This window comes from Olea europaea, unplaced genomic scaffold (genome assembly GCF_002742605.1).
Source record: "Olea europaea var. sylvestris unplaced genomic scaffold, O_europaea_v1 scaffold1142, whole genome shotgun sequence".
Taxonomy (NCBI): Eukaryota; Viridiplantae; Streptophyta; class Magnoliopsida; order Lamiales; family Oleaceae; genus Olea; species Olea europaea.
The window spans coordinates 306852-377554 of NW_019228810.1; the positions used below are offsets into that span (position 1 = coordinate 306852).

General features: G+C 36.0%; 6 protein-coding genes across 8 annotated transcripts; 3 read left to right on the forward strand and 3 right to left on the reverse strand.

The window, feature by feature from the left end:
* Positions 1-2941: 2941 nt before the first annotated feature.
* LOC111373561 (elongation factor 2-like) lies at positions 2942-7213 on the forward strand. Its single transcript, XM_022996110.1, has 4 exons — positions 2942-3086; positions 4028-4099; positions 4178-4265; positions 4556-7213. Exons 2-4 carry the CDS (start codon positions 4097-4099, stop codon positions 6994-6996), a joined length of 2532 nt encoding a protein of 843 aa, XP_022851878.1. The 5' UTR covers positions 2942-3086; positions 4028-4096; the 3' UTR covers positions 6997-7213.
* A 497-nt stretch (positions 7214-7710) lies between these two features.
* On the forward strand, positions 7711-10469 carry LOC111373562 (cytokinin riboside 5'-monophosphate phosphoribohydrolase LOG8-like). 2 transcript variants are annotated; one of them, XM_022996111.1, is made up of 7 exons: positions 7711-8032; positions 8321-8418; positions 8512-8542; positions 8962-9061; positions 9118-9218; positions 9313-9456; positions 10118-10469. In XM_022996111.1, the coding sequence occupies exons 1-7, from the start codon at positions 7928-7930 to the stop codon at positions 10205-10207; spliced, it is 669 nt and encodes a 222-aa protein (XP_022851879.1). In that variant the 5' UTR covers positions 7711-7927; the 3' UTR covers positions 10208-10469. The 2 variants fall into 2 exon arrangements, with proteins under 2 accessions (XP_022851879.1, XP_022851880.1); XM_022996112.1 differs by having other exon boundaries at positions 7718-8032; positions 9148-9218.
* Positions 10470-12464: 1995 nt separating this feature from the next.
* On the reverse strand, positions 12465-19581 carry LOC111373564 (probable magnesium transporter NIPA9). Its single transcript, XM_022996113.1, has 9 exons — positions 19321-19581; positions 17941-18039; positions 17667-17796; positions 17461-17546; positions 15842-15898; positions 15712-15770; positions 13857-13968; positions 13478-13626; positions 12465-12967 (listed from the first exon to the last, which is right to left on the reverse strand). Exons 1-9 carry the CDS (start codon positions 19429-19431, stop codon positions 12748-12750), a joined length of 1023 nt encoding a protein of 340 aa, XP_022851881.1. The 5' UTR covers positions 19432-19581; the 3' UTR covers positions 12465-12747.
* Positions 19582-21047: 1466 nt separating this feature from the next.
* LOC111373565 (eukaryotic initiation factor 4A-14) lies at positions 21048-25430 on the reverse strand. Of its 2 annotated transcripts, none has more exons than XM_022996114.1 (5): positions 25183-25430; positions 24143-24203; positions 23855-23961; positions 22386-22816; positions 21048-21971 (listed from the first exon to the last, which is right to left on the reverse strand). In XM_022996114.1, exons 2-5 carry the CDS (start codon positions 24199-24201, stop codon positions 21336-21338), a joined length of 1233 nt encoding a protein of 410 aa, XP_022851882.1. In that variant the 5' UTR covers positions 24202-24203; positions 25183-25430; the 3' UTR covers positions 21048-21335. The 2 variants fall into 2 exon arrangements, with proteins under 2 accessions (XP_022851882.1, XP_022851884.1); XM_022996116.1 differs by lacking the exon at positions 23855-23961 and adding an exon at positions 23409-23515 and having other exon boundaries at positions 25183-25424.
* A 1888-nt stretch (positions 25431-27318) lies between these two features.
* LOC111373541 (conserved oligomeric Golgi complex subunit 8-like) lies at positions 27319-31806 on the reverse strand. The gene is made up of 10 exons (XM_022996085.1): positions 31615-31806; positions 31373-31525; positions 30159-30307; positions 29998-30075; positions 29802-29898; positions 28852-28940; positions 28708-28762; positions 28467-28605; positions 28124-28308; positions 27319-27718 (listed from the first exon to the last, which is right to left on the reverse strand). Exons 1-10 carry the CDS (start codon positions 31747-31749, stop codon positions 27377-27379), a joined length of 1422 nt encoding a protein of 473 aa, XP_022851853.1. The 5' UTR covers positions 31750-31806; the 3' UTR covers positions 27319-27376.
* Positions 31807-65436: 33630 nt separating this feature from the next.
* Positions 65437-69815, forward strand: LOC111373542 (probable protein phosphatase 2C 50; the record flags this gene model as incomplete). Its single annotated transcript, XM_022996086.1, has 4 exons — positions 65437-66117; positions 66360-66677; positions 67070-67175; positions 69036-69815. Coding segments are annotated over 4 exons (1440 nt in total), but the record flags the coding sequence as incomplete, so codon positions are not given.
* Positions 69816-70703: the final 888 nt, after the last annotated feature.

The following is a 70703-nucleotide window of genomic DNA, read 5'->3' on the forward strand; positions in this document are numbered from 1 at the left end:
GAGGCAGTTCTAGTGGTCCATACTCTAGATAGCGCCGATGATTCCAGCCTTCTGTAGCAAGAGAATCAGCAACCTGGTTGCCTTCTCTGTAGATGTGTGAAACCGTGTCTCTATCGAAGTGGATGAGGTCTCTGATCTGTCTAAGAATACCCTGAATCGACCATGGTCCTCCACCTTTGGTAATGCAGTGAATAGCAATGTTGAATCTGCCTCGAGCCAGATAGCTAAAATCCCAAGTCCTCTGGCCAATAGAAGCCCATCTAGTATGGCTCTGAGTTCAGCCTCCAAAATGAAACATTGGCCATACGATGCTGAGAATGCCCTGATACAGTATCCTGCGTGGTCTCTAATGATGCCTCCACCACTTGCAAATCCATCTTTGACGCATCCATCAGTGTTGATCTTGTAGGATCCAACTGGTGGAGTGCGCCAAACAACCATAATAGGTGGTGGTGGGAGAGGACGGGTTAAAGAAATGCCAAAAAAAGGTGCAAGTGTCACATCTCCTCGCCAATGCTTAACTCGGAATAGTCCTCCCATATGAAGAAAGGAGATCATGTGGTAGACCCTCCAAATAATACGTCTGGCCACCATACGAATACCTCTATGCTTCGCATCATTCCTCTCAGTCCATAGAAACCAAAATATCAGTAGAGGAATGATAATACGAATGTATTGTATTTTACTACATGGTCTAAATTTTAAACTCATATCTCTATTTGTAAAGAATTCACAAAAATCATCAAATTATTGATCAAATAATTTAATGCATTTATACCAATGTATTGGATTTTACTACATGGTCTAAATTCTAAACTCATATCTCTATTTGTAAAGAATTCACAAAAATCATCAAATTATTGATCAAATAATTTAATGCATTCAATTCATAGAAAAATCAACACATGAAAAAATTAAAAACTAGAATCTTAATAAGAGAATATAAAGGATCCTAATTAGTTACATTATTCCCCTAACAATGAATTTAGCTACTCATAATGCAAAAAGAAAAATAGAAAATTGTCTTAAAATACATCACCGGATTTGTAATAAAGATGTAGAAGAAAAAGTAGAATTCTTGCACCAAGATCTCCTTCCCCTTCCAATGAATGCTTCTAATCTTCAATTGTTTGGTGTTAATTTTCTTGAATTTCTCTTTTGAATCTCCCTTTTTTTTTTTTTGTCTTGTCTCCAATATGTCAAGAACCCCTCAAAAGTATGAGAAATATGTATTTATAGGTGTCCCTCCGTTTTGTGTAGAAGTAGGGTTTTTACGGATTTTAAAATGGCAAAAAAAAAAAAAAGTGCCCTAGACACTTAGTCGTAGTGCCTAAGCGCTACAAGACAGCGCCTAGGCGCCGCGTCAGTTTAATCACAACGCCTGGGCGCTATGATTGCAGCGCTTAGACGCTGCCTTTCGGGTTCAAATTTCATCTTTTTTCAGTTTCGTAACGCCTAGGCGCTATGAATGCAACGCCTAAGCGCTGTCTTTCTGCCCCAATTTCATATTTTTTGCCTCTTTGTCCACTTTAATGGCTCTTTTCGCATCGCCTCTCCTAATCTTCAAAACAACACTAATAAACACATAAAAAAGGTTCTATACTCACAAGATCTAACATTTAATCAAACTAAACTTGTGTAAAATTCATGAGTGAAACAAACTCATCACTAGGCAAAGTAGACGAAAAGTTTAATCAATTAAGGCACTCTAATTTTTCTTAGCACATTTAATAAAACAACCCTGCAATCATTTTGCTTGGGTGATATATAATAAAATTTGACGAGAGACATTTTATTTTGATACGAACTTTTCGAAAGATTTAACCCAAACCTTAATCAACGGTAAGTTGCTTCAATTTCCCTTTTACGAATAGCATGTCCGATGTAGCATTAGACGTTCAGCTAGTCAATTCCGCCTTAGGTTTGTCCAAAATAGGACTTTGAATAATCCGACTCTTTAAAAAAAATAAAAAAGGAAAAAAAAATGCAAAGCTAAGCCAATAGGTGTTTTCGTCAAGTTTTTGGGAGCAAAGCATGCTCGATTCATTATGATATTTGAATATGAACAAATAGATTATGAATAAAACTTTTAAATACAAAATAAATGGTTTTGCGTATTGGTAGAACGAAGATCAACATTATACAAAAAAAGAAAATAAAAAAATGAACCTTTAAACTTCACTATATCCACTATTTGCACAATAATTGCCCGGAGCGCCGCATTAATAGATACAATTAAGCCCCCGTTTGGTTCTTCGTCCAAAAAAAATCAATTTTTTGACCGTTACTTAATATAGTCAATCGTCATTTTTTACTTCTTTACTCACCATAAGCACAGGGATTCACTTTTCTTTCTAACGATCAAAAAATTCATTCTTATTATTACTATCGAACAAGCCCTAAAAGCTATATTCAACTTTTCACTTGAAGAAACAATAGAATGTTCGGTCATCAAAAGATTTGATACATGGATCTGATTTAAGCCCTTGTTTGATTTTCATTAAATTACATTACATTACATTCTACTTTTTCTCTCTCATATTTTCAACCACACAATCTTCCATAAAATAATATTACACGTAAATCGAAAATTTTTCTTTCTTTTTCAACCACTCATTCTTCAAAAAACATTATTCTATACATTAAATTTTCCCCGTAATGGGGGCCAAACAGGGGCTTACACTATAAATGGAGAAGGACTCCTAAATACAAGAAGTAAGCTGGGTGTACAGACCACATTTCACATAGCCTCACATGACACATGAGGTGGATCTCACCTTATTAAAAAAATACTCGAAAAATATCCATATGTGAGGAGCCTGTGGGACAGTGCAGCATCACCCTAAATACAATTACCAGGCATTGCCCTTGAGGTCGAATGTATATTAAAATAAATTGGGTAGATGGAACTTTCTTGATGGGCAAGTTTGCTTGGAGGCCAAGAAGTCAATAAAGTACGCTCGCAGCCTGGAAGCCGGCCCCTATATTTGTCATTTCCGCTGCGACGTCTCTCTCTCTCTGTCAGCTGCTAAAGCTTTGGACTTGGAATCGCTCAGGGATCGGAGCCGCCTCTCATCTTCACATTGGTAGAGATTATTGTCTTTCACGCACATATATTTCTATCTGTATGTATAGTCTACAGTTTCGTTGCTTCATTTGATACTGCACTTGATCTTTGTTGGGCTAAGGCTAAGTAATTCATCATGTCATCTTTCGACAATCTAGTGTGTTTTCCTGTATTTGACTTGATTGGTAATATGTTTAGATGCAGATCATTTTTGAACTGTCTATTGATTTTTCTAATAATTATTATGGGTTTTGTATTAATTTTATTTGAGGGTGTTTTACTGTTAACGCATGTTTGTCTCAGCCTAAAATAAAATTAAGTTTACGTAAAATCAACTTTTAAGCTCAGTCAAATATGTTTATGCTTTAAAATTACGTTTATGGAACTTTATTCTCCAAACATTGAGCATGTTTGGCTGGGCTTAAAAGCAGCTAATTTTGGTAATAATATGTTTGTAACTTAAGGTTACTTTGTTCGCCAAACATGTTAGGCTTTTCTTTTTAGAATTTAATTTTGCTAATTTAAAAGCATGGTCTCAATCTAGCACAGAATTTTTTTTATTAATTGAAATTGTGGATTTGTATAAAAAAACAGAGATTCAATCACATCCGGACGTGTTATAGTCTTGTAAACACACAGATATGCACAAGAGTATGCTTCAACTTAAACTTTTGAGGAAATTTACAGTGCAATCTTTGATTTGTGTTTGAAAAATTCTGATCGACTTTTACTGGCTTTTCATACAAAATGAGTCAAAAAATTCTGATGTGATCAACTTTTACTTTTACTGGCTTTTCAAATAAGATGTGTCAATCGTTTAAGCTGATAGAATCATGTTCCGATCTTTCTAGTGAAGGGATGATTCTCTACAATCTTATTTCGTACTCCATGATTTTCTTGCATAAATTGCACCAGTCTGTTGATTTATAGTTATCTGATGTTTTGCCTTGCGGGCCACAGGTGTTCTTGAAGAAATATCTTCCCTCTACTGTTGCGAGCTTTGCCTTTGATTCGCCTGGCCTGTCAAAAATGGTTGGTATACAATCATTTCTCGAAATATAATCTTTGGTTGCTGGTGACTGTTTTCTGATGGTGAGATAACATTTGTAGGTGAAATTCTCAGCCGATGAGCTCCGTAGAATTATGGATTTGAAGCATAATATACGTAATATGTCGGTTATTGCACATGTTGATCATGGTAAGGATGCTAGTAGATAACAACTGCTCAAGTCCAGTCAATTGTTGCAAGATTCTAGCTATGCTTATTATTATGCGGATAGAGTGAAATAATGTATTATTATCAATTTGGGTTCAGTTTTACTTAGTAGTATATCAGCAAGAGTATAAATTTTCATAACCAATAGAGAAAAAGAGAGATTTAATTGTTGATTTATTGACAGAGCGTGCAATGTGTTTCTTCTTTCTCCCTTAATCGCATCATTAGAGTTGGTCGATGTCCTAACATAACCTGTTGTTTGTCATTAACAGGGAAGTCCACCCTTACTGATTCTCTAGTGGCTGCTGCCGGTATTATTGCACAGGAAGTTGCTGGAGATGTCCGAATGACAGATACAAGACAGGATGAGGCTGAGCGAGGTATTACTATTAAGTCTACTGGTATTTCACTCTACTATGAGATGGCAGATGAAGCTTTGAAGAACTTTAAGGGAGAGCGCCAAGGGAATGAATACCTCATCAATCTTATTGATTCTCCTGGGCACGTCGACTTCTCATCTGAAGTGACAGCTGCTCTTCGTATTACTGATGGTGCACTTGTCGTGGTTGATTGCGTTGAAGGCGTTTGCGTTCAAACAGAAACCGTCCTTCGACAGGCCCTTGGAGAAAGGATTCGACCTGTCTTGACAGTGAACAAGATGGACAGGTGTTTTCTCGAGCTCCAGGTCGATGGAGAGGAGGCTTATCAGACATTCCAAAGAGTTATCGAGAACGCAAATGTCATCATGGCCACATATGAAGATCCCCTGCTTGGTGATGTCCAGGTTTACCCTGAGAAAGGTACAGTTGCCTTTTCTGCTGGGTTGCATGGATGGGCTTTCACTCTTTCTAACTTTGCCAGGACGTATGCTTCCAAGTTCGGTGTTGATGAGGCTAAGATGATGAAAAGACTTTGGGGTGAGAATTTTTTCGACCCTGCCACTAAGAAATGGACCACCAAAAACACTGGTTCTCCAACTTGCAAGCGCGGATTTGTGCAATTATGTTATGAACCTATCAAGCAGATCATCAACATTTGTATGAATGATCAAAAAGATAAGCTCTGGCCTATGTTACAGAAGCTTGGTATCACCATGAAGTCCGAAGAGAAAGATTTGATGGGGAAGGCACTGATGAAACGTGTTATGCAAGCATGGCTTCCTGCTAGCGATGCTCTCTTGGAAATGATGATATTCCACCTTCCATCTCCTGCCAAGGCTCAAAAATACCGCGTGGAGAACTTGTATGAAGGTCCGATGGATGATCCATATGCTAATGGTATAAGAAACTGCGACCCTAAAGGGCCTCTCATGCTCTATGTGTCTAAGATGATACCTGCATCTGATAAGGGTCGATTCTTTGCTTTTGGTCGTGTATTCTCCGGTAAGGTCTCGACAGGTTTGAAGGTCAGAATCATGGGACCCAACTATGTCCCAGGAGAGAAAAAGGACTTGTACGTTAAGAGTGTACAGAGGACTGTTATTTGGATGGGCAAGAAACAGGAAACTGTGGAAGACGTGCCTTGTGGAAACACAGTTGCTATGGTTGGTCTTGATCAATATATTACTAAAAATGCAACTCTTACCAATGAAAAAGAAGTTGATGCTCATCCAATTAGAGCAATGAAGTTCTCGGTCTCACCTGTTGTGCGTGTGGCTGTCCAGTGTAAGGTTGCTTCTGACCTGCCCAAGCTCGTTGAGGGTTTGAAACGTTTGGCCAAATCTGATCCTATGGTTGTCTGTACAATTGAGGAGTCTGGGGAGCATATTATTGCTGGTGCTGGAGAACTCCACCTTGAGATATGTTTGAAGGATTTGCAGGAAGATTTCATGGGTGGTGCTGAAATTGTAAAATCTGATCCAGTTGTGTCCTTCCGTGAGACTGTTCTGGTGAGGTCTTGTCGCACTGTTATGAGTAAATCTCCTAACAAGCACAACCGACTTTACCTGGAAGCTAGACCCATGGAAGAGGGACTTGCCGAGGCCATTGATGATGGACGTATTGGTCCAAGGGACGATCCAAAGATTCGTTCCAAGATTTTATCGGAGGAGTTTGGTTGGGACAAGGAACTTGCAAAGAAAATATGGTGCTTTGGTCCTGAGACTACCGGCCCCAACATGGTTGTTGACATGTGCAAGGGTGTTCAGTACCTGAATGAAATTAAAGATTCTATTGTTGCTGGATTTCAGTGGGCTTCTAAGGAAGGTCCTCTGGCTGAGGAAAACATGAGAGGGATCTGCTTTGAAGTTTGTGATGTGGTTCTTCATGCTGATGCTATTCACAGAGGAGGAGGCCAGATAATTCCAACTGCTAGGAGGGTTATTTATGCTTCCCAGCTTACTGCCAAACCTCGGCTTTTGGAACCGGTATACCTGGTAGAGATACAAGCACCCGAGCAGGCTCTTGGCGGTATTTATAGCGTTCTGAACCAGAAACGCGGGCACGTGTTTGAAGAAATGCAGAGGCTGGGTACTCCATTATACAACATCAAGGCTTACCTTCCTGTCGTCGAGTCTTTTGGTTTCTCGGGTAACTTAAGAGCTGCTACGTCAGGACAGGCCTTTCCTCAGTCCGTGTTCGATCATTGGGACGTGATGTCGTCTGATCCGCTGGAATCGGGATCCCAAGCTGCACAGCTTGTCACTGATATCCGTAAGAGAAAGGGTTTGAAGGATCAGATAACACCTCTTTCTGAGTATGAAGACAGGCTATGAGCAATCATACTTTCAGCTTGGTGACAGATTAATTTTCTGAAAATAAACAGTACTGTGTAATATATGTAACTTTAGGTGCAAAATTACGCGTGGCAGAAGAGGGAAGTGAAGTGAAGTGAGAGTGATCACGAGCCGAAATTTTTTTCTCGCGTGATGAGATGGCACACGAAGTTTAAAGCATAAATAAATAAATTAAATATTTGCGTGATGCGTTATACATGCAGTTAGAGACTCGTACTCATTATAATTCATTTGAATTGATGTGTTGTCCACGCATGTGTTGTCCACATCATTGGTATTTTAGACCCCACCGATGATGTGGCAACACAACATCATATGTTGTCATATTATCAATGGACTACATATCTTTTATTCGCTATGAATATGAGATCAGTTTTGTATAGTTCATTTTATGCGTACGGATTAACTCGTGACACGTTTGAATTATGCTAGACAAAGACCACATTCGAATTGATCCCAAGAATGACACGTCTATTTTTTTTTACCTAATATCTTCAATTCACTATGAATATGAAATCAATTCTGTATAGTTCATTTTATGCGTACGGATTAACTCTTGACACGTTTGAATTATGCTAGACAAAGACTGCATTCGAATTGATCCAAGAATGACATGTCTATTTTTTTTTTTATTATTATTATTATTTCTTTTTGATTTGACTGCATTCTACCTTTACAAAGAATAGGTGAAAATAGAGAAAGAACGTAATTTCCCAGCAATTTCTCATTAAGATAATTAAAAATAGCTTTCATTTATGCAATATTTAATAATATCCATTCTGTCTGGGCGTATATCATGATTTATCTTTGATTTTTATATTTTCTAGGGATATTTTAATATATAAGTATCAACAGCGCAAGTGTAAATACAAATTGCTTGGAATTATAGAGGAATAGTTTAATAGAATCAATGGATAGAGCTAGCAAATTCAAACGGGTTTGTGTCTTCTGTGGAAGCAACCCAGGCTATAAGAAAATCTTCAGTGATGCTGCTATTGAATTGGGCAATGAAATGGTTGGTTATTTTTCCTTCATAAAAGCGTTAATCTTTGTTTCAGTATTGGATATTATTTTGCATTTATTGAATTACAGCGTCGAAACACTTAATAATGGGATTCTTGTGTTTTGAATTGGGTTTTTACAAGTTTTATGCCTTTTTAGATAGATTTCATTGTGTTTTCTCGGTAAGCTTGCAAATTTTCCATATTTTCAACTTTTACTTGCTTTGATGCTTTATATCTTTGATAATGCCATTAACTTGCTTTCTGCTTATTATCTTTCACTTTTTGAATATTAATTGAAGGTGAATAGGAAGATGGACTTGGTTTATGGCGGTGGGAGTGTTGGTTTAATGGGGCTAATTTCCCAGAGAGTCCATGATGGTGGTTGTCATGTTCTTGGGTAAGTGAAAAATGGACCTTAAAATTAATATTTTTATGAGTAACAATAGATTGATAACATTCGATTACAATGTTGATTGCTTTGAATGTGCAGTGTCATTCCGAAGGCTCTTGTTCCGATTGAGGTATTTCCTCATAAAATTTTTTGCAAGTTTTTCCGACTGTTCAATAATGTCTGAGCTACAATGTTCACCTTGATTGTTCGTGGACTATTGACAATCTGAAATCATCCCGAAATTACAGATAACCGATGGGACCAGAACTGCTAGTGACTAGTTTTCTTTCAAAAATGTACTTGTACCATGTTAATTGCACTATTTCTTGATTGTGCTTTTTGAGTTGCGTTCTTATATCTTAAAAATCTTCGGTTATTTATGCAATGGATGGTAATGCCATTTCATATAGAGGTGACAAATGGGAATGATATTAGAATATGTTTTATAATTCGATACAAGTTCTACATCGACTAGACCGTTCTTCTGTGGCTAAATATAAACATTGTTTATCTCGAATAATATATTACTGAAATGAGTCCTAGTGACAGATATCCGGTGAAGCTGTTGGTGATGTAAGCATTGTTATGGATATGCATGAGCGTAAAGCCAAAATGGCTTCGGAGGCAGAGGCTTTTATTGCTCTTCCTGGTAATAATCTGGAATTCTATTCAAGCGTTTTTATGTTTTCCTACATTAACCTATAGGGCAACATTTTGGTGTCATGAATATCGTAGGAGGATATGGAACTATGGAAGAGCTATTGGAAATGATAACATGGGCACAACTTGGAATTCACAAAAAACCGGTGAGGCAGTCACGCAAGCCGTGCAACTATGATTATCATGTTAGATTTAAGATGAGAAGAATTGCTTGCTTATTATGTGTTATTCATTATACAGGTTGGCTTGCTAAACATTGATGGATACTACGACTCTTTGCTCACATTATTTGACAGAGGTGTTGAAGAAGGTTTCATTAAGCCAAGTGCTCGGCATATAGTTCTTTCGGCTCCAACTGCCAAAGAGCTTTTAACAAAAATGGAGGTATCAATCTTTAAGGCTTCACTTTCAACTTTTTTACTTGAGTGCCCAAGTCAGTAAGTTTAGCTCAAATAAGTAGGTAATAAGTAATGTGATGCACAATCCTTAATGCTGGTGGATTGGATTCCTGGAATATGTTTAAATTATTATAAGTGTTGAGTAAATTGAAATGATGATTGTTTGTTCTCTTATCATGTATGCTCTCTTGATGAGATGCTATCAAAGGTAAAGGTGGAAACAGAACACTGATTTAGGCTGTGGCATTGGAAGTTCGCTTGGCCAAAGTTTTCTTGCCATAGAGGCCTTGTTTAAAGAGTACTAGGAAATTCAAGCCTGTTTCTCAATTTTTTAGTATTCTAGGTTTGCAATAGAATTTTTTTTTTTTTTTTCCTGTATAAATAAGAAGAGATGATCGGATAATTACATTTGCAGAATAAAGAGATGAGATGAGAATTATCTTTGGTAATTAAGCATGAGAGTCAAATGAATAGAAAGATACGTATTTCAATTTGCTCTTTCCGGTGAGATCAAATATAAGTATAATGCAGCTACAGTAGAATGATAACTAAGTAAATGATAAAAAAACATAATGCATTTCTGCAGCTACTTGTTGCTTGAATGACCTTGTATGATGCAGGGACTGATTCTGTTGTTTAACTTGCAGCAATACACTCCATACATGGACCATGTGGCCCCTCATGAAAGCTGGAAAATGGAGCAACTGGGCGATTACCCAACTGAAATCAAGTCATGATGAAATTCTTGTTTTTTGGTAGGCCTATCTCTCAAATGAGTACTTTAATGCAATTAGATCTGATTGATTGTGACGTAAGAGGTTCTTCATGGGGGCCACATATAATGCATTACCACGTACCCTTTTCATTCTTTGTAGTCTGAATTTCATCGGAATTTTCCTTTGGGTTTCCCACAACTCTGTTATAGCTGAATGGTTAATCAGTGCACCATTGTTCTTCGTTCTTGCTATTTTTAGTTGGAAAACAATTAGTTCAACCGCATTTCATTGTGCATTATTTCTTGCGTATTTCTGATTCTGTGCAAGTCCTTGTGTAAATGCTCAAAATGAGTATCAGCTTCACAAGGTTATATCAGATTATGGTCTCATGATTGCAGGGGTCGATTGCTAGAAGCAGCTCTTTCTTTCCTGTATGGAATTCTTGAGCATAATGAGGATAAGACCAGCTTAGTATAGAACGAGAATGATGTTTTATCAGGTCGATTAGTACAGATTCAATAATCTGTGCATTTCTTCTGAAGATATTGAATTGTTATGACGGTCTAAAGAATCTATTTGTTCTTCAGCAGTGCGTAGGTCTAGAGATATGCAAACTGCTCGAAATTTTATTTGTGCACAATCATCATCTCAATGAAGTTGCCTTCGGCCTTTCTTTTGAAGAAAATGATTTTCCTGTAGAATTTACTCATTAATTCCCTACGAAATGGGTAACGCACTACTAAAAACCTGTCTAAAGGGCCAACTTATTTGTCACACTTCAAGTCATTGTCAGCCCACAAAGCACAAGGGATGCCATTGTTGAGGGGGACACACTGCCCCCAAACATGCCCTCTAGAAACTGTTTGATTTGATGGAAATTTTGGTTTGTTTTAAGGGTTTTGATAAACGAACAAGGGCCGTGACAGGCCGGGGGCACCACATAGGCGACCTGTCATAGGTGCTTGTCACGCCCCTATCACAATAGCAAAACCCTTGACTTAACCCTAACAACATTGTCAAACTAGGGTTGGAGTGTCTTTAGGAGATTTTAAGGTGGCTCTTTGCCTATAAGTAAGGGCATGTTTTCGAAAAGTTGTTTTTATGCAAAGCTGAAAAGCATTTGGGGTGATAGTATTTTGGTTTTATTAAAAAAAATAAAATTAATTCAAGAAAATGAAATCTCTACTCTTATTAATCTCTACTCTGAAGGGCCTATAAAAGATTTCTGTCTAAAAGATTTAGTTGACTATAATATCTTCAATTGGTTGTCATTTAAGTTTTTTCTATATATACGATTATTTATTAGTAAATGATTAAATAATTTTTTAAGCTAAGTAATTTTTTTGTTGGTTAAAATTGCAAGTAATTTAGCCTTGAAATTATTTTTATTTTTCTCAAAATCAATTTCAATTATAAATTTGGGATCCATAACTTGTAACCATTATTTAATTATACATTTCATTAATTTTTATCAAAATCTATTCAAATATCTATTCAAACCACCGTTTGGTACCCATTTTTTTGAAAATGCATTTTTCTCTTTCTTCTTTTTAACCACACATTCTTTATTAAAATAATATTACACGTAAATAAAAAAAATTTCCTTATTTTTCAACCATAAATTTCCATCAATTTATTGTTCTAAAATGCATTTTTACATGAAAATGGATATCAAACACCCCCTAAATGTAAGAGTAACATCTAGCCTTAAGTCAAAATTATTGATAAATATTTTAAAAGTGATATCATCACTATTTAATAGAAGAATTATGGAAAAGAAAAGTAATAAATATTTAAGGTGCACCCTTGAAATTACCAAAACAGGAACGGAGTGTTTGAAACGGTAGATTATTACCAAAAAGAATTTACTAATTTTCATTTATTATATTGCTAGTTTTATTAATTATTACATTCCAAAAGCACTCTAAAAATATTTGTCATATTTACATTATAATTATTTCTCAAGTATACATCAAGTCAAATCACGTTTGAGATAGATTCGTTACTAAATAAATAGTGCAATATATAAAATTTTCAAATTCTATATTAAGGAAGAGAACCATGTCAAATTGTATTATCGACTACTATCAATTTTCTATTCCGTACTATCCGATCTAGCATACATAACGTGCCATTATTTCAAATTATTTTAAGGATGTCACTATTTCAAAATAGGAAATGCCTTGCATTACAAACAGTATACTATCAGAAATTATGATGCTAAAAAGCCTAGGCACCCTCTTGGACAACAAATTTAGACCAATAAAAATGAATATACTGAGTCCAACAAAAGGAAGGAAATGTGATTAAATGAAAATATTCAAAGCTCCCTCTATAATGATATTTTTGTGCAAATGTGCCTCTATACAATAAGGGCATGTTTGGTACACAATATTATATTAGAAAAGACCAGACAATACAATGAACAAAATTTTAGTTTCTTTTTATTCCTTAACACTACCTTGTATTATCGAATCCTCCAACGAAACATGCACTAAGGGACCAAACATTCTTAAGAACCTCAAGAGAGTTGGAAACTTTGTATTTTTTCCTAAATCGAATCAATCTTTCTCTTTTGAGAGAGGTGATATCAGATGATGCAATGTACTTGTTTGGATAACAGTACTAGGATTGGTGTCTCTTGTGCGGGTTGAGACCGATTGCCTGATGCCAAAATTCCTCTCCGTCCCACTTCTTGACAAATGTTGCCATGGCTTTGGGAGGGCACGCGCCAGCCGAGTTGAAGCTACCAGTAGGATAACACCGACCAGAATAAATATCCTGCATTTGAAGATCTTGATGTGAACAAGTTTCTACTGTATTTTGACCAAATCCTGAAGATAAAAAATTGTAGGTAGGACTAATCGGTGTTCGGAAGATTAGACGCAGACATTTGAGACATGACTTCAACCAGAAAATCACACTTGTTCCCTATCTGGCAAGTGTTTGAAGATTAGATGCACTTGAGACATAGCTAATCACTGTTTGAAGATTAGATGCAGGCTTTTGAGACATGACTTCAACCAGAGAATTACACTCATTTCCCATCTGGCAAGTAAGTTCTGCTTATGGCAGATTAAAACTCCTACAGTCCTACTACTTATATTATAAACTCAAAAGTGCAGGATGGGGAAAAAGAAGGATTAAGAGAGTGAAGAGGAGAATAGAAGAGAATAAAAACGAAAGAGAAGAAAACACAAACTAAATCTAAACTAGTTTCCACATATTTGATCAGAGTTAGTAGCATGTTTCAAGAGGAATAAAAAAGACAAACGAATGGATATAGCATACCATCCAAGCAGAAGGGAAAGACGAGCCACTGGCGCTGAAGGCAATCCTTCACCCAATGCAAACATACCAGCAAGTACACCTGTCATGATTGATGCAACAGCAGCGCAAGTAGACAAAACAATTGCTCTCCCATGCTTCAAACCACGTGTCTATTTTGGAAGATTGAGAGCAATTATTATCACAAATACATACTCAATCAATAGCTACGTTACATAATACTATATGGCAATGAGATCAATCCTAAAGGAATAGTCCCTTCTAAGGGGCAAATAGATATCTGAACATGGTTTGTCTGAATGCAAATTTAGCAAAATAAACTAAGGATAGAAAGAACAGTAGCCTGATTGAGAGACAAAAATAGCACCGGCTTTTAAATTACCTGGTAAACAAATCCGGAACCACTGCAGGATATGCTGATTAATAAACAAATGGGTAGCAGTAACTTAGAAAACCCCTGCTCCATGAATACAAATCCCATCTTCGAACGAGGGCTTAATAAGAAAAAGACAAATGAGTGCATATATGTCCTTTGTGAACTAATAAAACGAGTGAGAAGTGAAGCCTAGTTTCAGGAAACGAAAACCTCTTTGAGTTTTTTGGAGAAATAGAGTTGAGTGTGGTGAGGGATTAATTCTCCACATAAATGTGTTGCTGTTGCACTCCAATCTGGTATTCACTCCAAAAAAAATAATAAAAAATAGAAAAAGGAATATCAGTTCAAGACTAGAAATTGAAACCCAGCCCGTTGTAGATTGATCTTACTGTCATGAGCATTGATACTCCCAATAAAAACAAAATTGCCTGTGCTTAACAAAAACCCAAGGTAACTTCCATTCAGCATTCTATTACCATAAAAAATTTTGAATACCTAATCTATGACGGATAACAATATTGTTTCCAGCTCAAGAATAGAAGAGTATGGAGCAAAATCCATAGCCCTCGGATACAGCTTTAAGAAATGAAGATACTCATCATTTTATGCATTGAGAACATTCTCAAGCTGTCGGGCAATTGTCTCTCGTGTAGGCACTGAACTAGCATGTTGTACCCCTCAATAAGCCAGCATTACTCACACAATGTTCCAGAACCTATTCGAGAGAGTGACTGCTGATCTCCTAACTTTGGTTAATTCAAAACTTGCACAATGAACAAATCAAGCTGTCAAGATATCCAGCATCTCAGCATTGATTGATATCGACTCCAAAAAGTACAACAGTAACAAGGTATTAAACAACTACACGAGCACAAAAATCATCTTCTCTTCGTGACTTAAAAGTACAGTGGCATTCTTTGAGCCTTCTTTCCCTTTTAGCCAGTCTTAAAATCATAAAGTATTGAAAGTTAACCCAATCGATATTAAAAATAATAAAAAATACTAGTGAAGTCATATTAACCCCCATCCTAGTGTCATGCCTTGGTGCTGAATAACCTCCCTATATTTGTGTTGACATTTGAACCCCAAAGTTACATAATATCAAACAAATTACACCACTGTCAAAGCTTGATATTACATACATTTGATGCAAGTCTTCTAAGGCCCCATTTTGTTTGGTATATTTAAGCGGATTTAATCACTGTCAAAATCAAGTAGATGTTGATGATTACACTGTGTAAAACGTTTTACCATTCATAAAGTTCAAGAATAATAGTTATGGTTATCTTTTCATAATCATTAATTACAAATAATTATAATTAGATAAAATTACCCAAAAAAAAAAGGCAAGTCTTATTGCACTTTTTCCACTTGAAGTGACAGAAATACCCCTGACTTAACCAACATCCTTCCCATCCTTGTTAAATGGGTTTGAAAATCAAATAGATTCTGAAACATTAAAATGAAAATATAACCAGATCTTACACCATGAAACTCTAATTACACTAATTTCACATCAGCTCTTCATTGTCCTCTAGATCAATGTTTGAAGTGAGAGATAAGAAAAGATGGTTGAGATCTTGTATATGTCGGCAATTACGACAAATCTCGGTTAAAGTTTGAGGGAAGATTTGGGAAATGAACCTCATTCCAAAACCAGGGAAAATTGCCATTAAGGCAGAACACACCAAGAAAGGGGTAACTTCAATGTCTTTGCCCCTAGAAATTATATGGTAAATTCAATCCAACCAATGACATCTTCATATGACCATAATTAACAAACCACAAGGTTAAACTGAGAGAAGAAAACCACAAAAGCATAAAAAGTTTCTTGTTACTAAAATTCAGGTAAAAAATGTACCCAAACAAAATGCCAGATTCCAAGCCATATATTATTTCCTCAACAACTTCATATTGCACCTGAAAGGGGAAAAATGCAAAAACGTGTCAGTCCAATCAACAATATACTTTATAAGGAACATAAGATTTACCAAGTCCTGTTCTCTTCGCCGGCATCTGTAAATACGAAGCCATCCATTAAGCAGTACCTGTAGTCACCAAAGCATTATAAAGGGGTCACTATTACAGAATAAAAAAGTAACAGCTTATTGTTTTTCCTTTTCTTTTAACCGAGAAGAAAAGTTAAAAGCATGTGACAAGATTCAAATGCCCAGAGGCCAATCATTACAAACACAGTGAAAATAAAAAAATAATTGCAACAAAAAGGGACACCTCCTCATTCCCCCCTCCAAACCCCCCGCACATAGACGTGACTTTTAAAATATAACTAAGTATGATCCTGGGCACTTTAACATTTAAATTTAAGATACCTCAAAACTAAGCGTCAGAGTAATAGTTAAGATGACCTAGAAAATGGAACATCCCTCCAGCTAAATGCTCTCATTTTAAATGACATGGAGTTTTAGGTGAAAGTTATTGGTACATCATGCAAATCCCCATTGTGTCGGTCACAAAATGATGGCCAAGAATTCTTGTATTACATAATTACAAAAAGGAAATAGAAGCATCCAATTGTGGATGATCGTAGTACAATGTAAACTTATCATAATAGTAATTGATGTTAACACCAATCCCACCCACCCCCAAACATTCTCTCAGAAGAAGAGGAAAAGAAAACAAGGGAGAGAAGAAAGAAAGATGCAAATTAAAATAAGGTCCCCATCAGTCATTACCAACTGCTACCACCTCTATCGTCCACCTATGGAATGAGTCACCATCTCCACCAGTCACCTCTCCTCTACAATTTGGTGGTCGTTAATCTAAAGTGGTGGTAGAAGTTTAGGGCTGGTAGTCGGAGAAATTATTGGCGGAAGGCTAGAATGGCCCAGTTGAGAAGAAAGGACAGCAAGATTGTGGTGATGGTGGGAGCCAGGGGGTAGATTTCTCTGGTGGTGAGATGCAAATGGGTTTGGGGCAAAACAATAATGGAAGGAAATGTTCGAAATTTTTAATATGGCCATGGTTAAATTTATTTATTCTCATTATTTCCATAATTTGATAAAACATCCCATCCCCATCTCCACCCTCAAGCTTGTTTGCTTGCCATATTGCTGATAGACCGACCATCCTGAAAATTAATCCGAGTTAAGGAAAGTCCAACCAGACACAGGAAACTAGTTGTGAATTCTACATCACTCTGAGAACTAAGCAAACCTATTTTTTTCTTTTAACTGCAACATTTTGGCATACAATTATTAGAATGAATGTAACTAATTGCACTAAATTAATCATGTCTCTCTCTTTAAGTTTTGATGCAAGAATATTTAACCAATCAAATCAAAGAAAAACTTGAGCAATCTGTAAAATTACCAGGAAAATGCCACATAACAGGATACAAAGAAGTATATGAAATAAGATCAAGGAATACAACAAAACATAACGTTTCAGATTGCAACAAAAATTTAACATATATCTGTAATTGACATTTAAAGCGCAAAATCATTAAGAATTAGTGTCCAAGGGTGTATGTAGCACCCTTTAACGGTATGTACTCGTAACAGGGTATATGTAATACTGATGCACATACAACATTTTAAATAATTATGAAATTGCTCTTATTGTCTGATGGTGAATAGGGTAAGATACCTACAAACAAGAATGCAACAATAACCCCCAGCCAAGGTAAATGGAAAATTGAGATAGATGAGTTTTGCTCCTCCCCTCCAGCACCAACACCTGTTGCATATAAAGATATATAATATTTAGAAATTAGAGGAGGACCAAATTTCAACTTCAAAATTATTAAGTAAGGGCATAAAGCATCTTCATTTTAGCGTTTCAAAGAGTTCGTATTACCTATAGTGCCGATGCCAGCCAGAGAAATTCCTATCCAGTCAATAGTATTCATGGTCTCCTTCAAATAAAAATGGGAAAAAACTGAAAGGATGGCAAGTCCGCAGCCAGAAACAGGTTGAACGACAGATACCTAGAATTGATCATTAACATTATGGGAGATGCATAAGCAAAATTTCATATTATTACCTTTAAGAACACATAAATTGCTGAACAGGAGAAAATTAGAGAGCTTGCTCGAAGTTTGTATAAAAGAAATTGCTCATAAAACATTTACAGGAGCTTGAGATAGTGCTCGCAGCATCAAGACAGCTCCAAAAATGTCCATCAGAAAGCCTATAATCCATGTTTTATTGGAAGCATATGTTTTTATGACCTACAAAAACAGATCATTTCAAAACACCCAAAAAATATTGAGTAGTAGAAGGAAAAATGTTAAGAAAGTTCAGAAGGAAGAAGAACAACGAGTAAGTTTTCAATATGATCAACAAACAGCTAACAATTTAGTTTGCTTAACTCCAGAAACTGAGCAATAAATAGTGTAAATGAAGTTATTTGGATTTTATATTTCATAATTATTAAAGCATTGATCAACTAAAAGTTGTTAAATGAAATTATATTGCTATATTGCTATTTTTAAAATAATAAGGGTATGTTCGGTAGTGATTATGAGAATTGATTTTTTGACCATTCGAAAGAGAAGTGGATCCAACCTGAGTGAAGAAGTCAAAAATGACGGCTGGAATAGTGAAATAACGGTTAAAAAATCAATTTTTTGAGATGAAAAATTGCTATCAAACGGGAGCTAAAATACCTTTTCTCAACTATTATCAAGTTGAATGCCAAGACAGGTCAAAATCCTCATCATTTATTCATTCATCAGTACACAATAATGTTGCTATTCCATGGTCAAATATAAATGTTCACACGAATTACTTTTTCATGTATTTTTCTTTGGAAGAAGTTAAAGACGTTGATAACTACTTTTTGTAGTTGATAGCAAAAATGAAGTTTCATACCATCGACCCCAAATTTATTGAGAAAAACATCAGTGGAACAATCAAAGACACATTAACTCATGCCTGACGCACTGAGATTTCATATTACAACCCAAAAAAGGCTTCCTTGCCTCGTATTTATATCGGAATTAGCCATTCCGGAAATGATTTGGCAAACTAAATCTGGAGATAGCTGAATCTTTCAACCTTGCGAAACTCGGAATATGCCATTTCAAACTCCATCTAGTCAATATAAACCCCATCCGCCATCAACAGAAAAACAGAAAATAATAACAAGTCATTTGCAATAAAATATCACATTCAAGGCCATTTATTAAAAAGACTCAAAGTAAGGGGTGCATTTCATTTGCGATTGCCTTTTTAATTCTTTCCTTACAAATTCATTTCATTCATAAAAAACACGAGCTTACACTATCGAATCATTCATAAATTCATTTCTAAATTAGGTAATCCAATACCGCAAAACACTAAACGAATCATTGAAAAGCAAGAGGAATTGAAAACATAATCTGTTTCTTGAAGGGGACGCAACAATAAATATCAATTAAAAACAGGAATGTATGAATCCAAGATTCATATAAAACAAAAACCAAGAAATGCAATACATACATATATTAGAAGAGAAAATGTGCACATACCTTGAGCTTCAAAGAAAGAGGAGGGAGAATGACGGTGCCTTTTTTCTGCAGGACTTTGCCTATGTTGTTGCCGGCCGTAGCCGCAATCGTCAAGCAGATTGATTCCCACATCTCTCTCTCTCTCTCTCTCTCTCTCTCTCTCTCTCTCTGTGTAACGATTTATACGCGGGACCTTTGTATATGGATATCGGGGTTAGAAATCTCTGTCTAATTTCGACAACAATCACTCTCCCAGTCACCCTCCATCTCTGTCTAATTTCGACAACAATCACTCTCCCAGTCACCCTCAAGTCTTCTTTTTCCGTGTTTGATGAGATTACAATAGTAGTCCCTTAAGTTTTGTTTCGTGTTACTCTAGTCCTCACCAAATGTTGTGCAGTGAACTCAGAAGGTCTCACTTTAGGTGTTGTATTAAAATTATAAATTAATATATATTTAAGCTTTCTGAAAAACGTTATATTTACGTCAATTAAATCATGGTTTAAAATCAAATAATTTAGTTTGACTTCGAAAATGAATTGGAATGAAATTTTTTCAAACCATTTGATTTGAAAATAGTAAAAAGCCGTCCAAACTGAACTATCAACATCCCTAAACATGTAGAATAAAGATTGTTACGTGTTGTCATACTTGGGCAATATACTTAGGCCTATGGCCCATTCAATCCGAGCCACGTGGCACTCCAGCCGAGATGGCATGTATGGCTAAGGCTTTTCATGTCGAGGCCCATATACCGAGGCCTTAAAAGCAACCGAACTCCCTATGTCGAGGCCTGTGAAGATTTCCGAAGCTCTGAAGCGAAAGTACTACATGAGTGGCAGAAGCCCCCAAATCATGAAGGAACGTTTTCTATGATCACCTCCCCCAAGAGATCTTCTACATAAAGATTTTGTTTGAATAATTGATAGAATGTTTACCATAAGTGTATGTGTTAAGTCTTATCATTAGCATTGGGGTTCTGCACAAACAATAAATGCGTAGCAAGCTAGCAAATCAAAGATGATGTCTAGGATTGACATTGAAGGGCTAATGCAAGAATCAAGACAAGAACTATATTTTACTCTCTTTCATAGTTTCTTACAAGACAATACGAGTTCATACATATTTACATGCACACTCATGAGCACCGATTGGTAATTATTGTACGATCGGAATTAAGAACATCCCGTCGAATTTCGAACGTTCTCGTCCTGCGTCGTTGAACTACTCTCACGCCCCTGATTCGTTCGTTCTAGACCGTCCACATGTCTTAGCGTGTAGGACATTCGCTTACGTGTGCGTGAGTGGGTCCGACATCTGTTGGCAACACTTTTTTGGGGTCAACAAAGACGTTAAAACGTCATTTTGTGCATGTAAATCTATCTCAAACCATGCTACAAAAGGCAACTCGACTTATAAAAGTAGTGCCCAAGAACAAGTTTACCTAACATATTAAAGTCCAGGTCATATACAAGTCAGCTCGACAAATAAAAAGTCTATCCAAGCTCCCAAAAAGTCAGCTCGTGCCTTAGATTGGTTCTCTCCCATAGCTCTATAGCTAGACAGCCGGTCATCCCACAAATGTTACAACATCTAGAGCTTTGAGAAGGGATCAATGTCCAAGATAGATCATCTAATTTTCACATATAGTCAACGTTTAAATTTTAAACCACCTGTTCGTTGAATCAAGAATCAGAGGAGACTACAACATTAGTACAAGAACATCAAAACGCCTAAAAACAAAGATATACAACCAACAAGCACAATTCATTTAAAGTAGCATATGCATACAAAATTAAAAATCCAATCTTAAAGACCTTATGAAGTCTAAAAACATCCAAATCTGCAGTTAATTTGGACAATAACATTACAAAAACAACCAAAATTTTGCAACAGCAAATTGAAACCAGAACAAAATTGGGAAATGGAAAGTCCCATCTGCAAATCAGGGGACTTGCATCTTCCCAATTACAAGTCGATTACACATTTAACTAACCTAAGAAATAAGATAATAAAATATTTAGATTGAAACGGCATTACAGGAGATCAGCGACATTGGCGGGCAGCTCCTCAATTACCACATTATAGAATTTCTGTATATCAAAAAGCATCCGGTCGTCATCTTTGGTAACAAAATTGATAGCAACACCCTTCCTCCCGAATCGTCCACTACGTCCAATACGGTGAAGGTAGTTCTCAGGCTGAGTCGGCAGATCATAGTTGATAACAAGTGAGACTTGTTGAACATCTATACCACGGGCCAAGAGGTCAGTGGTAATGAGCACACGAGAAGAACCAGATCGGAATTCCCTCATGATGATATCTCTTGTATTCTGGTCCATGTCTCCATGAGTGGCAGATACAGTATGATCACGGCTGCGCATTTTGTCAGTAAGCCAGTCAACCTTACGCCTGGTGTTAACAAAGATGACACTTTGGGTGATGGCCAAAGTCTCATAAAGATCACATAGAGTTTCAAGCTTCCATTCTTCTTTTTCGACATTAACATAGAATTGCTTGATACCCTCGAGAGTCAGCTCGTCACGTTTGACAAGAATACGGACAGGTTTATTCATAAACTTCCTAGTGATTTCAAGAGCCTCTGGTGGCATTGTCGCAGAGAATACACCAACTTGAATCTTAGGTGGCAAAAGCTGGAAGATATCATATATCTGAAAAGAACAAATCGCCATGTTTGAACAAAATATTGTGAACAGGGCTGAAATCACACTTCGGGCATTGTAATATCATTCAGAGAACTACAACCAAAGAAAACAGCATCAACCAACTGGAGGAGATGTTAAAATAATTTAACTCAAAAGTGATCAACAGTGGAAATAGTCATCGCATTTTAGAAAATGATATAGATAATTACTGACAAATAAAAATACCCAGAGGAACAACAATGTGAACAAAAAATTCACCATCTGAACAGTAAACAACATAACAAAATAAATTAGTAGAAATAAAAGTAAGCTGAGGCGAATATAGCCAATGTGTAAACAAACAGCAAAACACTCAGTTAGACAACAAACCAAGTTAAGGAACCACAAGGCAAAACAAATGCAAAACTCTAAAAAGCAGACCTGATCCTTAAAACCTCTTGAAAGCATTTCATCTGCTTCATCCAACACAAATATCTTAATGTAGTCAGGGCGAAGTGACTGCCTCCGCAACATGTCAAAGACACGACCAGGGGTTCCAACCACGACATGAACTCCACTGGAAAGAATACGCTGGTCTTCACGAACACTGGTACCTCCTACACAAGCATGAACCTTGACACCAAGATAGTCACCTAGTGCTCGCATGACCTTCTCAATTTGTTGTGCAAGCTCACGAGTGGGTGCAAGAACCAAAGCCTGGCATTCAACGGTTACATAGTCCAGCTGCTGGAGAATACCAGAGCAGAAAGTTGCAGTTTTCCCAGTACCGGACTGCGCCTGTTGAATTACATCAAGTCCCTTGCAAAAGGGAACAATTCCCCTCTGTTGAATAGCAGAGGGCTTCTCAAAACCTTGAAAAAATAAAGGAAAAAACACTTGGCCATATCAATTTCCAGACAGAACAGACCTGGTCTAATAAACACAATTGAAACCCACCTAAGGCCTGCCTCAAAGTGAGGCGTAAAATGCCTCAAAGCGCTGATTATGAGGCAATTTTTGGAAGCTTACACCTTGCACACGCCTCACAACACCGCCTCAAGGCTTGTGGCCAACAAAACATGAAATTCTTATTGACCCATTTTGAGAATAGCCCACTAAAACATTTAAAAACTTGTGGTTCTCGTAAGCCCACCTTGGAAATAGAACCGATTACACCTTTTTAAACATTGAGAACAAGCAGAAGAAAAAATAGAACTATTACAAAACTTATAAAGCCCAACAATATGGACTAATAAAAAGCAGTCCACACTTAGCAGACAGTTTACATTTACGTTCATACAGCAAAAGACCATACAAGTTGAATGGTGACAATTAACAAAGATGGCACTCCCACAGTTTCAATCTTGGCTTCACTAAGGAATTTAAAAAATTAACGGACAGTGTATATCATACTAAACAAATGAAGAGACGGTGAGAATAGAACAGATATAGCACTTTATTTACCATAAGCATAGATGCCCCTCAGAAGATTTTCTTGCAACCCCATAGCATCAAAACTATCATACACCTCATCATAACTTGCAAAGAATTCCTCACCATCAGCTCCAAGCCTGCACTCATTATAAATCAAATAAGAGTCATGTACCACATCATAATGGGACAATGTCATAAATAAAATCTGACATCATGGATCCCAAGGTTAAATTACCCAAAAAAAAAAAAGGGTTGAAACACGCTCTTCGAGCCTAAATTCAGTAACCTGATAATAATATTTATAATTCATACAGCAAAAGACCATACAAGTTGAATGGTGACAATTAACAAAGATGGCACTCCCACAGTTTCAATCTTGGCTTCACTAAGGAATTTAAAAAATTAACGGACAGTGTATATCATACTAAACAAATGAAGAGACGGTAAGAATAGAACAGATATAGCACTTTATTTACCATAAGCATAGATGCCCCTCAGAAGATTTTCTTGCAACCCCATAGCATCAAAACTATCATACACCTCATCATAACTTGCAAAGAATTCCTCGCCATCAGCTCCAAGCCTGCACTCATTATAAATCAAATAAGAGTCATGTACCACATCATAATGGGACAATGTCATAAATAAAATCTGACATCATGGATCCCAAGGTTAAATTACCCAAAAAAAAAAAAAGGGTTGAAACACGCTCTTCGAGCCTAAATTCAGTAACCTGATAATAATATTTATAACAGAAAACTTACAACTCATTCATTCTGGAATCATATTGACGAGCATCAAATTGAGAACCTTCAGTTGCCATGACTGCAAAAAGAGAATAAGAATACACCTCAGCACAGGCATAGATTAACTGCTTGACAAGGACATATCATTTAATGGAAACCAAAATCCTATAAAAAAAGTATGCGAAATTAAAAGAGGAACAAAATGTGTATCAACAAACAGAATGCATTTATTACTAAGTAAGAAATAAAAAATACCATCACTTAACATAGAAAAACAACAAAGAAATTAATGTGGTTTGACCTTGATTGTGCTACATGCCTATATCACTAGCAAATTTATACTGCAATGCTCAACTTTCCCTACAATCACCTAATGGGAAACAGTAGTCACTAAATGGTATTAAAGGTTAAAAAGATGATGATGATGAAAAATTTGTGTGCATAACAGCTGGTCTGATTCAAATATATAGTGAGCATCCAACTTGCTACTTGTGCATTTAATATCATTGGCTACAAAATAAGCAAAAGAAACCTACCAAAAATAAATTAATAAATAAAATTCTTTTAGAAAACTTTCAAATTACTAATAGCAGAAAGTGATAATCCATTGTTCTTCACACAATATTCAACCTCAAAAAAGCTCATTACTTTTTGGAGTATTTACTACACAAATATTTGGGAGGGGGGGGGGGGCATTTGCACATATAATCAACCATGTAAATTCAATCATTAGTGCAAAACACAAAAAGAAGACGACAAAGAAAAGCTTAAATCTTTATATTCATAAAATATGTAAAAAATGGTCTAATTTTTAAAATTAAATTAACAATAAAAACATACGATCTTCAACACAAATAAGGCCAAAAACCAAACACGCCCAAGTTTTAGAGCAAAACTCAATAAACAAGCTCTGTTTCATCACAGATCAATTACCAAAACACTTAACATATTCTGTCCACTTAAGCGTGCGATATATATATGTGTGTGTGTGTGTGTGTGTGTGTGTGTGTGTGTGTGTGGAGAAAGACATATAGACAAGAGGCGGCGAATTGATTTACCTGTAAAGAGTAAAAAATTGATAAAGTTTCGAAAAAGAGAGTCTACGGAGTGAGTGCCTTTCGTGAATTATTCCGGAACTCCTCGAATCTACGCCGCGAGTGGTAGGAGAGAGAGACTGAAAAACAGAGCGAGATGAGTAATTTCTTAGGGATTAGGATTTGCTGCTTTTTGTCCTGTTTTGATTGAAGATTTACGATTTGGCCTCTCTGCGTCTTCATGAGACGGCGTCGTTTCGAGAGTTCTGTTGGATGGGTGATGTGATTGACGGCGTTCGGTTTTATCTGGAAGAACAATAGTTGGGCCTCTAAAGTATGGGCCCTGATCAGTCCCTGTCTTGGGCCTAATGAGTCCATTACCAAGCATACATGGATAACGGATAGGAAACTGACACAAATAGTACTATAATTATTTAATTATACTCTATTAGTCTTTGAAAAAAATTTTTTTTTGATTAAATACACCTCGAGTTTTTAAATTTATAGAAGTCCTTAAAAGATAAGTGAATACATGCCTCCAACAGTCGTCCGTCTATTTTTTTAAAATTATTTTCTTACTTATATTATTTTTTGTTTTTATTTCTAATTATTTTAAATAAGATAATAGGTAAAGACCTTTTTGCATTTCTTTAAATTGGTCAAATAAAGGCCCATCCCGAATTTTTTTGGTCAATTAATCAATTTCTTTAAAATGTATTTTTTTGAAAAAATGTGGCTCAAACATAGCCTCAAGCTGGTAAACCCACCCTAAGCCAAACCATCCACGAACATACTCTTCCCAACAAAATATTATTGATTTTTAGTATTTATAATTTTGAAAATTATATTTTTGTTGAAACTTAAATTCTTTTTATGAAGTTTCTATAAGTTTCCAAGGTATGAGTTATGATATTTACTTGTTGATCTAGAATAATTAAATAATATTAAAAAAATCTTTATTATATTTAGGTACAACTAGGTTCAAAAGGCTTGACACTTTACATTTACGCCACGTCATGTCTTTTACCTTTTAGATACTTGGTTGAAGGTAAGTTTAATCAAAATATGGAAAGAAGTAAAATGACAACTTTTGAATGAAAAATCAAAGAATACTATCTGCATGACCTTGGAGCATGTTTGATGCATAGTAGTTAAATGGACAATGTTTCCTTTTTTCATAATATGCGGGGATATATTCGTTCTTTTCGTTTTCTTTTTTTTTCTTTTTCATAATTCTGAAATTTCATGTAACCTAAAGCTTGTTTGACCTTGAGAACAAAAAATTCTTAAGGATGATTGATCCTGAAAATATCTTCCTGAAATTGTGAATTTCAGGCTGTCTAAAATAGTGAATATTGTTCGCTGCTCGACCAACTTCAGTCTCCTTTCAATAAGCATATTACAAGCTTAGTCAAAAAAGCCAAGTCCTTGTATGATCATCATTTTCTAAAATCCATTTTCCTTCAAACTCATTTTCTACAACACATTTTATGAGATCCATAATTTTTATTAATTTTCCAACTACATCGTCAATTTTTTTCAAAACTTACTAAGCCCTTTTTTGAGCCCCATTCTTTTCATAAGAATGAATTTTTTAATAGTGTATTGATAAAAGATGTGTGGTTAAAAAATTTGAATTTGTGAGTAATATTATTTTATTAAAAGATGTGTAATTGAAATTATGTCAAAATACTATTTAAAATTTTATTTATTTTTTTCTTTTTCAGAGAATGAGACTCAAACAGAAATTTTGATTTTTACCTAAGCGAAATGGGCTAAATGCATTTGCAATCAATTGCTCCTCAACATCAACAGACTATGATCCACCAGCAGTAAACTAAAATATTCTTTAATTCCATCGCAGAGGCTTGCCATTCAGGATACTTCTTCTAAGATGGGGTTAGGGTAAAAAACATAGTCAATCATTTTAGTCACCAAACTCTTTTTGGTTCCAACTTGGTCACTCAAATTTCTTTCCATTTTAACCCCTATTTGATAGCCATTTTTTATTTTAAAAAAAAGAAAGACAAATGAGTTTTTGAATAGTAATTTTTTAAAGAATGCGTGATTAAAAAGTAGAGGAAAGTTTTAAGTTTATGCGAAAAATATTTTATTGTGAGGATGTGTGGTAGAAAATAAGTATGCATTTTTTTTTTTAAAACAACAATCAAATTGGATGGAGGCTTGGTACCTTCAGGACAGTTTCACTGGTATTATACTATATCTGCACTTCTTGATGTTGCGGAGCCAAATTATCTTCATTTGTTACCGAGCTTCTAGTTTCTGGGCTGATGTTATTTTGCTCTTTTTCCTTTTCCTTTTCACTATCACTTTCTGCTTGTTCATCGGAATGTACAACCCCATTTTCCGCCACAGGCAGATTCCCATTCTCTGACATGCTCTTGGAGTCCACATTATGTACTGATTTTGGTAGTGATCTTGAGGGAGAGGTTGCCAATAAGCGATTGATCCCATCAAACAAATTCTTAGCATCTGCAATCAGAGCAGCCCCGCCAGGGTAACAGCGACCAAAGCAGGTGACGCAATGGGGAAAAGCAACCTGAAAAGAATTCACACAGAAATTTAACTTGTTATTTAGGCCCTGTTTGAGCCGCATTGTTTTAGAAAAATACATTCTTAAACAGTGATTTGACGTCATTTCCACCACACATTCTTCAATAAAATAATATTACACACAAATCCAAAACTTTTCCTCATTTTTTAACCACAGATGCTCCATCAATCTATTATTCCAAAATGCATTCTTTCAAAATAATGTGGCTCAAACACACTCTTAAAAAAATAGAATGTTTAATTATGCTTAAAATTTATTTTTCTAGAAACTTTCAACAGAAGGTTTATTTTAGAAAAAGAAATAACTTCGACAATCATGTTTGGCGAAAAAGTAAGTTTGACTTGCTTTTAAGCACGCCAATGTTAAAGCTATAAGTGGGAATAAACTCACTTCGATAAATGCTTGGCAAAGCTTAAGGAAAAGAGAAGATTCATTGTCCCTGAGCATTCTAGTTGTTTTATATCTCAATAAAGAATCAGAAACAGCCTGCAGTCCCTTAACTAACTCTTGAGCAAGCACATTTTTCAAACTTAATGGAGCACAAGGACGTAGTTCATTCATAGCTGCTGATATACCTGCCACCACCAGACAGAAAGTGCAACTAACACCAATCATTAGCTACAAAACAGGAATGCATAAAACACTTCCTAAATAAGACTACAATATTTAGGTAACAACCATAATTTACTCAAAAAGTCTACAAACAGGTTGACCAAAATTTAGAGAATCTTACCATTTATAAAAACAGCAAGAGGTGGATGCTCCATAAGATTAGGAGGAGGTGAAATATCATCCTGATTTTCTTCACCAAAACTGCTGGCCGGAAAGCCAACTGCTGGTAATGGAACCCAACGATGAGAATCCAACATTAACTGGAATAAATTAAGACAAACATATTACAAAACAGATTATTGCAGGCAGAGGAATAACATAAAAATATTATACTTGTGAATAATATTTTTTCATTGGTCTACCTGAAAATTCTCAACAGCTACGCTCATATTCTTTGAGAATAAATTAAGGACTGCTCTGTTATCATCCAAAGACATGTATAGTGAGAGCTTGTCCAAATATAATAAACAAGTGAATAATTAAAGAAATGTTGAATGTTAATTTACTCTTCAAATAGAGGTGGAAGCAGGCTGCGAAAATCTAACCCAACCCAGCCGAGACCCATGGCACAATACTGGCAACCACAAAGATATAAAGGTTATCATCTAATTATGGATAGAACATATCGCGATATACAGAAGCTCGTTAGGATACCCAACATAATAAGAAGCAATCATGGAAACACAAAGTCATAAACCTATTTGATTCAGAGGCATCTTCTCCAATGCAAGGATATTCAGTTCATCTCAGGCATTTAAGCATGGATAAAAGATATAGTAATTGACTATTTAATACATTTTGATAATTTTTTGGAACTATCCAGACCATCAAACAAATACAGTAGATATCCCCATCAAGAACATTTAAGAAAACACAAGGAACAGGAAAGCTCCATCTTTTTTAAGCCTTTTTTTTTTTTTTTTAATTTGGTTTCCGCCATGCGTTTGGTGGGATTTTTCTCAACAACTGATATTAGAACTCGCAGTTCAAACTCTAGGATTGTGCTGAATATGATGGTAAGTTCAATGTTTGAAGCTGTAGCTATGGTAGTAATTGAATCACACATAAGTATAGCTGTGGCGATCAAGTTATACTGATTGAATGACACCAATGTGGAGTTGCTATGGTCAAGGCACATGTGGAGCTATGAAGATCGACTTGCGAAAGAGATGATCTTCGTTTCTTGTCAATGTTTGAATTTAGTTCCTCCTACTACAATTGATGTGACTGTGGGCCTGTGGCCACCTTCTGGTAAAGAGGGCTGTAGGGGCGGACGCAGAAATTTTTAGTTAGGAGGGCTCAATCAAATTTTGTACAAATCGAATACTTTGTTCTTGATTTTTGAATGATTTATACTCGAACTGAGAACATGCAAATTTACATTTAAAAAGCATTTCTTCATTAACATTTTGCTCATCATTTTCATCATTTTGATTTCGAACAGTCAATGTCAAGGTACCTGAATGTTTGATCTGAGTTTTTGGAGAAGCTGAGAAAGAAGAGACTGGGTGGTTTGCCGAACTTCTGCAGCAAGAGCCTGAATCACTGGAATTCTTTTTTTGAAGGAAAACAAAGAGAAGAGTACCTTCATAAATACGTTGACAGGATAAAACAAATGCGTGTTGGTGAATAGAATTAGAGACAGAACTAACTTTGGGTGCATTGTTGTAAGTTTTACTACATATGCTTCTAAATCAAGAGCTTCATCATAATTCCCATTCCGTACACATCTACCAAAAGATAAAATTCAACTGTTACAGCATTAAATATATAAGATAAATAATAAGGAAAACGAACAAGTTTAGAGATGTACGTGTCCATAAGCTGAGGAATTTCAAGCAAGTCAAGCAAAGTACTACTATTGGCAAGCAAGGTTTGGTTCATCTTCCTCTTCTCCAATATTTGTTCTGCTGATTCTAGAAACTCAGTGCAACCAGAAGTTAACTTTGGGATTTCAGCTATCTGTAAAAAAAGAAATGAAACTACAATGAGCATAATTGTTTCAATTCTTCATATTCTCCAGATGAGCATCGAAGAGCATTGAAAAAAACCTAATTATTTTGATTGTTTCTAACTTGAAGTCTCTGGTCTGAAAAGCTAATATTCACAACGGATTACTCTTTAGACTACAAGGTCAACAAATATTCAAGGTAAAAACCATTTCCTTGAGCCATTCATGCCAACGCTTGATACAAATTCAAACTTCTTCCACTCCCATTTACTTTACTCCAATCATCAGTTGACTTGTTAACAATGCACCGGGTTCAAAAAAATAGAGTTGGATCAACAAATTGCAAGCATAGTTGTTAACATAGCAAGTTTCCACTTTTATTTTGCTCACACAACTATAAACTGCATTAAGAATGCAGCAGCCTTTTCACAGTGTTTGCAACAAAAAGAGCAATAACATTCACACTGTCCCATTGGATAACTGTTGTACTTCTTATACGGCACGGCCCAACAATCAAAACTAACTAGCACACCAATATGACATGCATCTTTGTACTACAGAAAACACAGATCGTTTCATTTTTTTTTTCCCCAAATTAAAAGTCTCCGATGGAGAAAACAATTTCTATTCCTTAAGCGAAATATACCGCAATACTTCCCTTCACAACATCAAGCTACGTAAGTTTCCTACCGTGACAAGTATGTCACAGCAATCAATAATTACTACTGCTCAGAATATAACACATGAATAGCATTATTTCAACAAGCACTACCATTTTCCCTCACGAATTGGCTTAAATTAAATTAAAACAAGAAGCAGCACTTCATTTTATTGAGGAGAAACCCACCCCCTTCACAGAAGATCTTATTCCACAACTTCACCCATAGCTTGCATTTTATTTCGATCAAATTACCAACTCAGTCCAGTCATTGAAACTCAATATCAATAATTATCTCACATTACAATCATATTTTGAATTATATATAAATCATAGGACATAGTCGCAAACTGAAATTTAACCCAAAATAATAATAAAAAAAGAAAAAGCAACAACAACAACAACAACAAAAATCTACCAGAGACTCAAGGTGTTTATCGATAGAGGAAACCTCCTCCCGGATCTCGAGCAACGCATCGGCCGCTGCAATGAAAGCGCGATAATTCCCCACAGCCACCTCCTGCATCTGCCTCCGAATTCTCTCCGTATCTACCCTTAATAGCTCCGGCTCCTACTACAATCAGACCAAAAAAACCGTAAGATAAATACATAAACGAAAAATATATATCCGTGTTTGTTTGTGAATTGAAATGTTGCGACCTTGTGGAGGCGATCGAGAGTAAATGAAAGGAGTTCGGAGACGTAGGGCTGCTGAGAAGCGGAAGCGAGTGGGAGAAACCCCGCCATCGCCGTTTCATCGTTCGCCGGACCTTCCAGTGACTCCATTGTAGGCATTTTGAGAGCTTAAAATCATATAATTTCCTTACTCGCGCTAAACTAAATATGAGATCTGTACAGTGGTTTATTAGATCTTTCCAAATTGGGGTCTAGAAAGATGATTTTATGTTTTATGGGTGTAATTGAATATTTTGAAAGTATTCGAGGATCACATTGTAAATTTGACAAAATACTCCATTGCTTGGAGTTTATGACCATTTTGATCTTTTTATAGTTTTGGCAAAACTCTTGAATCGAATCAGACTCGAATCGAATTGAATCGAGCGATTCTTTTTAAATTAAATACTTGAAAGATTATCTGAATTATGAATCAACGCGTTCAGCTCGATTCTAGGTTCTAGATAGAAAAAATCGAAGAACCGAATAAGAATTGAATTTTTATAAATCATTTATTTTAAATAAGTCAAATTATTTTATTTTTCTAAATAAATTTGCTAATTAATTAATTTAGCTCAAACCCAAAAATATGCTTTTTCTATAAAAAAAAATCATATTTCAAGTGTATTGTATGCACCAATTAAAAAATCAGGTAGATAGTTTAAAAATTCCAAATCCGGGTATATGTATAATTAATTAAAAAATATTATTAATGAATAGTCACAGATAAATAAATAAAGGTCACAAGTACATAAATAAATGTCACAATTAATTTATTGATCACATATTATCGAATTAATCAATCACGGATTTTTTCGAGGTCACAAATCAAAAATTTTATAGATCACAGTTTATTTCATTGATCACAAATCAAAAAATTATATACTACAATTTATTCATCAGTTACAAATTTTTAAAGTTGTTGATCACAAATTATTTTTTAGTTACAGATTATTAAATTTTAAGATCAGATAACCAAATAAGTGGTCACATATACAAAATATTGGATTACATACCATCGCCACTTGCGATCACCCTTACCTTGCCATCACCACCACAACCACCACCATCAATTGTCGCCACCACCACTGTAAAAAAAAATTAATAAAAAATTAAACAAATACCTCCGCTCCCTACAAATACCACAAAACAAAACCACTACCATAGTCGTTTGTACCACACCATCAATAAAAACCACAGCCACCGCCTGCACACCACCACCACCAACAAATACCCATATCCCACGCCATCCCATCCACAATCACTGTCACCACTTCCACAACCACCACCACTTCCTTACCACCGCCAACCAACATCACATTCACCATCACCCAAAAACAAACAACAAATTCCACTACCAACACTACCACTACAGCCATCACCAAGATTTGAAAATACAACCAACAAAATCCCAAAAATCATTAACTACAGATCAAAAAAGTGAGAGATAACACCTAAAAACCCCAAAATCCCCTTCTCACGCTGGCACCAATCGCCATTTGAACTTGCAAGTGCCACATACTTTTGCCGTCATTCGCACCAATCATCGTTTGCATTGCTCGTGGTAGTGTCGGTTGGCGCTCATCACTACTGTGTCGTCGCCATGCTCATACACCTAACTGGAGTTGAGAGGAGATATGAAGAGGGAGATGGTGGAGAGAGAGAGACGAGAAATAAAGTGTAAAGAAGATAGGAAAAATGATTTAGGATTTGTTTGGATTAGGTAGGGTGGGTATAAATAATACCTAATTTTTTATTAAAAAGCCTTTCTACCTGATTTTTGCACTGCCATCTTGAAATCTTGGATTTTTGTAATTCCCTCTTTTCCTAATTCTAATTTTCAGTCTAAACTCAACTTAATTAAATTGACCTAAGCTTTTATCTAGGAGTGGGCTTTTTTTCCCCAGAACTAGTGGAATCGGACCAAAATCGTTTGGGATCGGTCGGTTCGGTTCCAGATCTTCTAAACAATAATTTGATTTTGGGACAAATTATTAAGAATAAACCGGTTCTTGATTCTAGTATGGGAATCGTCGGGAACTGAACGATTCTCATAGAATTTTTTTTTTTTTCCTTTTTTTGGGTAAAATATATTACTCAATCTCCAATCACTTTTATAAAAAATAATCAGGTTTCTTCTTCATTTATGGCTCTAGTACTTTCTTTCTCCTTGATTCTTTCATTATCTATTCTTATAATTCTTTGATTAATTGATTCTCAAACCAAATTAGAATATTGGGTATATCTATACCTAAATAAATTTATTTACCACATATAATTTCATTTCTAAGATACAAAATTTTTATTTTGTTTTCACTTTGATTACATAGTTGTTGATTCGATCGAAACTTTTCATTTAGATGTCTACAAATTATAACCGACAGAAACGAAAGTTACAATAAATTTGTAAAAGGTGTACAATTTAATGTAGGATTTTGATTTTAATGGAAGTTTGTTTGATCATTAGAGTATTATGCAGTTTATATAAGTTGATGACTGCTTGATGATAGTAATTTATATTATTTGGATATTATTTTTAAATTTGTATACTTAGTTTTCTTTTAATCTTTGAATAGTATATTCAATTCTTTTATATTTTATTAAAAGTATCACGTTAGTAGCATCTTTGAATTTTTTATTAGTCGACGTTTTATTTTGACATTTTCAATGTAAAGAATCGGACTGAACCGAACTGGAATCGATTGATTCAGTTGAGAGCACCTCTCTTAATTATTGTGAGCGCGCTATCTTTCTCTTCCTGTGATTTTAACAATCAAAATAATGAATAACTCAATAAAAAGAGATGTAAAAGACACATAAGATTGAACTGCGTTATTTTGTAAGAGTTAAGATTAAATATGTCATTAGTAGAATTAATGTAGCTTTTTAAATATTAATAAAATTAATTATAGTACAAAATTTGGGAATCGAACGAAACCAAATCGAACTGACTTGAACCGAATGGAACCGAACCATAACGATTCCATAATTAAATTTGGATAGTCTTGCAGCGGCAACAAAAAGAGCTGCTACTCTCACTGATGTTACGAAGACTCCCGCTCTGAAAGCCTAAAATCGCTCTCGGAATTAAGCACCTTTCCAATGCCTAATGTGGCTCTAGCTGATGCCCAGACTTCCATAGGTCCTTGGTTTGACCTCCCGTAGTGGTCTTTGCTTTTAAGAAAGCTCCGTGGGGCCAGAAGCTATTCCTGACTCTTTAATAAGGAGTAAAGCCTTCCGAAGGTGGGGGACAACAGTTGTATTCTAGTGGTTGTGGATAGATTCTCAAAATATGCAACCTTCCCCAACAAGAGATCCGACGGTTTCACTTACTAAATACTCAAAAATTTCGGGTTCAGTTCCTTTTTTAAATTTTTTTATGAATTGAAGTATTGTCTACAATATCAACTTTTCTTTTGACCTGAATAAAATGATTAGAAGTTTTATTTCCACCAGAATTATTCATTGTATGCTGGAGTGTTCAATATATAATATTTAATTGTTATAAGGAAAAATAGTCGCACTAATTTTTTGTAGAATGACTTCAAGTCTGTTGACATAGGCCGAAAAAACAATCTTGTTATACTGTTGTATCGTATCCTCTTCTTTTACCTTGTATCCTAGCGTCCTTCCACCATGCTACGTCCCCCTTTCTCCCTTCTCGTGTTCAGTGATGGTATCGAAAAATTATTTCAGTGCAGACATGATGAGTCAAAGTGATACATGTTAAATAATTGAAAATCAACGATTTGAGTCTTGGTGAGAGCCTAGAGAGAGGAAGACGAGAATAAAGTTGGGCTCGATTTTCAGTTGATAGTTATTATTCGCTAATGATTCGTCCATTACAGTGTAACATCAATAACAAAGAGCAAGGACAAGTGATAACAAAAGAGAGAACTTTGATTTGAATTGACTTCCACTAAATATCAAGGAGTACATAGCTATTTATCAATTCTTCAATAACAAAAACTTAACCGTGCGATGATTCATATGTGAAGAATTTATTTGCTATTTGTATTTTATAATCACAGTACATAAATAACTCCTAGATTACCCATATTACATGAACAATTAATTGAATTACAAACATAGAGGATAATGAAAGTGTACAAAATGCAAAGGGACAAACAAATATAAATGTAATATACTACAAAATATTTTTCTATCTTAATAAATATACGCTCTCAACCAAGAAGTACGAAACTTGAAATAAACAACAGCAAGAAACAGAAAATGGATTCCAGATGAGGAACAGAAGCAGCTTTTGAAGCATAGAAATAGTAGTAAGGATAAGGATAAGGATAATCCTTTGGTACACCAACACTTTTGGGGGGAGGAGGTGGAGGGCAAGTCGGACGACGAGGAGGAGGTGGTGATGGTGGTGGTTCCGGTAGTGAAAATAGCGGTGGTGAGCCAAAATAGTATGGTTGCTGTGGCGAGTGGTGGTGGACTGGTGGCTGTGGCGGTGGAAGCGGTGGCGGCGGCAGCGGCAGCGGCTTTGAATTGACTGGTGGGGGTGGGGGTGCACATATGACAGGGCATGATTCACAGTCACTAATGCATAATGAACCTGCTTCTGGCATGCCTGTTTGATCCTCAGATTTTGCTGCGCATAACATGATCAAGAAAAGAAAATTCCATTCTCTTGTCATCAATTCAAGAATTCTGGGATTTTTCATCTGGTTTTCTTTAGGAAAGTTGATGACAAAATGAAGATTCTGTGTAAACTTTGAATTTATAGGTGCCTGAGGGTAACAAGGCTATAATTTATAGATTAGATAGTCTATGCCTTTATCCTTTTCAAGCTTGTGTATGGCTCATTCAAGAAGTTCGATTTAGATGCTTTTTCAAGTATTAAAGAATTCTACCGTGTATAAGTAAAATACTTTTTAATTTATAAGCAAGCACACTAAAAAAATAAAAATAAAAACTAACTTATAATTAAGCTTGCATATATCTTGAAATCACACTAAAAAATGGGAAATATAAGTGGTGAGAAACCAACTTGCAATGTGTTTTTGAATTACGATTTCTTTCTTATTTTTCTAGGAAAAACAAATGGGGTGTCGAACAATTCCATCACAATCATCGAGTCATTAAAATGGTAAATGTTGTGCAATATTTTGAAAACAGTGACAATATATTTGGTATGTTAGACGGAACATAATTATAGAAAAGAGATACATCAAATGTTAGTGTAATATTGTTTTCGTTGAGATTACATGTTGTGAAATTATCATTACACTAGAGGAAATTAGGTTTTGTAATATATTCTTATTAATGTCAAAAGGTATAGAGAATCCCAGGTAGAATGTAATTGGGAGTGGCATTTTTCGGCATTGTATTATGCCTTTCTCCTGGCATAATCCACTTTTGTGGGCATCAATACCGCCAAGGTTGTTGCCCACTTTATGCTGTCCGCTTTGCATATACTTTTCTTAAGGAAAAGAATTTTCCAACGTATATCGTTTAGTCCATAATCCAAGCAAAGAATTTCATATTCGTCTGCAGATTTCAAAGAGTAATCCTCCTCCTAAATGTACAATTTTAGGTTCAAAGCAATCTGCACTGTATGAATAAAGAAGACAGACCTTGTGAAAATCTTGATTTAGTGACCCACTTCTCTTGTCTAGATGTGGGTGCAACGTAGGACGACTTGAGATAGAAAAACTCATTCTTCCAATTTAGCAAGGGCTCCCTTTTGGTTTGTCTAAAAGTTCATATTGGTATTTTAAACGAATCCATCTACCACGTGGATGAATAAATTTTTTTCTGCATCAAAAGCTAGAATTTTCATTAATTGGATATAATGAGAGTTAAATCTCGTTTGTGATTGATTTTAGAGTCCACCTTTTGATTGCTAAAATTGATTATACAAGAATGAAACTCTATCGTTTGACATCAGTTTTTAAGAAATAACAAAAGAAAAATTTCTCAAATTCTGCTCTTAGTTCATTCAATTATCTTCATATAAAATACTAATTTTGAATGTAATTAATTAAATAAATTTATTTTCTGTCATAAGTTTATTTAAATTCCCAAATGGTGATACTCCTAACTTGAGTGGGAATTCATAAAAAAAATGACAAATTTCCCCAACACCACTCTAAACATGCTCCTTTACTCGACTATATCAAAACTTTGCTTGCTGCCGCTACTTCTTCTTGATTGCTCCATTCTAGAGAAAGTGCTGTGGGTATACTCTAAAATAGGAATCTGGTTTCTCGATTCTTAGAAGCTCGAGGATATGTATCTCGAATCTTCAAAATTCTCTCTATGTCCCTGATACAAAGAAATAACAAAAAAAAATCACCATTTGTTAGCATTCTCAGCATAAACCAGAAGTGTTAAATCATTTCTTGACATCTGAACTACAGATGCACCTTCGCGTCTTTGCCACCCCCTAAAACTATTCTAATTAGATAAAAAAAAAAAAAAAAAAAATGGAGGCAATCTAAGATCAGGCAGCAGTAAAAAGGAAAAATACACCATCAGACTTAAACTAGACGGGTCTTTGCTGCTATAAAATATAGTGGAGATTTGGATTTTGACCCATAAAGTCCAATAACTGCAACATTGCTAAGGAGCTTCAAAAATCTTTTAAGGAATTACAAGTTCAATGATTCTGAATTAAGATCTGTTGTATGAATTTGTACAAGTCTAAATAATCTATTCTGAAATCGCCAATATGATGATTTTTCTTTCTTGGCGGGTGCTTCAGTGGGATTGGAATTTTGCACGTTCTTCTCTAGTGCCCATATTGTTGGGAATCTACTTATACATGCACAGCGGAATTGAATTAATTTTTGATTCGCACCAAGAATCGTCTTTGTGTTTAGATAGAAATCGTGATAAAAATTGTACCTATGAAGAATTCTGCAAACCTTTTGCTTTTTTTTTTTTCGTTCAAACAATCTTAAATCTACCTCCCACGGCTGTCCAATTGTCCAGCCTCCAACGGTAATCCACACAAAAAATAAGATTGCAGCTATCAGGGTTTTCTTCTTGTGCCAGCAAGAATAATGAAAACCACATAGACCTCAAACCCTAGTCATATATTTATATAAACCCAAACGGGCTAGGCTCGGTCCGGTCCAATATTTAATTAATCCAATTAAATTAACCCGGTCCATGAATTAATTAATTTGGGAATATAAATAACAAATCCAATTAATTAATTTATCTAACGATTATTAAATTAACCAATTGGCAATTTGCAATTTTCCAATTCTCTTTTGTGTGCGACCTATTAGGTCCACGACCACGATGCCTAATGACGTGAAATATTATTTTGATCTAATCAAAATTGATAAATTAAAACACCCTTTTAATTTATCGTCAATTCACACTCGCCGTCCCTAATTGACATTTAGCAATGTGTCAGGGCAATACATGTGACGGAAAATGTCACGTGGTATGACAAAATCAAACTTGTTCGTTTACCGTGAAACTATAATCCCTTCGTCAATATGATCCGATCAATTACGAGATATGGAAGTGTGTCAATCTCGATTATCGATCATATCTTTCACTCTACTATTAAGTCAATATAAGTTGAAAACTAATTTTCGACTTATGAGTACACTTTGGCCAAAGATTTCGTTATCGACTTAATTGAATGAAATGCAGATCATAATCTCCTACTATTTAAGAGTAACGAATTTTTTATTGGTCAATCACAACCTTCATACGATTCTTGACGTACCCGAACGATGTCATATTAGCGGCCCTTTGCAGAGCAACATCCAACACCGTCAAAGTATGACTGTCCTCATATAAGATACCATGACGACCTCAAGTCTAATGACCAATTCCACTACCGAACATTAGAGATTAACCACTGACACTCAGATCGTTATCCGTGCGGAATCTCTCGGCGGGTCTCCAATATTTTGCTCTATAACAAAACATCCACGTGTCATTTAAGTGTCACCACATTTTAACTTGTGAGATCAGTTACTTACTTTACAAGTAAGAAATGCCACACGTGATGGTCTATCCGTAATAACAATATCCGTATTTCATTATTACTTACGACCACTGACGATTTAAGATTCAATCAGATGTAATTTGTATCTCACAATCACAACTCCTTGTGATTAACAAATTACGAAAATTTGAATCTACGGACTCTATCATTTATTTAATTGTCTATTAATTAAAAAATAGATCTGCCATTAAATTGCATTAATTATATATAAAAGTATTTATGTCCAAAGTTGACTGGACATAGGGCATAATACTTACACATATTTCCCGAAGCTTGATTACCTTCTCCTTTGGATCAAAATCTTCTTGGGGTCCAACGCAATACACATATGCTCTCTTTCCCTATATGCTTCCTTAAACCTTATTTGGAACCATTACCATGAATTGTTGTTGTCTATGTTAAAAATTCCAAATGAAAGTACAAAAATATTGTTGTCTGTAAATAGTGTCACGCCCTAATGTCCATTAGGTACGTACCGTCAACCACAACAATTGGTTTGCAACTTTTCCAACCTTCTATAGATGCCCCAAATTCCATGAGCATGTATACAAACTGGTTCTCCGCATCAGTCTCAATCTGTGTTATTGTTCCACTGTTCTTCTCTTTTAATAGGTGAAGATAGACTGGTGCCTTTCTATATGATTATTCAGGATTTCCCAATATTGTCTCCAATGCCTGCTCTCGAGCCCTCCAAACTTTCCCATAGTTCAAATTCAATACATATGTCCTTGCCATATCATTTATAATAACCCTTTAGTGTAAATTGTTATCGCGGACACATACTTGTGCTTAATGCAATCTCCAATTATATTACTCGTTGCCCGTCTATGATCACCAAAACAATATACTTTGAGCAACAATGACCGGTTCAAACATAACCGTTTCACCAAGTTTGGAAGCTCTAAATCTCCAAGTGCAATTATCAGTAATTCTTGTTCAGCAATTCTTTCGAGTTTCCTTCTCCAATCTTGTTCAGCAGTTATAAAGTTTCCTTCTTCAAGCTCTCGAGAATCTCCAACATCATCCCTGCCATTAGTAATTCTTGTTCAGCAACTGTCCCAAGTGTAAGTGTTATGCCCTATGTCTAATCGATTTAGGTCGTAAACACTTTTAATATGTTTAATGCATTTATTTTTGGCAAAATCTATTATTTATTTAAATTAATATTCTGATCAATAATATTAAATAATGGTGTCGAAAGATTCAAGTTTAAATAATTTGTTAATCACAAGAAATTATGATTGTGAGATACAAATTGCATATAATTGGATCTTAAATAATCCATGATCGTAAGTAATAACAAGATACAGATATCACAATGGTACTAGTGGAAAATGGCAAACGAGCTCCAGAATAAGAATAAATCTTATGAGGCTTCCAAATATCACAATGTATTAAATCAAAAGGTCCTTGACTAGAAATGGTATAAGTGGAAAATGGCAAACGGGATTGTTTTGCTAAATGACATGCATCACAAACATTATTAGAATTAGAAGAAATTTCTGGAATGTATTGGGACATTAGTTGAAGTGGACGAATTGAGGGATGTCCAAGATGCCTATGCCAAATTTCGGAAGTGTGGTGAACAGTATTGCCTAGTCCAATCGTCTTCTTCATAGTTAAGTCATGCACAACATAAAAATTAGGATATAATGTTACATTGCAACCTAAGGTTTGTGTAAGTTTGCTAATCGAATGAATATTGGAACATGTAGCACATCATTGATGACCATATTACTGCACAGCTTCATGGACCCAATAGAATTAATCTCAGCGTGTCCTTCATTTGGCAATTGCACAGTAGCATGTTTAGGTATAATTTTATTGCCAATCGATGGGTTATTTGATACATGATCAGTAGCCTCACTATCAATGATCCACGTGTTATTTGCATGGGCAAGAGAGGATTCACTACCTGAAGTATTGATAAAAGAATTGGCATTACTGGTCTCTTTGTGAAGAAGTGCCATGATTTGGTCGTACTCTTTCCCAATCAGTTGCTTTGATTGTTCTGTCTCTACGTTGGAAATAGCTGGGGAATTGGTGGCTTTCTTTCCTCTCGGCTTGATTTGTTTGCCATGGTATTTATGTCCTGGAGGGAACCCATGAAGGAAGAAACAACGATCAACAATTTGTCTCTCATGTTGTGAGATGAGAGAATGGACTTTTCGAGTGTTGGGGAGAGGATTCATTATAAGAATGGAACCACGTGTTGGAAAAATGGTTATAAAATGGGTCAAATTTGAGCAAATTTCAGTATGACCCACCTTTTAATTAATACGGGACCTAGCATATTCACGTTCTACTCCGCGAGATGATTATCGTGATATATTTATTTGTCGAAAATCATTTAAAATTGAATGAAATATTAAGTGTTAAAGTAACCCACATAAACTATGTATTATGGAAGAATTTGATTTTTCAAACACTTATCTCACATAGGAAAGTTAGGAAATTTTGATGTGGTTTATAAGGTGGAAGTTTGGGAATTGGGTTTGAGCCCCAAGGGGTACCAATAGTTTTTGAAAGGGGGAAGACCAATATCCTATTGGGTTCGGTCATAAACCCACGCGTGTGCTGCCATCGCCGTCTGTCCGATCGGCTAGCTGGCTCGGCTCGGCACGGCACAGCACGTGCCGGTGTCCCAGTTCGATTCGGGTTCGGGTGCGGGTGGACCTTTGCACTATATTAACTTTTTGGACAAAATTTATTTTAAATTTTGGGCTAAATTGTAAATAATCAAATTCTTGGGTACATTATGAAATTTAAATTTTTGGCTTATTCCGTGGGTGATTTTTTGGGTCTGTTTAATAATCGTCTGTTAACCGACCAAACTGTCGACTGTTAGCCGATTGTTAATCGACTTAACAGATGCGACTTTTAGAACAACATGTCTGTTCTGGGTTTTTGAGATTTGTTTGAAAGGTGACGACTGTTCGAATGACCACGAACAAGTCTATAAATAGCCCGTCTCTCTACCAGAAAATTTACACCATTTTCATTGCAAACTTTCTGTACTTTGAATCTTATTCCCCTCTCTCTCGTTCTGATATTGTTTCGAAATAAAACACACTTCGTTGAGTTTGTTGGAACTCCTGCAGATTGCAGTGCTGCTTCCGTAGGAGACGAAAATTGGTTCTATCTTGGAAAATGATTGTTGGACGCTTTTAGCACCATTGAAGGTAGCAAATTCATTTTAAGGAAACATCGTGAAGTCGGTGGGCTTGAATTACATTTTGGATCATGTTGATCATTTCTTACATTCAGGTGACTCTGGCGGATTGTTTTCGAAGGAGTAACTTCAAACTCTACAAACAACAATCTTAAAATGAATTTGTATTATTCTGTTTCTGTTTCTACTCCTTCTTACCGTTGATCTTCTGATTGTGTTTCAGAAATGGTAACTTCTGGTACCACACTCCCGAATACGACTGATAAGTGTGTTTTTGCACACTTATTTAGGTTACAAACATGACTGAATAACGAGTAAAATGATTGAATTATGACTTAATCTCATTACATTTGTGAATTGTAGGGAACAACGATGAACATGGTGAAATTCAGGAGAAAAGACGCAAAAAAGGACTAAAATGACACAAAGTGAAAGTTCAGGGACCAAGGTACAATTATCCAAAAATTAACCCGATAAACAAATCGAGAAATTGATTGAGCCAATTGTCAATTGACGATACCTTCGGATGATTGAATGAAAAGAATGAAGAAAAGATGTCAAGAAGTGAAGTATTCAAGTGGGAGGACCAAAATGCACTACTTTCATAGTTGGTACACTATGCGACCCTCTATGCGATTGCATAGAGGCATACCGCAAGTAAAAGGGCACAATATTTTTACTCTATGCGACCGCATAGAGCAATTCTCGAGAAAAAATTCAGTTTCTTTTTTCCGCCAAAACTCTTATGAAAAAATATTTTTAAGGTCCTATAAATACAAAAACTCGACCAGAACGTAGAGGACGCCGTTTTTACATATTTTTGAGAGATTTTGAAGGAGCAACGAAGGATAGAACAAGAGAACAACATCGCGTCAAGGGAAGATTGGATCGATACTTGGACTCATAGTCCATTTTACTATTTGTTAACGAACCGTACACTTGCGGTGGATTTTAAATCGGAACAAATAATTTCGAGAACAAGTTTTTGGCGCCGTTATCGAAGATTAAAAATTAGTTTTAATTTTATCTTTTGTGACACTAATTCGAACTTATTTAGATTAGTAGTAGTTAGATTACTAGTTTAGTTTATTATTTACTTCAAGTTAATTTTGTGTTAATTTTGCTATCTCAGGGCTTGTATGTAAGGAGCACCTGATCAAGACTTGGTGCCTATAGATCCAGATATCGAACGCACATTCCGTTACAGGTAAAGAGAAGCAAGAGCGGCACAACAAATGGCTAATGAGCAAAATCGACCGATAATTCCACTCAACGAAGGCGTGGCAGTTGAAGATGACGGGAATACAATACTTGGGCGTCTCTGTTGGTGGTTCAAAGTCAATCTAGCATTGTGTATCCTCCATTTGGGCAACCGAATTTCCAGCTTAAAACAAATGTGATTCGACTATTTCAGAATGGGCATCAATACCACAGGATGGCTAGTGAAAATCCGTATACACACATATCTTGATTTCTGGATATGTGCCAACACTTTAGGTATTAGGGTATCTCGGACGATGCTTTAAGACTGCGATTTTTTTCACACACCTTGCAAGATAAAGCACTTGAATGGCTGGATTCACTTCCCGTCGCAAGCATCACCACTTGGAACGAGCTAGCCCACAAATTTTGCACCAAGTTCTTCTCACCAGCTAAGGTAGCCAAAATGCGGCATGATATCTCTATATTCAATCAATGTGAGTCCAAATCATTTGAAGAGGCATTGAATCGTTTCAAAAATATGTTAAGGAAGTACCCGCAACATGGCTTTGACAAGAAGACAAAGATCCGATTTTTCTACACCAGATTACTTCCATCATTCAAGAGCATGGTGGATTCATCATCTGACGGGTCTATCTCCACAAGAATAATTGACGGAGCATGGGAGCTATTTGAGAGAATGGCTACAACTTCAGCCATGTGGTCTACAGATCGAGTGGTTCAGAAGAGAACGCCGGAGGTTTATGAAGTAGATACTTACTCAGCATTGTCTGCAAAGATAAACTCTTTGTTCTATAAGGTTGATAGCATTTCACATACCGCCACAGCAAAACAAGTCAAGGAGCCAAGCTGTGAAGAATGTGGAGCAGACCACAATACTGTTAATTGTCCAATTCTCGCACAGGGGGTCGAACATGTAGATTTTGTGCAATGGGGTCAACGCCAATAAAATAACCCAAATTTGGAAACCTTCAATCAGGGCTGGAGAAAACACCCAAATTTCTCGTGGAGTAATCAAAATCAAAACAGACCACAAAGTCAATATCAGTAGCAAGGTAAAAAGTCACCATTGGAAGAGATGTTTGAAAAGTTCATGGTAACGACCAATTAGTATATGGAAGCCAACAACCAGTTTATGCGAAAGACAGATGCAACTCTTCAAGACCAAAGTGCAGCTATCAAAAATTTGGAGACACAAATGGGAAAGATGGCAATCTCCATGACGAGTAGAGCACTAGGAAATCTACCCAACAACACTGAAATCAACTCTAAGGAGCACGCAAAGGCTATAACAACTAGAAGTGGAGTACAACTATCAGAGATACATGTAAAAAGATCGGTAACTAGCAAGGAATTAGCACTAACCTCAGATGACGAAATTGTGGAACAGACTGAACAAACATCAAGAGATGTGGTCAAGAAAAATTCCAATACATCACGGGGTACAGCTACCATTCCTATCAACCCTCATGAGCCTCCTATTCCATTCCTGCAGAGGTTGAAAAAGCACAAATTGGATCAGCAATATAGTAAATTTCTTGAAGTCTTCAAGAAACTACACATCAACATCCCATTTGCTGAAGCACTTGTTCAGATGCCGAGTTATGCAAAAATTCTGAAGGATATCCTCTCCAACAAGTGAAAGATAGAAGAAAACGAAACAGTAATGCTAACTGAGGAATGCAGTGCCAGAATCCAGAGAAAGCTGCCTCCAAAACTAAAGGATCCAGGGAGTTTACTGTACCTTGCACTATTAGGAATTGTCATTTTGATAAAGCGTTGTGTGACTTAGGTACAAGTATTAATTTAATGTCTTTCTCTATTTTCAGGAAACTTGGCTTGGGAGAAGCTAAAGCCACAACAGTCACCTTGCAATTAGCAGATCGATCTCTTACACATCCACGAGGGATCATTGAAAACTTGTTGGTAAAAGTGGAGAAGTTCATATTTCCAGTCGATTTTCTCATCTTAGACATGGAGGAGGATAAGAATATTCCACTCATATTGGGACGACCTTTCTTAGCTACTGGAAGAGCGATTGTTGATGTTCAAAAGGGGCAGCTTATATTGAGGCTTAGCGAAGAACAAATCTCTTTCAATGTGTTCAAGGCAATGAAATTCCCTACTGAGTCAGACAGCTGTTTCCAGATCGATATAATCGACAGAATAATTCAAGATACATTTCGACTACATCATCCTTCCGATGCATACGAGGCATGCATTACACATCCACTCACACTGATTTAAGTGAGATCGAAACATGTGCACGGTTTTTGGAAACTAATCCACCATACATGTGCAGACGTTACTTCAAAGAGCTGGGAACTAAGACTACAAAGTCAGTACCATCTATTCAGCAACCTCCTAAATTGGAACTCAAGTGATTGCCACCACACCTTCGATATGCTTACCTGGGAGAATCTTCTACACTTTCGGTTATTATTTCAAGTACTGTCAGTGAAGTGGAGGAAGAGAAACTACTTCGAGTACTAAGGGAGAATAAAACAGCCATTGGGTGGTCTATTGCAGATTTCAAGGGGATCAGCCCGTCACTATGCATGCACAAAATACTCATGGAGGAAAAATTCAAGCCAAGCATTGATGGTCAGTGGAGATTGAATCCACACATGAAGGAAGTGGTTAGGGCTGAGGTATTGAAATTGCTCGACGCAGGTATCATCTATCCAATATCAGATAGTGTATGGATCAGTGTCGTACAAGTTGTCCCCAAGAAATGAGGTATCACAATGATAGAAAACGAGAAAAATGTGTTGATTCCTACACGAACAGTGACTGGATGGAGAGTTTGCATCAATTACTGCAAACTAAACGCCTCTACTCGAAAGGATCACTTCCACTACCATTCATTGATCAGATGTTGGAGAGACTAGTAGGGCACTCACATTACTTTTTTCTGGATGGGTACTCCGGGTATAATCAGATTCCAGTAGCACCTGACGATCAGGAGAAGACAACTTTCACTTGTCCCTACGGTACCTTTGCATACCGTAGGATGCCGTTTGGTTTATACAATGCTCCTGCAACTTTTCAGCACTGCATGATAGCTATCTTCTTAGATATGATTGAGAAATTCATCGAGGTATTCATGGACGACTTCTCATTGTTCGGGTCTTCGTTTGATGAGTGCTTTGAGCATTTAAGTCTTGTGCTACAGCGATGTACAGAGACTAATTTGGTATTGAATTGGGAGACATGCCACTTTATGGTACAGGAAAGTATCGTGCTAGGACACAAAATCTCAGCAAAGGGTATTGAAGTGGACAGAGCAAAGATTCAGGTGATCGAGAAATTACCACCACCTACATCGGTGAAAGGTGTTCGTAGTTTCCTCGGATATGCCGATTTCTACAGAAGGTTCATCAAGGATTTCTTAAAGATTACTAAACCATTATGTTGTTTGTTGATGAAGGAATTCACATTTGAGTTCACGGATGAGTGTCTGTTAGCTTTTAACACATTGAAGGAGAAGTTAATTTCAGCACCCGTGATCATCACACCGGATTGGAATCTGACATTTGAATTAATGTGCAACGCCAATGATTTTGCTATTGGGGCCGTCTTGGGACAACAAATAAATAAGATATTTTACGCGATTTACTATGCAAGTAAGACCTTAAACAACGCTCAACTCAATTATGCCACTATAGAAAAAGAGCTCTTTGCCGTAGTCTACGCCTTTGACAAATTTCGATCATATCTTGTGGGGTCAAAGGTCATAGTTTACACAGATCACGCTGCCATCAAGTACTTAATGGAAAAGAAGGATGCAAAGTCAATTCTCATTCGTTGGATACTATTTCTTTAAGAGTTTGACTTGGAAATCAGGGATAAGAAGGGCAGTGAAAACGTAGTGGCAGACCACTTGTCTCGACCCGAGGCCACATGACAGAAAGAGACAGTGGAAATCAACGAAGTCTTCCCAGATGAACATATTTTTGGTGTGGATGAGGCACCCTGGTATGCGGACATAGTTAACTACTTAGTCAGGTCTATCATGCCGCCTGATTACTCCAATCACCAGAAGAATTTTTTTCGCTGAATTGAAGTATTATTTTTGGGAGGACCCCAATCTATATAGGTGGAGGGCTAATCAAATCGTTCGTTGCTGCGTACCTAAGGAAGAAGTGTCTTTGATATTAGAACATTGTCATTCATCTACATACGCAGGGCATTTTGGTGCCTTGAAAACAGCGGCAGAGATCCTTCAATCAGGTTTTTACTGACCTACACTGTTTAAGGATGCCTTTGAATTCGTGAAAAGGTGTGACCGATGTCAACGCACCGCTAATATATCCAGGAGAAACGAAATACCTTCGAGCGGTATCTTGAAAGTGGAACTATTTGACGTCTGGGGGATCGATTTCATGGGGCCATTCCCCCCATCCTTCTCTAATCAATACATATTAGTCGTTGTGGATTACGTATCGAAGTGAGTAGAGGCCATTGCATTGCCTACCAATGATGGGAAGGTGGTGATTGAGTTTCTAAAGAAACATATTTTTACCCGCTTTGGAACACCGAGGGCTATAATCAGTGACAGAGGCAAACATTTCTGCAATCGCCAGTTTGAACAATTGTTGACTAAATATGGCGTTAAACACCGTGTAGCCACTGCATATCATCCCCAAACCAGCGGACAGGTCGAAGTGTCCAATAGGCAATTGAAGCGAATACTCGAAGTCACAAAAAGCTCATTACGAAAAGATTAGTCTAAGAAGCTGGACGACGTCTTGTGGGCTTACAGGACTGCATTCAAGACCCCTATAGGAATATCGCCGTATTGACCGATTTTCGAGAAAGCATGCCACTTACCTCTTGAGATAGAATATCATGCCTGCTGGGCAATGAAGAAATTGAATTTGGATTTGAAGGTTGCGGGTAAAAAACGTCTACTACAACTTAATGAGTTGGACGAACTCAGAATGGAAGCCTACGAGAATTCAAGACTCTACAAAGGGCGCACCAAGAAATGGCATGATATGCACATTCAGAGGCGTGAATTTACGGTGGGACAAAAAGTGCTACTCTACAACTCTAGGCGTAAGCTGTTCCCTGAAAAGCTGCGATCGAGGTGGTCTGGTCCGTATACTATTACACAGGTTTTTCCAATGGGGCAGTTAAGATCACTCATGACAGCAAAGGGACATTCAAGGTCAATGGACAACGATTGAAGCACTATTGGGGCGGCAATTTTTCAAAAGAAAAGTCTACCGTTCATTTTAGACCACCAGAATGACGCAATACGGTAAAGTCGAGCTATCGACTATAATCTAGCGCTGGGTGGGAGGCAACCCACTGTATCCTTCTATTAGCTTACTTTTCACATTATTTTTAGAATTATTTTTATTTTCGCATTTGTATTTCTCTAGGTCATCGTTCATACATGCATGTTCATAGGATCAGATTATCTTCCCATAATTTTCTGGGCATTACACACATGGTCGGTAAGTTTGAAATGATTTTGGGTGTTTGGGAGTAGGGTTCACGCATTTCTAGATTAAAAAAGTTTTTTTACGAGGGAAATATCTTTATACTTTTCATAAAGTTTTTTTTTTTAAAAAAAAAAAGGTCTATGCGATCACATAGACATAATGTCTATGCGACCGCATTGTTTTAGACCATGACCGGGCCATTTCCCTCCCCCATTTTCCCCTATTCCCTTAGCCATCACATAACCACCTCACACGTATCTCACGCACATTACACGGTAATTCTCCTCTCATAGGCGTGCTACTTCATTGCTCCACACTTCCATTGAGACTTCAAGATAATCTCTCTTTCCTTCCTCTCTATAACTTTCTTTAAATTTGTCTCGTAACGAACCAAGCATATTTTGAGCTTGTTTGTGGAGAATGGGCATTAGGTAGTCGTTGGACTTGTGAATGTTGAACTTGGATTGTGTTTTGGATTGGTGGCACATCACATTTTAGGTATTTTGTAAGGTTCCAATGCATGAATGTTACATGTTCGATAAAATGCCTAATCGAGTGTGGTGCATTGTGTGATATCTCACATTTGTTATTCCAAGTATGTACACTACCATGCACATTGTGATCAAATGCCATAAAAATTGAGATCAAAACACTCACGTACCAACCACACGCATGTGGGCACACGCACTAGGCTCATGTCACTGCACCCACTTCGTCCCCATGCGTTAGGTACCCATATGACATCCAATGAGCGTGAAATTTGAATTTGTGTTACTTTACACTACATACTTTCATATGCCTGGAGGTTGCTCGAGAAAATTTCAAGTTTTCTCGATGATGTCCAGGGGCGAATATGCACACTTAATCACGAGTCACTTGATTTATTTTTGTTGTTTGGAACTCCGTTTGCGTGTAACTTGTTATTTTGCCTTCTTTAGACGTTCTTGAGCCTGTTTTCTTGACATTTGCATGTTACCACATTCACGACCACTGGAAAGACCATGTATCACATCATATCCATTTTGCAACGCGTAGGCACATGGCTAGGTCACGGCATGTCATGGCACCCTACGTCCCCTTCTCTACACCATTGTATGGCATACCAAACGAAGTCCATTTGCTTTGAAATTTGAATATATGGTAGATCTCATGGAATAATTTCATATGCCTGGAGATTGACCGAGGAAATTTCGATATTTTTCGATGATGTCCAGGGCCGAACATGCGCACTCGGTCATGGGTCCAATTTTTCAAATGTGCTTGTTTCAGCCTACACTTCCAGTTTTTCACCTTGGCATTCTATATACACTACCTTATATGTCTTATTTTGATAAGTGCACACCAAGGTATTCTATATGCATGTTGAAGCAAGTTTGGGGGATTTGTGAAATATTTGTCTCGCTAATCTCATTCTCCCTATCGTTTTTTTCAAAAATGCAGTTTATAGACTATTATTTGTATACCTTTGTAGGATGCCTCCAAAGCGTACATCAAAAGGAAAGGAGAAAGTTGGTTCCACATCTAGCACAGCTCGGACTAAGGAACCCGAAGGGGGTGTCCGGTGTTTTCTTTCTTCAGACTAAGCAGCCCGCTATGCCAATGTTGTCCGGGAATGGGCACTCATCCCTGAAAGAGCAGTTAAGTTGGATGATTTCTCGGGTTTTGAATTGGTTTATCTAGTCCACAACTGTGTGTGGGAGAAAGTGATTGAAAGACCACACCCCGTCTATGAAAATTTGGTGCGGGAATTCTATGCAAATTTCAATGTTGAAATAGACACACTTGGATCCGACCATCTGCATCAGACATGGGCTCGGGGCAAATGGATCGTGTTTTCACCTGAGGTGATACATGACTACTATCAGCTCACCTGGAGTAATGTAGTCCCAGTCCCACATGATTTCAACTGGGTTGAAGTTGCAGAAGTTTTGTTCGGACGTGAAAATGCTTGGCCGCTCCCTACTGTTGATTGGTATCAGATTGACCTTACTCCTTCTATAGCCATCCTATGGTTGTTCATCTGCCACAACATCGAGCCCATCTTCCATAGGACGACATTCACAGATCAGAAGGCGGGTTTCATCTATCACTTAGTTCGGGACAACAAGATTGACTTGGCCACATATATTTACAATCAGATACACGTTACAGGCGTATAGGGTGATAGGCACACCTCATTGATTTTCTTGAGCTTGATAAGTAGGGTTTGTAGAGTGCAGACATACAAGTTCAGCTTGGGGAGGCACCGGAGAAACCAAGTCCATTTATCAAGCACCTCACACTCGAGGCTCAGGATCGAGCCAGAATTAAACATCAATAGAAATTGAAAAATGAGCGCCAACGACAGCAACAGGCTGCAGAGGGGCCAACAGCTGAGGATTTTGAAATGCCACAGGCTCTACCACCACCGGCTGACGTGGACACCCAGTTATGGAGGCAGATGTTTGCCACTATGACTGGACACAGCCGAGACATGTAGCAGCTTCAGCACTCTTTGGGGGCACTGACTACCACCATCCAGCAAGTGCAGATGATATGGCATCTGCACGAAACTTTGCTTCCACTGTCAGCATTGAATCCATCGCGACACGCCGACAGATGAGTACCTTTGACGGGCTTTTGGGCATGTACGTTGGCCGGATGGACGGTATACAGTGGTGGGTAAATAAGTCTTGGGACTGTCTAGGGAATTTGGAGACGAGGGTTCAGGCCATGCAGATGGAGCAGACCCAGCAGTCTGCCATGTTGAGAGAGATCTTGTCCCGCCTTCCCTCTCCTCTTGGCGATGATGATGCCGGTCCCAGCTTTCCATCCCAGCCACCGTTTTGATCAGAGGAGTACTGTTTTTCCCATTTTGATTTTTCGTCTTCATTCTGTCCTTAAAATTATGTCTTTAATCTTTTGTTAATCTTACATTGAGGACAATATATTCACTAACTTTGGGAGGTGACATAATTTTAAATCTCTATCTGTGTTCATCATTATCTATTTTCCACTACTTTCCATTACTGCATAATGTGTGCATGATGAGTGTTATAAAAAAAAATAATAATAATAATTGCATTTTATTCAGTTTATTTTAAATTCTCTTCATGCATGCTTGTGTGGGTTTGATAACCTTGTTAGCTATGATGATATTATTGGACTAGTGTAAACTGCAAAAACTTGGATCTGGTGTTAATTAGACTAACTGATACTTGTTGATGCAACACTTGATATTATCTATGCACGCTATTCATGCTTGCAATATTAGGAGAATAACTGGATTTTGGGCATAACATATGAAAAGAATGATAACCCTCTATTGAATTAACCCATAAACTACCTTAAGACAGTTTGGTGATAGTTGAGCTATTATAGGAAAGCATTGATATGAGCGGGGGCTTCGTGCATGAAATTTATTGTGTGGATTATCTAGACCAGTGAGGTGAAGATTAGGTGAAAATCTTAAATTTGGAGTTAGTTTTGGAAACTAAATGTCTAGAAAAATGAAAAAGGGTACAATTTTAATATGTGAGAATAAAACACTTCTTTTCATGCCTTTATGACTCGAGCAAGTAAGCATGTAAGGATATTTCAAAATTTGGTGACTTAAAGCCAACTGGCCTGGGAGTCACCGATCCAAAGCTCGATACATGGGGTCATATAGAAAGCAAGGTGGAAAGAAGTTAATAAAAAGTCATCTTATCGAGCTTTTATAACTCGAGTGAATAAGCCTGCAAGGGTTCAAAACCTGGTGCCCTAAAGCCAACTAGTTTGGGAATCACCGACCTAAAGCTCGTTACATGGGTTATACAGAAAGCAAATGAGAAGATGACAATTAATCATAAAGTAAAGAAAGGTGAGAAAAACAAAAGAGAGACAATAACCTGACGAAAAGCCCTTAGACATTTGGTTGAAGAGACTATACCTCTGAGGCGAGGCAAGTAACCTAGTTTAATCTTGAGTGTCGAAGCAATCAAACTTAGGAAAGCCTTCACTTTTTGAAATGTAGACTTGTGATAGTAATGCTAAATCTAAATTATGAGAGGGTAAGGACTACAGCTATATAAATGCCTAATCTTAAAATACAACCCCGGGATAATTGAATGAAAAGAATAAGTTTGGGGGGTTATGTATCTCTCGAGCAAGTAAAGATATATTTGTCCACTTGGGGCCGGGACTCAAATTCATCATGAACCTGATATGTTGGCATGAATTCACACACGAACGTCAATTTGCATTTGACAAGTAAAGTTTGATGTCATGTTTGCACTGATAATTTTTTAAATACTCAGTCCAATCCTGAGCCATAATAGGGTATTAAGTCATGTTTGTCCAGAACTAAGTCATTATCTTGTTTGAGGACAAACAATAGTTTAAGTTTGGGGGGTTTGATAAGTGTATTTTTGTACACTTATTTAGGTCACAAACATGACTGAATAACGAGCAAAATGATTGAATTGTGACTTAAATAAGTGTGCAAATAATCCATAGATGAGACGGGAAATGGAATGAAAATTCAGGAGTGTTAGAGGTCAATCGGATTAGGAAAGGAGTCAAGAGGTGAAATATGATCATAGTCTTATCAAGTATCAACTTTTAGGCGAAAAAGTTATGCTCGTGATTTTTAGTCTCTACTTGAGATCCATTTTTGGTATAGTAAACATTAGAATTTGAGGAATCCTATCTCTATCAAAAGTGTAGATCTATGAGTTCTCTTTCCAATGACTTTGAATCATCTCAATCGGAGATTAGCAGAAAAAGTTATGATCAAAATATTAAAAGTTGTCAATAGCTATGCAGTCGCATAGATGCCTCCCAAGAATTTTTTCCAATTTTTTTTACTCTATGCGACAACATAGAAATGTACTATGCAGTCGCATAGGTATATTCTGGGGGCCGGTTCTGTAGTTTCCTTATACGATCGAAACTCTTTTGATAACCTAATTTTCACGCGATATAAATACCAAAAGACTTTCAAAAAGAGGCATAACATATTGGACGAAGAAAAACACTTCTTGGAAAGGATTTTGAGCACAAGAACGAAGATTTACACGAAGAGTTTCAAGACTTCTTCAAGATTTCATAACCCGATGATGTATTTCATTCAAAATTTGATGTATTTTGTACCATGTTAAGCTAAATTTTCATGTGCTAGGATTTGCGATAAACCTTATATTATGAACCTTTAATCTTGAATTTTATTTATTTGACGTTAAAATATGTTTTTAATTATTGAATAATTGGCATGAATTTTATTTTCTCTACAATTATGTGCGCAATAATTGTATGAGATTTCTGGCTTGTTTTACCCTCGAGAGATGGAAAATAAATTAGACATTATGTTAATTGTCGTAAAATTTGATAGGGGGTAGAAATATACCGCTTTGTTTTACGTGATCTTTAAGTATTCATAAATCTTTAATGCATTTTTATATGTTCGCATCCGTCATAGAAATATAGTCGGATCGCATGTGAAAATAAGTTTAATTCTACTCGAGAGAGATTGTTAAACAAATTAGGAATATTGGTCTTCATAATTGAATCGTGTTGTCAATTTTATAAAATTCGGATTAAAGGAGATTGATATAAGGTGATTCGGGATATCATAGTACGCATTTCGTTATCATGTTTTTATAAAACTTAAATTTAGTTATAATCACGTATTTAATTTAGTTAATTTAGGCTTTATATTTATAAGTAGGTTATTAAAATATAATTTAGTTAGCAAAAATATCAAGAATTTCTATTGTTTCGATTAAGGCGACGTAGATAAAATTGAACTAATCAATCTCCGTGGGACGATATTCGGAATCATTTAATCCACTTTATTACTTGTTAACAAATCGTACACTTGCGGTAGTTTTAAATTGAAAGAAATAATTTCTTACCATTGATCTTCTGATTATGTTTCAGAAATGGCAACTTCTGGTGCCACACTCTCGAATACGACCAGGGAAAAATCAGAAAAAATTAATGGGTCAGATTTCAAGCGTTGGCAACAAAAAATGGTTTTTTATCTGACAACATTAAATCTGGCTAAATTTCTCAAAGAAGATGCGCCTTCATGTACCGAGTAAGACAGTGATGCTGAAAAATTGACTGCAGTTGATGCATGGAAGCATTCTGATTTCTTGTGTAGAAATTATGTACTCAATGAACTGAATAACACATTATATAATGTGTATTGCAAAAGAATTGTGGGAATTTTTGGACACAAAGTACAAAATCGAAGATGCCGGCACGAAGAAATTCATTGTCGGTCATTTTTGGACTATAAAATGGTTGACAACAAGACTGTCATATCCCAAGTTCAAGAACTTCAAATCATACTTAGCGACATCCATGCTGAAGGAATGAAACTGAGTGAATCATTTCAAGTTGCTGCATTGATTGAGAAATTACCACCTTCATGAAAGGATTTCAAGAATTACCTAAAGCACAAGCGGAAGGAAATGAAACTTGAAGATATCATTGTCCGATTGAGAATAGTAGAAGACAATTGCAAAATTGAAAAAAAGGAATGGTGTATCTCATTCAATGGAATCAAAAACCAACATTGTAGAATGAGGCTTCAAGACTAGCAAAAAGAGGAAGCATAGTGGGGAAGGACAAATTGGTTCTTTAAAAACTGTTAAAAAGTTTAAAGACAACTGTTACAATTGTGGCAAGGCAGAATATCAATCCAAGGATTATCGAAAGCCAAAAAATGTGAAGGAAAAAACTCACCAGGCCAATGTAACAGAACATGAGAATCTCACTAATAAGGTACAAGACATGAATCTTTCTGCGATCGTCTCTGAATGCAACTTAATTGGAAACACTAAGGAGTGGTGGGTGGATACTGGAGCTACTCGTCACATATGCTCAAACCACGGGATATTCTCTACCTACAAAGCGATGGATCATGATGAACATCTCTACATGGGATACTCGTCATCTTCCAAGGTAGAAGGACATGGGAAGATAGTGCTGAAAATGACAAGTGGAAAAGAGCTCACTTTGAATGACGTTCTTCCTGTGCTCGATATTAGGAAAAACTTGGTATCTGGTTCTCTGCTAAGTAAGAACAGGTTTAAGCTAGTATTTGTCTCAGACAAATTTGTACTCTCAAAGAATGAAATGTTTGTAGGAAAGGGCTACCTAAATGAGAGGATCTTTAAGTTGATTGTAATGACTGATGTACCTCCAATTATGAATAAGAGTACATCTTCTTCTTACTTGCTTGAGTCATTAAACATTTGGCATGAACGATTAAGACATACAAATTATAACACTTTGCCTAGACTAATCAAATTAGATTTATTACCAAAGTGTGATTTAAATCCTAATCACAAATGCGATATATGTGTAGAAGCCAAAATGTCATGTCTACCATTTCAATCTGTTGAAAGAAGTACTGAACCCCTAGATTTAATTCACACTGACATATGTGATTTAAAATTTGTTCAAAGTAGGGGAGGTAATAAGTACTTTATCACTTTTATCGATGATTGTACTCGATATTCCTATGTGTATTTGCTCAAAAGCAAAGACAAAGCAATTGAAGTGTTTAAACACTACAAGTTAGAAGTTGAAAATCAACTTAGCAAAAAGATTAAGGCCATAAGAAGTGATAGAGGTGGTGAATATGATTCACCATTTGAGAAATTCTGTTCGGAACACAGAATTATTCACCAAACTATCGCGCCTTATTCTCCTCAATCTAATGGTATTATTGAACGCAAGAATCGAACATTGAAGGAGATGATGAATGCTATGTTAATAAATTCTGGATTACCGCGGAACTTGTAGGGGGAAGCCTTGCTTTCTGCCAACTATATTCTTAACAAACTACCACATCGAAAAACGCAAAAAAATACCTTATGAAGTATGGAAAGGCCACAAACCTAATTATAAATAATTGAAGATATGAAGATGTTTGGCTAAGGTAGTAGTTCCTAAACCTAAAAGGGTTAAGATAGGACCTAAAACCATTGATTGTGTATCCATTGGTTATGCCTACCATATTAATGCGTACAGATTTATAGTATATAAGTCTAAAATACCCGATATGTATGTTAATACGATTATTGAATCAAGGGATGCTATATTTTTCGAAAATATTTTTCCTTATAACATGCAAGGTGAATCAAATTCACAAAAGAGATCTCGTGAAAACGAAGAGACTATAGATCAAGAATCTATAAATGAACAACCTAAACGAAGTAAGAGGGTTAGGACCTCAACCTCCTTTGGGGTTGATTTTCTAACATATTTGTTACAAAATGAACCTCAAAGTTTTAAAGAGGCTATGTCATCAACCGAAGCTTCATATTGGAAAGAAGCTGTTCATAGTGAAATTGAATCCACACTACAAAATCATACTTGGGAATTAGTAGACCTCTCTCCCGGTAATAAGTCTTTGAGATGTAAATGGATTTTCAAAAGGAAAATGAAAGCAAATGGATCAATTGACAAATATAAAGTAAGACTTGTCGCTAAAGGCTACAAGCAAAAAAAAGGTCTTGATTATTTCGATACCTATTCTCCTGTGACAAGAATCACTTCTATACGTATGCTTATGGCAATAGCAGCATTGGATAGTTTGGATATACGTCAAATGGATGTTAAAACAACGTTTTTGAATGGGGAATTAGATGAAGAAATTTATATGGAGCAATTTGAAGGATTTGTGGCCTCAGGACAAGAAAAGAAAGTGTGTCGACTTGTTAAATCACTATATGGATTAAAATAGACTCCTAAGAAATGACATGAAAATTTTGACATGGTTATGATGTCAAATAGTTTCAAAATTAACGAGTATGACAAATGTGTTTATGTCAATAACACTCTAAATGGATATATTATGGAATGTTTATATGTAGATGACATGTTGATTATGGGTAACAATGATACCATAATTCAAACTACAAAAAGGACGCTAACAAGTAAATTTGAAATGAAGGATGATGTGGCCAATGTTATATTAGGAATTAAAATTTCTAGAACATGTGATGCTCTCATATTGTCTCAATCACACTACATTGAGAAGATTCTTGATAAATTCAAGAAATAGGATATTATTCCTATGAAAACACCTATAGATGTTAGTATGCATCTTGTTTCCAATACTGGTCATAGTAAATCTTAATTGGAATACTCTCATATTATTGGCAGGTTAATGTATGTCATGAATTGCACTCGACCAGATATTGCCTATTCAATTAGTCGGCTAAATCGATATACAAGTAATCCAATCACTGATTATTGGAAGGATATTGTTAGAGTTTTAGGGTATTTAAAACATACCCAAAATTTTGGATTGCATTATTCGAGATATCTAGTAGTACTTGAAGGATACTGTGATGCAAATTGGATATCAGATACTAAAGACTCCAAATCAACAAGTGGATATGTCTTTACACTTGGAGGTGCTGCAATATCATGGAAATCTTCAAAACAGACATGTATAGCTAGATCAACAATGGAATCTGAGTTCATTGCATTAGACAAAGCCGGAGAAGAAGTCAAATGGCTACGAAACATTCTAGAAGATATTCCATGTTGGACAAAACTTGTGCCTGTTATATGTATCCATTGCGATAATCAATCAACAATTGGTAGGGCACAAAATGCAATGTATAACGGTAAATCTCGACAAAAACGTCGTAGACACAATACTGTTAGATAATTGCTCTCTACTGACATTATATCTATAGAGTATGGGAAATCAAAAGAGAATATTACGAATCCGCTAACTAAAAGTTTAACAAGAGACAAGTCAAAAGTTCATCGAAGGGGATGAGATTAAAACTAATAAAATAATCAAAAGTTTCCATGGTGGCAACCTAACCTAGTTGACTGGAGATCCCAAGATCTAGGTTCAATGGGACAACCGAACTGTGAAAAACTTAGTATGCACTGGGAAGATTTTTACTTCTACCCATTCCTATGATGAGCCAGTGCTTAGCTGGCGTGAAATAGGTTAAGATACGCTTTTAATGATTTCTATATCTTGATTAAAGTCAAGTGGAGTAGGGCAAAATACTCTTAATAGGAGGTCACCTATGTAAGTGTGAAGTGGGGGCGCTTAAATAAGAATTATTCGAGGTTTGAATTCTTTAAACACTTATGAAATTGAGATGGGTTCAGGGCCAAAATGAACCAAGTCATGAGAAACAATATATGGAATAAGGAAGACATCTCTGTGAGTATCATTGTTTTGGCTTACACAAAAGGCTGAATAGTTCAAGACATCACGTTCACCACTTAGTTGAGTAAGTCCGATGGTATTTCACTACGGGAGGTTCAAAGCCAAAAGCTACCATCCTCGATGTAGTGTTTTTTTCTCTCTCTACAATGCATTATATCATAGCATTTCATGAGCATACTCGAATTTTCATTCATGTGGGGGATTGTTGGAATTGGTTCCAAAATCAACCAAAAAAAAAATTTGGTTAAGTATGAAAATGTGTAACTTCGTGTCAACTTCGACCAAATATTCGGACTTGATCCAATGGTTAAATTACAAAAGTAAATAGACTAACTTATTCTATTTATCGAGTAGGTTATCGTGGTATATTTGGAATCTCGAAACCAATTCTGGACGAATGAGAAATTGTGGTTCAAAGTTGGAAGAAATGAAGTATTGTAACATTTCGAAAGGATGTAAATTTTGGCCAAGTGTTGCAACTTTTTGAAAGGGTGCATATTTTGATCCACAATACTTCATTTGCATCCTTTTTACATATATAAATAGGACCTTTGGATGTGATTTTGAGTACACCATTACATTGAGCATCCATTCTTCTCTTACAATTCATATTTCTCTCATTCTCACAATATTCCTTTGTAGAGGGAAAATTCCGTTGAAGTTTTGCCGTTCTTGTGGTTTGAAGTACTGCTCCCACAAGTGTGCATCCGTTGTATCTTGGGAGACATTTGTTATTCAACCATGAGCACCGTATCAGGGCAATTTGTCTTAGGGAAAGAGTACTTGCCTTGGATTTCCTTTTCTACTCCTTATTTCATCTTGGTTTTGTGGTTTTGTAATATACTTCTACTTCATAAAATTGTGGTTTAACTACGCTCCTGCGAGTTGAACTTTCCATTCACAAACAATCATCTTGATCGCTTACAAATAAGCCAGATCCAACAGATATTGAAGTAGAAACAGTATTTGATTTTCTCCATGGTCTGAGTAAAGAGCTTGACAAGGTAACAGGGGGAATTCTTGGTTCAAAACCCTTATCAAGTCTTCTAGAAGCCTTTGTCAAAGTACGCAGGGAAGACATCAGCGTTGGGTTAAGGATGACAATTGAGCTGAGCAGCTCATCGGAGATCGACCCATGGGTCGCTCAGATGAGTCCGAGCATGAGTCGACCTTGGAATTGAAATGGCAAGCTGACCTTGTGGGCTCGTCATTAAATATTGACCAAACAATCACTTTTTTGTTTGGTCACTTTTTGAAGAGGATATCATTTGCCAATGGTCACTTCCCTTTTGTATGTACCCCAACGGTTACAATAATTTATATATTAATTTATTTATTTTTTCCAAAATCTATAAATACTTCCCATTTCAACCCATTTTCACACCAATTCTTTATAATTAATCTTCAACATTTTACAATCTAAATAACTCATATTCAATTCAATTCCTTATTACAATTTTCAATCATCAATCTATTTAATTCATCTATTATATTTCTCATTCTTTATATTTTCTCACTTCATCTCATTTTTATAATTCATCTACTATATTCTATACTTCTATTTCATATGTATGCATTCCAGTTTCATTTTGCGAAAATGGATTCCAATTCTTACGTTGAGGGTTTATTTGGTGGTAACTCACCATTGACACTATGATCTGAATTTCATAATGACTTTTTCGATCTCGACAATATTTCATTCTTGATGATTTAGATGTCAACGATGTGCATGGTAGTAGTCATCCAATTGATTTGGATGACATTGATGAAGAAGCATAACTCGAAATACTAATACAAGAGGGAGTGAAAATTTAAACAAATTGTATAGTGTTGGGAACACTTCAAAATTGTTTTTACGGGTCGTACAGTTGATGATATACACGAATCTAAAGCAGTTTGTAAATACTTTCAAACAAAATTGGCATGACAAAAGGAAATTAAAACTACCCACCTAAATCGTCACTACAAGAAATGTTCGGTCAAATATGGTCTTATTGGCCTAACAAAAACACAACTTCACTTTGGTACTCCTTCTCCTAATACTAATTCTACTACACTAAGCAAATGGATATACTCGGAAGAAAATTGTCAAGAAGGAATGGTAAAGTTTGTTGTTGATGTTGATTTGCCGCTAAGCATAGTGGACAACCAACATTTCACAAAGTTTGTACAAAAATATCTTCAACCAAGATACGTTGAGATAAGTAAAAACATTCATTGTAACACCCCAAACTTTCATGAATCTTGGAGTGTTACCAATAAAAATAAAAAAACTCACTTTTCTTTACATTAAATGTGGAATGATAAAATATTTTTTTTATTTAAAATAAATGGAATATCTATAATATTTAGACGAAAACATGGAAACTAAACGACAGAAAAACTTAGCGTTTATTTTTCTTTCGATCCACTTGGCCGCCCGCATCACTATCCAACCTCAAATCCAATCAAGTCGTAGTAACCCATAAAATTATTGTAAAAGTGAATATTTAAAAATACTCAAATACATGTAATTTCCACACACAATTATATAATAATAAAATAAACAATTCATACCACTCTTCTCTTATGGAATATATCGGTGATCGAGCGACGCACCCATATTAGGTCATCTTAAATTCCAATAGGATTTCATATTTTTCTCTAAAGAACCCAAAGATCTACTGGCAATTCATGCATATTTAATTAAATATAAAAGCATATGAGAATGAATCACTTGCACAAAAGTATCTTGATAAATTTGAAAAGTTGTGAAGGAACGTAAAATAATGTACGTGAAAACCCTTTTTCTATGCTCTTCCTCTATCTACATTAACTCTCTCCGTTGTTATGTAAGTTCTACCATCATATCCTATATATAGGTAATCATGACGTAGCCTATATAGAGTTGTGTGAAAAGTAGGGAATCATGTATTGCTAGAAATTGAATTAAAGTTGGTATAAAAAAAGTAGACTTTATGTAGGAATGGTTGTATTTTATGGAAAAAGAATTGTGTTCAACTAATGATTTCCTAACAATCACGTGTAAATAGCTTGCAAAAGGATTAATTTAACATTATCACAAAAAATAAGGATTAGAAGTACTAATTAAATGTAATTTCTTTGGACTTCAATATCTTTGGCGTAGCTTATCTGAGTTAATTTTTTTCTAAGTCAAAGACTTTCTAATTAATTACAAGTTTCAAAAAGAGTCTAATATCGATATACTAAATCTCTTATTTTCATCTCTTATTTTAGTTTTATTATTATGTGGAATTTTGTTATTTAGGGTTTAGAACATGTTTTAATTGGTTATGTTTTATTTAATATTTATGGAACCAAAAATTTCATGTGGTGATGTTTGATTTATTTATTTAGTTACAATATGAGTAAGATATGGCATAGGAAAATCTTTGTTCTTGCCTTTTTATAAATGAATATATAAAATTTTCTACATGAATTTGAGTAAATTACCGTTACATAATTTTATGCATACTGCATGTTATGTTATTTAATTGTTTAAATGAAACTTTTGTTAACGATTTAAATATTCAAAATTTGGGTCATTACAGATAGCATGCTTCCTGGTGATGCAGCTATTCTAAAGCCTATGTCGATTGTTTCTCTTTCTTTTGCCCTTGAAAATGCAACTTCTGAACCAACAAGGATGACGTTGGGCAAGAAGCAGCTGGCATTCATGAGATAAATGTGGGATAACAGATTTCTAACTTTTCAATTTCTCTTTGCTGCTTTTTCTTTGGGATTTATTTGCCTTAGAAGTTCACTGAAATTCTATATTACAGTTGGTTTATCTTATAAGTAACCCTTTTTTCACCAAATTAGTAAATAAGTCACTAACGTGCACGACGCACGATTTATTGAAAGAGAACCATAAAATTTGATTGCATGCTGTTCAACTATAAAAATAATAAGATAGATTGAGTTGGGATCAAAATGGAGAGTCTATGGTCAATAATTAATTCAAAAAAGAGAAATCTATGCGCACATAATGTCAAATCTATGAAATATTTCAAAGCTTTGGATATGATGCCTCTACAAATATCTTTTAGTAGCTCATTCTGGACGAATTTGGCCCTTGGAGCAGAAGTATTCCTCAATTTTCAATTGCAAAATTCGAATTTAACAAATAATTTTCATAAATGCTTAATATTTGTGTAGTAGGATGTAAGGTTAGTGAACTAAATTATAGTAATGGACCAGAATTTTGGGCTGGACAAAATCATAGAAAAAATAATGGAAAGCTCACTTGTTCTTTATTTTTTTTAATGAGTAATCGGTACGGGGCGGAGCAATGGCGTAAATATCAAATCCATTAAAATCAAGTACCATATCCATCTCATTCCGCCATCGGTTCGATTTTTTCGCCCCATTAAATTCGATCAACCGTGACTTTTGATTTTGACAGTTCGAATTGTTATCCCTAATTTCACATCACAGTTATAATAAAAAGCTGAGAATTAACTTTTCTTTTTTTAATAATATTAGAGATCAACTTGTTACTCTAACAATAAATTTTATTTATAATGGGGTAACATTATAGTAATTTTATCACATAATATATTGTTTTATATAATTTTTTATTGACCTCTCTTTGGAAACTTCTTTTAAATGTCCACTCAATAGGAAAATGACACGACATAATAATAGAAAAAAGTGAAAAAGACGTTCGAGAAATAAACAAATAAGAGTAAGAAGGCAGAAATAAAGAACAAGAAAATGAAAGCTTTAATTTTAACGGCGTAGAGAGTGAAGAATAATTTTTTAAATCAAGATTGCTTTCATAACTTCTTTAATAAATAGATTGCACCATTTATATCACCATATCCTCTCCACTCACTTTGTTTATCTTCCAAGATTCGGGCAAAAATATTTATCTTGGAAAGCGACGTCTCTGTGTATGTCTAAGCTTGGTTCTAAGTAAAAAAATTATAGGCAAAGCTAAAAGTTAATCTATCTGTCCTCTTTCTTGCCCGTGGATGTAATCAGGAAAACAAATAAATTTTTAATAATGAAGATAAAAATAAGTTCCTTTTACTTAAAAAGTATATCATGAAGAAAAGTTACTTGTGCCCATCCAAAGATGCTGTTTTTAATATTTACAAAATGTTCCTTTATTTGTTTTTCTTCTTTCTTCAGTAATTTCCCTCTGTTTCCAACAGATGTTGAAAAAGTGAAGCTGAGTCTGAAGTGTGATGAAGTCTGAGGGAGAAAGAAAAAAATAATTAGGTTGCAGTTGTAGTTACTCTTTTAAACGTCTTTTGCTTTCGTATAATTATTAATTATTAGTATTACTGTTTCTTGACTTCATACTGAACGAGTTAACTAATTTATTGGTTGAAAGAGAGAGTTACAGTACAAAAAGATGGGCTCAACTCAAGATTTCAAGAAGGGTTGACATGGATTGCCTCAGATCCAGGTTACTCGATTTTTACTTCCAAAAAGGGTTCTATCTTTTTCAATATTCCCTGTGATTCATGAAACTTTTCTTGCCTTTCCTATGTTCTTTCACATGAACCCTTCTGTTCTTTAACGATAAAGCGCTCAGATCGATTTCTTGTTTTGCTTTTTCTGTGTTGTTTGAGTAAATTGGGTGGATTTGAAGGATCTTCTGGATTTTTTTTTCATAGTAATTGATGGAGGTAGATACAGAAGTATCCAGAGAATAAGAAATTAAGATAAGGTTCAAACAAATCAGTTTCACCTTTCTATATATGGAGAAATTTTTGTGGAAGTGGTAGTTGGTGTTTTATTTTTAGTCATCAGATCTGACTACTCATTTCTATTTAAAGCATCCATTGATTCAGGAAGTGAAGTTAGTAATTTTATGGGGATCTCAGGGCCTGAAGATAATCGGAGTGAAGGGGCTTCCAGGTTGGTAATCATGTCTGAAGATGAAAACAACTGGCTTGCAACTGATGTTGTAGTCGGGAAAAGGGAAGAGGATGGTTCCTCATCATTGGAGGGCGATCAAGTTCTTGATAGCTCATGTTCTTTGTCTGTGGTGAGTGATACTAGTAGCATATGTGGAGATGAACTATTGGGTTTTGAGATCAATCCTGAAACAGGAATACCAAATTTCGTAGATATTGAACCTATTGCAAAAACCAGAGATTTGGGAGAGCGAATTGTTAGTGGGATTGTGGTTGATTCTCTATCTTTGGTGGTAGATGAAGGGGAAAATATTGTAGATGGTGCAAACTCAAAGTCTTCTACAGTTGTTGCTCAGTTGGATAAAGGGTTAAGTGGAAGAGTGAGCCACAGTGTTTTTGAGGTTGATTATGTACCGCTCTGGGGACTCACGTCTATTTGTGGTCGAAGACCAGAAATGGAAGATGCAGTTGCGACTGTGCCCAGGTTTCTGAAAGTTCCTCTGCAAATGTTAATTGGTGACCATGTACATGATGGAATGACTCAGCCGTTAAGTCATTTGACGACCCACTTTTTTGGAGTCTATGATGGTCATGGAGGCTCTCAGGTACCTCTCTTCTAACACACACCCTGCTGCAATACCACCAACATGTTTAGCAAGCTAAAAAAATTAACTAAGTCACCCTAAAAACAAGTAAGATTTTGTACTGAATTTTTTTTGAACAAAATGTAACTTAAACCAACATGCTTGGCGAAAAAAGTTACTTAAAAGTAGCCCTTTTAGCTTACCCAAAGCTGCATGATGTAAAACGGTTGTCTGAGATTTATTGCTTAAAATTTTATGTTCAGGTTGCAAATTATTGTCGGGATCGCATTCATTCTTCTTTGGCTGAGGAGTTGGAAGTTATTATGGCCAATCTAAATGATGGAAATAGCAAGGACAGTTGTGAAGAACAATGGAGAAGAGCATTAACTGAATGTTTTCTCAAGGTTGATGATGAGATCGGAGGGAAAGCTAGCCTTGAACCTGTTGCTCCAGAAACTGTAGGATCAACTGCTGTTGTTGCCATAGTTTGTTCGTCACACATCATTGTTGCTAATTGTGGCGATTCAAGGGCTGTCCTATGCCGTGGTAAAGAGCCCATGGCGCTATCTGTGGATCATAAAGTAAGAATGTAATTTCAATCTCTATAATCATGGCACGTTTGGTAATTGGTAGTAGCATAGCCACGTAGGTAAAGAACCCATGGTGCTATCTGTGGATCTTAAAGTAAGAATGTAATTTTAATTTGTATTGTGTCGTGACATGTATGGTAATTGGTAGTTTGGATTCAGCAGCACACAACAATTACTAAATTTTGAATTGTCTATCTTCTTTAATATTGTTTTATTCTATTCAATCCAACTTACTAAAGATGACATAATAAGGTGTTTGCTATGCTGGATTAGACAGTCTTCAGCAATATTAAAGAAAATAAACAAAAAATTGTCCATTGTGCCTAGTGTGTTGTTCTGTCTTTATCCAGCTCTAGCTAATTTCATTCCCTTGCATCTATTAGCCAAATCGAGAAGATGAATATGCCAGAATTGAAGCAGCTGGCGGAAAAGTAATTCAGTGGAATGGACATCGTGTTTTTGGGGTCCTTGCAATGTCAAGGTCTATTGGTATGTGCTTCAAAGCCTTCATTTTCCCTTTCTTTTGCATTTTGCCTCTTTAGTTTGACATACCACCTTAAAAGTTCGTCATTCTCATTGTATTATTCCTTTGTGGATTTCATAAATATATGTATCATCTCTGTTTAAAAATAAGATATCCTTTGGTATTTAAATCGTCATGTTCATTACCAGAATATACACTACCATAGCACCCTATTACTCGTGAAGTAGGTGCTCATAAACTTGATGTGTTACTTTGCATGGCTCGGGGGCGATTAATATAATAATTTGTTTGACTGACATGACTGTTTGTCCCGGATGTCTAAAGATGTTTCGGGAACTCTAATTCCAAGTTGATATAATCATAAAGTGAAACAAGTCTCCTCTAGGGATTGGATTTGTTATTCTAAGTAATGGTATAGATGAGCCAAAAGTATACTAGGACCGAGTAACTAAGATGTTAAGCATCGATTTAGATTGTCTATAGTTAACCTTTTGAAATTGCAGTGACCTTGAGAAACGAAAGCCTTCTTGTACTTTTTTTTCGCATTTGAAAGGAAAGGTCTGAATTGTTGTGCCTTGTCCTTAATTGGTTGGACTGTTAAAGAGTGGTGGCTGCTTCATTTTATTTACCATCCATTTGCTTTTAATTAGTGAGTTCAGTGCACAAAATTTATTGAGCTTCCTCGTACTTCTTGTACATAGAGACTCGTGAAAATGCTTTTTCTTCCCATTCTTCCTTTTTATGCCATATATTAAGAAGCATACTATTGAGCACTCCTTCACTATCTTTTATGCAAATAGTCATTCTAATTGGAGCCTTGCTAGAATCAAGTAGTAGACATCTTGTGTTCCATATTGAACAGCACTTGGAAAATTCTGCCATTTAGAGATATTCTGGTTTCTTTGGTCAAAGACAGGAAAGACGCTAAATACCTTGTTAGGATTATGGAGACCCTTTTTTTTTGGTTAGGTGGGTGTGGTGGAAGCCAAATAAAGCTAAGGCTAGGGCTTTTTAGCCTTCTTGCCTTAACCTGATTGGAGAATTATGGAGTCAGAGTGCATGCCACAGTAATCTGTAGGTGATCTTGATATAATTTTTTTTTGCCTAGAATGGCCAAATTTGAAGGTACATTCTGGAGAAGGCACATTGCTTGTACAAACTCCTTATAACTAACCTCATATTTTATAATAGTCCGGAACTGCCCTTTCTTCTTCCTCTCCTCCTAGGCCCAACCCATCCTTAGTGTCCTCCCCCTCCTGCCCTGCATTGGCTCCCCCCTCTCATGTTAAGAACATTTTTCATGTTAGGCAAGAAGTTCATGATCCTCTTTGTGAAGATGATATATCAAAGAATCTGTCCAACAAGTAACAAGGCAAGAATTGCAAAAGGTACAGATTTGCAGCTAACAAGACAATAGAGATAAAATGGGGTTTATTATTGGGTTGGTGTCGGTTTCACTAGTTTAAAGAATGCAGCCTTTTTACCGTAAGAATATTTGAAACTTTTTCCCCCCACAGAAACAAGGCCTTTTTGCTCACCCAAAAAAAAAAAAAAAGAAGAAGAAGATAAAAAACTAGCGAGTACGGCTATTTCTTACGAGTTACGATTCTTATTTTGAGAAGGCCATTTTGGAAAATTTGCCATCTATAAAGTCACCATGCTTAATGGGTATTGCTAATTGATAAACTAAACCGCCCAATGCAGAAGTCTATATATTTTGCCTCGCAATTAATTTTATGCTTGTCTGGTGTAATTGTAGTTGAAACTCATTACTAATATAATATATGCAACTTAATCAAAGCTAATTTCTGTATTTTGATAGTAAATTGAATTTTATTAAGCATTATCGTTCTTCGATGTTGCAGGAGACAGATATTTGAAACCTTGGATTATTCCGGATCCTGAAGTAATGTTCATCCCTCGAACTAGAGAAGATGACTGTCTTATTCTGGCTAGTGATGGCTTATGGGATGTCATGACGAACGAGGAGGCTTGTGATATGGCTCGCAAAAGGATTCTCGTCTGGCATAAAAATAATGGGGCAACACTTCCCTTAGAAAGGGGTGAAGGAACTGATCCAGCAGCTCAAGCTGCTGCTGAGTACCTGTCTAACCGTGCTCTTCAAAAAGGCAGCAAGGATAACATTAGCGTAGTTGTGGTCGATTTGAAAGCTCAAAGAAAGATTAAGCGGAGGACCTGACAGAGGACTATTTCTCGATCTCATGCTTTATATACTATCGTAGGTTGTATTTTTCTTTCGTTTCAGTATAGCCCTTCCATTTTCAACACGGGTTACAGCTTCATTAAAGTGGAAGTTTCTCTGGGCATCTCTGGCAAATCTTTTGGATTTCTTCCAATGTAAATCGTAGCTATCTGAAGTAGGAATAGGTGCCTCGGGAAGTGGTCCTCGGTCCTCCGAGAATCAGGGGTATTATAGTCACTTGAATTGCTTATCATGCCTCCCGATCGAACTGTTCTGTGAGGTATGTCTCATTCTGTTATTTCTACTACGTGATGCCTTTACATTGAATGAAATAGCATTAGACGTTGAATAATGCAATGATAATTTGTGGAGTAGATCAGATGATGAACATTTTTTACATTTGTACCTGTGATTGCATAATTTGATGGAACGTTCTTGATTACATGCCATGTTTGGTGGTTATACTTGGATAGGACTTAGGGTTCGCTGGCACGCTTTTAAAAGCCAAAAGCCAATTTTTGAGATTAAGAAATTGCTTTTGAGCATATTTAGATGATATTCTGAAACTGCTATGTTTGGCTAGAAAAGATTTTAGAGGAAATTGATCTAAGTTAACTTCTTCAAGAAGTTTTTGTAATGAAGCAGAAACCAAGACGTCCTTTAGTACTCAGAAGAAAAGGCCAAATTCTAGTTCATTATATCATCGACTTCTACCCAATACTGCATACCAAATATGTTAAAATCATAGATGCTGACTCTATCAGCAATATTTCTTGTACAACTAGAGTTACACAATATAAGAAAATTAATTTCTAAGATTGGTTTCGAAATCATAGCTGAGAAGGTCTCGGTGGTTGTGGATGCCATGGTAAGTTGTTAACACATACCTTGGGTCTTCAGTGTCTCTTTCAACTCTCTTCTTTACTGGACATCCTTCAACTGAGCACTTATAGTAGTTCCTATACATCACAGTGTAGTTCATGAGTTTGAATTCTATTAGTGTGTGTTCTTCTGAACAACTATGAATAATATAATCCATTAAAAAAAATTAGCAATTCTGAAAATGGAATTTAAGAGGTAACATATGGCCCTTCGAGCTTGGATTTCTGTATAAATATTATCGTAGGACTAATGCTTTCTTAAAGAGAAGACTACAGCAATTTAAATTATCCCTTTTATTATTGAATAATATTATTCAGCTCATGTTTGAGTTCAATTTTAAAAAAATTTATTTTCAATCACATATTTTTTAATAAAATAATTTTATACGTAAATAAAAAAATTTCATGCTTATTAATTATACATTCTTCTGAAAAAATAAAATTTTTTT

Bases quoted from the DNA above. Each gene is read 5' to 3' on its own strand.
- LOC111373561 (XM_022996110.1), top strand. The intron at 4,266-4,555 runs GTAAGGATGCTA...TGTCATTAACAG, and splicing joins TATTGCACATGTTGATCATG to GGAAGTCCACCCTTACTGAT.
- LOC111373562 (XM_022996111.1), top strand. From the start codon at position 7,928: ATGGATAGAGCTAGCAAATTCAAACGGGTTTGTGTCTTCTGTGGAAGC. The intron at 8,033-8,320 runs GTTGGTTATTTT...TATTAATTGAAG, and splicing joins TTGAATTGGGCAATGAAATG to GTGAATAGGAAGATGGACTT. The intron at 8,419-8,511 runs GTAAGTGAAAAA...TTGAATGTGCAG, and splicing joins GGTGGTTGTCATGTTCTTGG to TGTCATTCCGAAGGCTCTTG.
- LOC111373564 (XM_022996113.1), bottom strand. From the start codon at position 19,431: ATGTGGGAATCAATCTGCTTGACGATTGCGGCTACGGCCGGCAACAAC. The intron at 17,797-17,940 runs GTAAATGTTTTA...GATCAATTCTAG, and splicing joins GAGCACTATCTCAAGCTCCT to GTATCTGTCGTTCAACCTGT. The intron at 15,899-17,460 runs GTAGGTATCTTA...TGGTGACTACAG, and splicing joins TTATTGTTGCATTCTTGTTT to GTACTGCTTAATGGATGGCT.
- LOC111373565 (XM_022996114.1), bottom strand. From the start codon at position 24,201: ATGGCAACTGAAGGTTCTCAATTTGATGCTCGTCAATATGATTCCAGA. The intron at 23,962-24,142 runs GTAAGTTTTCTG...TAATGAGTGCAG, and splicing joins GATTCCAGAATGAATGAGTT to GCTTGGAGCTGATGGCGAGG. The intron at 22,817-23,854 runs GTAAATAAAGTG...TATTTTTTCAAG, and splicing joins GAGGGGCATCTATGCTTATG to GTTTTGAGAAGCCCTCTGCT.
- LOC111373541 (XM_022996085.1), bottom strand. From the start codon at position 31,749: ATGCCTACAATGGAGTCACTGGAAGGTCCGGCGAACGATGAAACGGCG. The intron at 30,308-31,372 runs GTAGATTTTTGT...CTTTTTTTACAG, and splicing joins ATAAACACCTTGAGTCTCTG to ATAGCTGAAATCCCAAAGTT. The intron at 28,606-28,707 runs GTAGACCAATGA...AATTTATTCCAG, and splicing joins TAGCTGTTGAGAATTTTCAG to TTAATGTTGGATTCTCATCG.